At 31.1% G+C, this 72,089-nt stretch overlaps 5 protein-coding genes and 1 long non-coding RNA gene across 10 annotated transcripts in view; 2 read left to right on the top strand and 4 right to left on the bottom strand.

Moving 5' to 3' along the window:
- LOC7487518 (uncharacterized) overlaps positions 1–2,851 on the bottom strand; it is a 7,819-nt gene extending 4,968 nt beyond the window's left edge. For both annotated transcript variants that reach the window (XM_024589208.2, XM_024589222.2), the window contains exons 1-3: positions 2,694–2,851; positions 2,104–2,585; positions 208–586 (exon numbers count right to left, since the gene is read on the bottom strand). In XM_024589208.2, coding sequence (XP_024444976.1) covers positions 208–586; positions 2,104–2,526 — 802 coding nt within the window. In that variant the 5' untranslated portion in view covers positions 2,527–2,585; positions 2,694–2,851. The remainder of the gene's footprint in view (positions 1–207; positions 587–2,103; positions 2,586–2,693) is intronic.
- A 7,073-nt stretch (positions 2,852–9,924) lies between these two features.
- Positions 9,925–14,201, bottom strand: LOC7487517 (putative BPI/LBP family protein At1g04970). Its single transcript, XM_002298805.4, has 6 exons — positions 13,670–14,201; positions 12,578–12,717; positions 11,825–12,176; positions 11,240–11,488; positions 10,803–10,928; positions 9,925–10,361 (listed from the first exon to the last, which is right to left on the bottom strand). The coding sequence occupies exons 1-6, from the start codon at positions 14,075–14,077 to the stop codon at positions 10,224–10,226; spliced, it is 1,413 nt and encodes a 470-aa protein (XP_002298841.3). The 5' UTR covers positions 14,078–14,201; the 3' UTR covers positions 9,925–10,223.
- A 7,684-nt stretch (positions 14,202–21,885) lies between these two features.
- LOC7470816 (serine/threonine-protein phosphatase PP-X isozyme 2) lies at positions 21,886–27,538 on the bottom strand. 2 transcript variants are annotated; one of them, XM_002298804.4, is made up of 8 exons: positions 27,275–27,537; positions 25,773–25,925; positions 24,567–24,629; positions 24,408–24,493; positions 23,267–23,342; positions 22,917–23,185; positions 22,763–22,841; positions 21,886–22,376 (listed from the first exon to the last, which is right to left on the bottom strand). In XM_002298804.4, the coding sequence occupies exons 1-8, from the start codon at positions 27,413–27,415 to the stop codon at positions 22,326–22,328; spliced, it is 918 nt and encodes a 305-aa protein (XP_002298840.1). In that variant the 5' UTR covers positions 27,416–27,537; the 3' UTR covers positions 21,886–22,325. The 2 variants fall into 2 exon arrangements, with proteins under 2 accessions (XP_002298840.1, XP_052311920.1); XM_052455960.1 differs by lacking the exons at positions 21,886–22,376; positions 22,763–22,841; positions 23,267–23,342 and having other exon boundaries at positions 22,938–23,185; positions 27,275–27,538.
- A 20,294-nt stretch (positions 27,539–47,832) lies between these two features.
- Positions 47,833–51,602, top strand: LOC7487516 (uncharacterized). 2 transcript variants are annotated; one of them, XM_024602196.2, is made up of 6 exons: positions 47,833–47,985; positions 48,304–48,478; positions 48,587–49,261; positions 50,242–50,686; positions 50,825–50,906; positions 51,211–51,602. In XM_024602196.2, the coding sequence occupies exons 1-6, from the start codon at positions 47,956–47,958 to the stop codon at positions 51,412–51,414; spliced, it is 1,611 nt and encodes a 536-aa protein (XP_024457964.2). In that variant the 5' UTR covers positions 47,833–47,955; the 3' UTR covers positions 51,415–51,602. The 2 variants fall into 2 exon arrangements, with proteins under 2 accessions (XP_024457964.2, XP_024457916.2); XM_024602148.2 differs by having other exon boundaries at positions 48,581–49,261.
- A 1,433-nt stretch (positions 51,603–53,035) lies between these two features.
- LOC112326863 (uncharacterized) lies at positions 53,036–57,759 on the top strand. Its single transcript, XR_002980843.2, has 4 exons — positions 53,036–53,742; positions 53,871–54,060; positions 55,852–57,154; positions 57,315–57,759. It is a non-coding gene; the product is annotated as an uncharacterized LOC112326863 (long non-coding RNA).
- A 77-nt stretch (positions 57,760–57,836) lies between these two features.
- On the bottom strand, positions 57,837–65,187 carry LOC7487515 (auxin response factor 6). Of its 2 annotated transcripts, none has more exons than XM_024586150.2 (14): positions 64,289–65,187; positions 63,655–63,767; positions 63,107–63,205; positions 62,968–63,024; positions 62,714–62,869; positions 62,491–62,575; positions 61,795–61,885; positions 61,258–61,422; positions 61,061–61,183; positions 60,592–60,667; positions 60,284–60,431; positions 59,008–60,158; positions 58,630–58,820; positions 57,837–58,260 (listed from the first exon to the last, which is right to left on the bottom strand). In XM_024586150.2, the coding sequence occupies exons 1-14, from the start codon at positions 64,329–64,331 to the stop codon at positions 58,062–58,064; spliced, it is 2,697 nt and encodes an 898-aa protein (XP_024441918.1). In that variant the 5' UTR covers positions 64,332–65,187; the 3' UTR covers positions 57,837–58,061. The 2 variants fall into 2 exon arrangements, with proteins under 2 accessions (XP_024441918.1, XP_024441921.1); XM_024586153.2 differs by having other exon boundaries at positions 59,008–60,152.
- Between the last annotated feature and the right edge of the window lie 6,902 nt (positions 65,188–72,089).

Genomic DNA, 72,089 nt, shown 5'->3' with positions numbered 1-72,089 from the left:
CTATAACTTCCCTTGAAGGATATTCTTAAATTTTGATTTTATTTTATTTTTCACAATTTGCATGCAAATGAAACTGAAAAGAGTCACAGCCTCAGCATTTTCGATCCGAAAAGGGGGAGAAGGCAAAAAAAGAAAAAGTAAACTCCCATTACTGTGCGCAGAAGGGAAAAGTGGTCAGAGCAAAGGGAGAAAGATGTGGAGAATTACCTGGTACTTGCGGAGCATAAGATGCCCCATTTGATCCCCCTTCCACTTTAAACTGTGTTTTTTCAACTTTAGAAAATGCTACAGAAGACAAATCCCTTCCTAATTGACTGCTAGGTAACCCACTGGAAACAGCAGATATTTTCGCTTCAGTAGTGAGTGGTTGAAGTGTTGAGGATGCTGGGGTTGCTGCTGAAACATGGCCAGGCAAAGAAGCTGGAAAGATTCCAGAAGATACTGATATATTACTTGGTTTATCTGAAGGAAGCACGCGAAAAGCATGTGATGGCCCATGGCTTTCAGGCATTGCACCAAAGCTCGGTTGCGTAATTTGAGTTGTATATGTAGCTGAAGGTGCAGCAAATTTCTTGGACTCTTCCATCTGGAGAAGTAGTAAGAAGTCAACATGAATCATTCCCCAACAGACACAGAACAACCTTGGATTACTGATGCAAATTCTTATGATCAAGATGGCAGTATTCAAAACAAAGACAAGCAGAAGGGGGTGATAAAATTTGACAAAGATTAAGCTAGTTCAAGTGAAGGGGAGCACTCTATGCAGGCCAAACTTCCAACCTTACACATTGGCAATAAATGACAGTAGAAGTTTACTACAACTGCCATTGTTCTTATCCTTAGTAGTTATCTATTAATAACTGTCAATTGTAACTCTATTTATTGCAGAATATTGTTTCTGGAAGGATATGTTGTAGTGAAAGCCTATTTTAAGTTGGTGTGATTCCAATATGGGAGTGATTCCCTTGAGTGGTGGGAGGCTACTTGTTTCCTATCATTGTAATTCTTTGTTTGCAATAAAATTATAAGACATCTTTCTTCCCTGTCATTAAATCCCTTTTCTGTACAACTGAGTTTGCTTTATTTACAAGTAATTGTTTCAATCCATAGTGTCATTGGCATTGATTACTTTTATTTAACTTATAGTTAAATATAACTCAGACCTAAACCAAAACGAAAATTAAATATCTCAAGCAGAAATGAAGACTTACTACGAATAATTCCCCTTTATTCTTAACAGAAACAAAAATAAAAAAGACAGATTTAACAAAAGAAACATCTGTTCACAAGGTAAAGCACATGATAGCTTACAAATTTTAAAAGAAAAAAAAATAATGAAAAAAAAAAAAAAAAAAAACCTAAAGGGTAACAGAGAACTTAAACCACATCTACAACTTCTCATCAATGCTTCTTCAAAACAATGACTTACACCCTCCTCTTATCTCTAACCCTTACATCCTCCATGCTAAAAAACCTTGTTGCCTTACTAGGCACACCACAACAAGTGTTTGAAAACTTCTACTTCTCCAGCACCGTCCAACAAGGGTGTGAAATTCTATTCTCTCAAGTGCAAGAAAATAAAGGATACATGGCACTAAGTCCCAGCTTCTTCCCTCGTCATATCGCCTACCAAGCAACCAAACTATTCTACCACAAGCCAATGCTAATTTCAAGCGAAATCAAAGCTATCAACCTCGCATACACTACTACAGTAATTTGTGTATTGCATATAAAGAACAGCAATGATATCGCGAGTTTTTGAATGAAATCAAAGCTATCAACCTCACATGCGCTACTACAGTCATTTGTAGCATCTTAAGGACAGCAAATCCAAGTATCCAACTATATCCAAATCAACTAAAACATATAACAGCTCGCATCTGAAATTAAAAAAAAAAAAGCAATTCCCATAGAAAAACTGTCCAAACCATCTTTGGCTAATTACTTGTTGACCCGCAAACAAAAGCAAACCAACCTTCAATGCATGAAAGATTAATACGAAATCAAGCGTCAAAAATAAATAAATAAATAAAGACAAACATAAAAGCCCAGGAAAACCAAAATTTCCAACACAAAAATTATGAATTTCTTTATATCGCTTACCTTCCTCTTTGAAAGGGAGAGCTTCTCCTTAATGGACAGCCTAGATCCTCGAAACCCTAACCGTTGATCTTTAAGCTTAAAATTAAGCCCTAAATCCTCAATAACAGTCCCAATTGAGTCTCTAGCCACTAAATCCTTAGGCGACAAATCTTGACAAATCTCTACCAATTTTTCCCTCGCTTCCTCCATCAATCTCACCTCCGCGTCCGTCGGATTCTTCCCTCCTCTCATCCCCGCCATTGCAGATAGCACCAGAACTATCTCCGCCACTTTCCGTATCTCACCAACGCCATTTTTAGCTCTTTTAGCCGCCAATTCTTCGCTCTCTACGTTCTCCATTTGTCTCTTCTCGCTAACCAAATCAGTTTCACCGTCCGATTGCGGTAGAGATTTATTACAATCATCTACCGCCGATGGATCCATTTGTTTAAACAGTAAGGAAGTCAGTACATTGACCACGACGCCGTTTCAAACACAGGTACCTGCAAGAGATCGAGATTAGAGGCGTGAGAGGAGATAGAGATCCAAGGAGAAACCCTAGAGAAGGAGAAAGCTTAAAGAATTGAAAACATTAGAGACGTTATAAAAACCTTTTGGGCGGGTAAAAATTGAAGGGAGCGAGAGAGATTTTTTTATTTTTTATTTATTCTGTTTAAGTAATGAAAAAGGGTTTGGGTGGTGCGATTTTAGCAGAGGCAAAGCCGAAGCGTGGTTTTTCTTTTCTATAGATAGAGAACGAGAACGGGGGATTTATCTTTCCTTCGCTTTTTTTTTCTTTTATTCATTCTAGTTAGGTAAACCGGGCGGTTTTATTATACATTCCGGTTTAGGGAGTCATAATAGGAGTCGGTTTCGCGAATAAATTATAAAGGTAGATAAATTGGAGTTTTTGTTTGCCTTTGATAATGGTTCAAGCGTCTCTTTGTTTTTTTGAAAAAATATTTTTTGAAATTTTTATTTTGTTTTAAATTAAATTTTATTTAAATTTAGTGTGTTTTAGAAATGATTTTAAAAAAATATATATTATTTTGATATATTTTTAAACAAAATACACTTTAAAAAATAACTACTACCACAATCTCAAACACTACTTAATTTTTTGTCCCTATACTATTTGGTTTTTTTATCATCAATTTAATTTATTAATATGACCCTTGTAATTTTTTAATGATAAAATAGTTGTTTATAAAAATTTAAATCCATTTAAAATTATTTATAAAATCAAACAAAATCTTAACATATTAGAGAGTTAATATTAGTTGACACGGCGTCATTATTTTATATATTAAGCTAGGACAATAAATAAATAAAATATAAAAAAATAAAAAGTTAATTGTGCATTAATACACATTACCTTACTATACTAAAAAACTTTGGAAAGTTAATGTAGCTTCATTAGAAAAATAAAATCAGGATTTGATTAAAGAATTTTTTAAAATTATCCTGAAATAATATATATATATATATATATATATATAATAATAGTATTCAATGGAAAATTAATATTTTTCCTTCTCTTGTTGTTAGACATTCTAAACGGCTAAAAAGATTTAACTAGGTTCTAATGTTGGTGAGAAAAATCCTTCATCGTCTATTTTACTAGACCTATTGATGAAACTAGTTCTTCTAATTCTTTAGTAATAAAATCTCCTAAAGTACATTCTTTTTATATTGAATATGTATGAACCCTATTGAAAGTTACCTTTACTAGGATAGATGTTTTACTAGAAATGTATCAAAGATCCACTATAAGATAACATAATTAGCAATCATATCCTCTTGTTTTTTTGACAAGAGGTAGACATGGAGGGTGATTGTATTGAAAATAACCCAACTGATAAGCTTATGTCATTTATACATCATCACACCAACTTAACAACTGAAATCACTAATGATTCTCCAATAGTTAAAGTTCCTTCTTCCTCCATATCATTGAAAGACCAATGCATTATTTCTCCTACATCTCCCACTAAAAAGAAAGACGTCATGATGCTAAATCAACTTTTTATTGTGATCCCTCCAAACTAATATGTAAATTCATGTTGTTACTTAAAAAAACTTTTTAATTTATATGGTTTTAAGGTTAACAAAAACTTTCTTTTCTTATATCATAAAACTTTAGATGTCCTACTCTTTTGAATCTCTTTTCCTTATCAATGGACATTTCATCTCTTGAAACAAATTCTAAGGAAAAATATCAACTAAGAGACTTTTTAATAATCAACACCGAGGAGATATTGACCATTATTGTCTTGAATGATAGTGTTTTAGGTAATAAAGCCTATAATGATCGTTTAAAATAGCTCATCCAGGGACAACCTTTCCTCAGAGTTCAAAAAGTCAATAGATGATAGTGCAAAAGAAGTCTTGACACAGTTTTAAAAGGATATTGATCCTCTTATTAATACTAAAGATGATTAATAAAAGTATTGCAAGACTATATGGCTATCCGGTAATCTTTTAAAACTTAGAGAGAATCATTGGAAACTGAATATTCAGTTATCCAATAGGCTAACCAATCCTTTAAAGATGATTCTCTATAGATAACATATATTTTTTACTTATTAAAAAAGCAAACAGACATAGAAAGCTTAAATCGATATTATGCACAATAAAATTTAAATAGTCATAACTTCTTATAAAAAAAAACTCAAATGCATGCATGGTTAAACAATCTAAAATAATCACATTTTGAACTTGAAAACAACACATGATAAGCATAATTTTCCATGTAATAAAGCGATGTTCAGTATCGAAGTTATCTAGGTTGGTAATAAACTCAATTAAGAACTTCAATTATTTGTTTTACTAGCCCTATCTTAAGTAGTTGAATATTAATAGGACATTTGAGGACACTCTAGTGATAGAAAAAAAGACCAGTAGTTTCTTTTCTTTTGGAACTGATTTAAGTTAATTGATTTTTACAATTCTATCAAAGGTATTTTTGAATCAATTTGGATGTCATCCAAGTTTAAGTCATCTTCTAATGAAATTTTAAGGGTGAACTCCCTATACTACCATTGTGTATTTAGGAAAATATTATTAGTAGAATAAAAATCCATTTTATTATGGTTCCAATGTTTAAACTTAGAAATTCAAGAGAGGGAACAAATATCGTTGAACACCAAGTCTGTCATTAGGGATAGATTTATTAATAATAAAAGAAGGAAACCTATAGACATGCTTTTATATTTTACACCATTTATTTATAATACCCTTTAATATAAAAAAAATTAAAAAAAATAACATTTTATTTGTTCTGATTCTCTAATATATCCCTTAGTTAAATTAATTTCATTAAAATTGACAATCATATATATCACACACAAGTGATTTAAATATGAATTGGTAAAAATATCTCTACAAATCATTACAAAATATGGAAAAAAATATTAGTCTAGAAATTTGAACATAAGAAATCTAGTTACATATTGAAACTATCATATGTAACACAAGTTAACATTAATTGTTTTTCACTTAAAAAGAGTATAATTGACTTAAAGGCATATTTTTATAATTTTATATTGAAACTATCAGATATTGTGCTATTGATCATTAATTCTTACAAAAAAAATAGTTGATAATGGAGTACATTAAGAATCTAAACAAAATAAAGCATACAATTTTTTAATAAATCGTGTAATATAAAAAGGTATATTGATAGGTTTCCCTGTAACAAAAGTATTTAACAATAATAGAAATACATTTTTGACTTTCTAAATGGGATGTCAAAAAATAAAAACTATTAAAAATCACTTCTTGTTAAAAAATAAAGAATAGGTAAGAACATACATATTCAAAATAAAACTTAAAAGAAAAAATCATATATTTTCTTATATATTTTTCAATTCTTATAATACAAGACAAGTAATATATTTATAGGAGAAGAAAATAAGAACATTAAAGGACACTATAAAACCCAAGTGTCATGGAAAATCAAAAGATTAAACCCAAGAGTCATGAAGTCTAAAAGATTATAATGGACATTGAATATATAATTATAGATTTTATAACACTTCCTCTTCAATGACCAAGTACTAAAAATGTGTCTCATCAAAACTTTGCAAAGGAAAACCTAATGGGAAAAAAAACCTAAGTGAAAGAAAAAGATTATAACATTCTTGTGTAATTACTAAATACTTTAGAATTCATAGAAGGTTTTATATAGATACTTTAAGATCCATATTCAAATACTTTAGGATTCACAAGAATGTCAAATTGTCTCATTAAAACCTTGTAAAGAAAAACCTAATGGGAAAAAACTCAAGCGAAGGAAAACGAGTATAATTTGCATTGACTTCACCTCAAAAATACATATCTCATGATACATCTTTAAAATGTTGCATTCCAATATTATGGACAAACTTCTTGAAAGTTGAGGCTGGTAAAGACTTTGTAAATAAGTCTGCTAAATTATCATTTGACCTGATTTGTTTGATATTAATTTTTTCCTTTTGTTGAAGCTTGTGAGTATAAAAGAACTTTGGTGAGATATGCTTGTTTTATCTTCTTTAATATAGCCTCCTCTGAGTTGAGTGATACAAGTAGCATTATCTTCAAAAAATATTGTGGGAGTATTTTCAATGGTTAACAATCCGTATTTTTCTTTTATGTGTTGGATAATTGACTTTAGCCGTATACACTCTCGACTTGCTTCATAGATTTCAATAATTTCTAAATGATTTAATAAATTAGCCATTAATGTTTGTTTGACAGATCTCTAAGAAATTGCAGTATCTCCATAGGTAAATATATAACCTTTTTGTGATCTTCCTCTGCAGGGATTAGAGAAATAACATGTATCTGCATATCCAATCAATTATGAATTTAATCCACTATAAAATAACCTTATTTTAGTTGTTCCGTGGAGATAGCAAAGTATATGTTTGACCCTATTCCAGTGTCTTTTTATGGAAGTGGAAATATATCTTGCCAATAAATTGATTGCAAAAGCTATATCTTCTCTTGTACAATTTACAAGATATATGAGTGCTTTAATATCACTAAGATATGTTACTTGTAGACCAAGAATTTCTCCATCCTCTTCTAGCGATTAAAAAAGGTCTTTCTTCACATTAAGTGATCGAACAACCATATGTGTACTCAAATGATGAGCATTGTCCATGTAAAAGTGATTTATGACCTTTTCTATATACGTCGATTGATGAACAAATATTTCATTTAAAAGATGTTCAATTTGTAAACTAAAACAAAATTTTATCTTTTCGAGATCTTTCATCTCAAATTCATCTTTCAAATAGGTTGTAGTTTTTATGAGCTCTTCAGGAGCATCAATAAGATTTAAATCAACATATACTGCAACAATAGCAAATCCAAATGTGGTTTTCTTAATAATAAAAATGCAGGGAAAAATCTCATTATTCTCAAACTCTTTTTCTAGGAGTTATTCATTAAAACGATTATACCATATTCGACCATATTGCTTCAACCCATATAAAGATTTTTGTAGTTTAATAGAATAAAAAATTCTGGGTTTTTCATAAAAGGCTTCAAGTATTTTGAATCCTTCAGGTATTTTCACATGGTTATCTTTATCTAGTGATCCATATATATTTGTTATAAATCTATCCATTAAACACATATCTAGAGTTTTTGAGACTACTAAACCAATAAAAAATCTGAAAGTGATTGCATTCATAACTGGAGAATAAGTTTTCTTATAATTAATATCAGGTTCTTATGAGAAACCTTGTGCAATAAGTTGTGCCTTATATCAAACAATTTCATTGTTCTCATTTTGTATTCTAACAAAAACCTACTTATATCCAACAGGGATAACATATTTAGGTGTGTCAACTACCTGTCTAAATACTTCACGTTTTGTAAGTGAGTTTAATTGTGTTTGGATTGCTTCTTTCCATATTAGCCAATCATTTCTATGTCGACATTCTTTTATAATTTGTAATTCAATTTCATCATTATTTCTGGTGATGTCAAAAGCAACCTTAAATCCAAATACATTTTTTATTATAATTTTACTTTGATCCAAAATCTCTCTTGTGTGAACATAGTTTATGGAGATCTCATTATTTCCATGTACCTACATCTCTTTAGGAGATGCCTTTTAAGGAGGATCAATATTAAGAGATGATTTTGACATAATATTTATTACTTGTTTTATGGATAAGAAATCTTCAGGAGTACCATCATTTATTTGTTGTAATTTTTGTTTTCTAGGATTTTTATCCTTATGACCAATAGGTCTTCCTCGCTTTAAGCTTGGTATAAATTCATTTGCTATTATGTTGTTGTTTTTTTTCCTTCAAGGATTTCAATTCTAGATGGAGCATTTGTAGCTAAAATGTGGGATTTAACCACCTTTTTACTGTTGGTGAAAACATACAGTAATTGATTTGCAATATTTTGTCAATAAATTATTTTTTGAACTTCAAGTTCATATAGATTTGTCCTTGGATCAAAATGAGATAACTTCGGGCTCTTCTAAGTAATTTATAATAATGTTTCAGACACTAATTTTTCTTTCCCTAATGATGGGAAAATATCTTCATCAAAATGACAATCTTCAAAATGTTCCTTAAAAACATCATTAGTCTAAGGTTCAAAGAACCTAATAATAGATGGAGAATCAACACCAACATAAATTCTTATTCCACGTTGTGGTTCCATTTTAGTCCATTATGAAGGTGATATAGACATATATATCGCACAACTAAAAGTTCATAGATAAAATATATTTGGTGGTATACCAAAAACAAGTTGCAAAGGAGAATATTTATGATAAACACTTAATCTAATTCAAACCAATGATGCAACATGTAATATAACATGTCCCCAAACAGATATAGATAATTTTGATTTCATAAGTAATGGTCTAACAATTAATTGAAGGAGCTTTATAAATAATTTTGCTAGATCATTTTGAGTATGCACATGAGCAACAAGATGTTCAACTTCAATTCAAATAGAAGTGCAAAATTTATCAAATGCTTGAAAAGTAAACTCACCAGTATTGTCCAATCAAATTTTCTTGATTAAATAATCTGAAAATTGCGCTCGTAGTCTGATAATCTGTGCTATTAATCTAGCAAATGCAATATTTTGACTAGAAAGTAAATAAATATGTGACCATTTATTTGATACATCAGTCAATACCATAAAAATATTTAAAAGGCTCGCATGGTGGATGAATAGGTCCACATATTCTCCTTGAATTCTTTCGAGAAAAGATGGTGATTCTTTAACAACCTTTGATGGAGATGGTTTGGTAATTAATTTACCTTGAGAACATGTAGCGCATGTGTTTTCACTTGGTAAAGAAATCTTCAGGTTTTATAAAAGATGCCCATGTGATTTTTAATAATTCATAGCATGATTATTGATCCTGGATGTCCAAGTCAATTATGTCAAAGCATAAATATTTTTGGGTTGGAACACTTCTAGTGTATCACAACATTTGTTTTAATAGACTTCATGATCGTATAATAAATTCCAGAAGAGAAATCATGTAATTTTTTAAGTACAAGCTTCTGACCTGAAATACATGAAATAAGATAAAGATATTCTTTTTTTATCTTCATCTATTGTTTCAATATGATAACCATTATAATGGATATTCAATATATATAATTATAGATTTTATAACACTTCTAGAATAATTTAAAACTTCTTGATTTTAAAAAGGGGGAAATTCCTGATTAATTTTATAATGTTTCAAGAATTTTATTATGTCCTCATCTAAAAAAAAAACCCTTTTTGAGTTATATTTTCTTCCCTATGGCTAACCCTTGCAATACATACTGGCAAAGGCGCATTGTGCAAAATGTGCCAAGTACACGAGGATTTGGAGTCATTTAGTTCTGCATAATACCTTTGCAACCATATTCACAGAAGAATCATATTTTGAGTTTAAATGAATGACTGAGATAATATAATAAACCTATAACATACAAACGCAACAGCATTGGTCTAATCGCTTGAGCACTGCCTGAATTGCACCATAACGTATATATTCATGTTACATGGCATATGAACTTCATCTGACCTTTAGACATCTATCATTGGAGCATCGAGGTGTAATCATAACTGGACAGGCTGCTGACTGAGATGCTTTTGTTATGCATACAAAAGATTACTGCATGTCATGATCTTGATTCTGTGTAAAGAATTTCAGCATTCTGGAGTGAAAATCCATGAATGAGTGGCAGAGGAAATCCCCTCATGAGGTGTAAGTTTACATATGGAATGAAGACGGTTTCGAGAAGAGCAAAAATTACTGGCTGCAAGAGTTGGAAAATATATATGAGATCAATAAACTGATAGAATTTATATCTAACTATTATCCAGAAAGGAGGACTTGCAGGTTGTTACAGCTTAATTTTTTCACAGAAGGGCACTTCAAAATAGACAGAATTTTGTGTACACCTCTTTCCATAGCTCTGTGCAAGTAGAACTAGAATATTATGAACAAGCAGAATAAACGCTTTAACTATGCAGATGACAAAGCATGAAGACACATTACAAACACTTGTGGATGTCTAAATGAGTAGATGACTAAACTGACTGAATGGCTACAAAAACACTTGGATAGGTTTGATCAGAGATCTCATCTATGATTTTCTAAGGTTTGAAATACTTTTCTTAAGGTTCATTTGGTTCCATTCAAATTCCATGTGATCATAAGATATTGCGGACATAAAACTTCATTACTGTTACTGTACCTGAAGTAGATCCATATGGACATTCCCAATTTCGCTCCACTTTAAAGACATGTTAAAGCTTTTCAACTTGAGGGTACCAGCTATTTTATTCCATAAAATTTGTGGAGAACATGAAGCATTAATTTCCTGCACCAGCAAATAGCCCTAGGATCATCATAAACAGTATATTGATAGCATCCAGCTTCAAACTCTTAAACCAAAAGAAGTAAGGCTTCTTATAAACTGGAAAGAAATGTAACTACCCAATTGCCTACTAATCATGCTTCAGGAATTAGGTTATTCAATGGTAATAACTTAAAAGCCAATTTGTCATTGGACTAAAGATATCATTTGGCTGATGTACCCAAGGGATGAAGAAGAAAGAAACAGGTAAAAACCAACAAATCAGTGGCAATGAAAATTACAGTATAACAAATAGAAATTTCAATCAAACATACCAACGAGATGCATGCAACTGGTATCACTTTGCTATCATCCAAAACATTAACTGTCACATCTAAGTAAATGGTGACGTTAATGCCATTCTTGGCAATTTTAACTGCTGGAGAAGAAGTTGCTGAAATATTAAGACTCATGTCATGGTTTGGATATTGCAGGTAGAGTTGGGGGTAAATGTATTTCCACGCTGCAGTGTTTAGAAAAGAATGATTCAAAGACTTGTCAACTATCCAGTGCATACAACCTGCCTGATCACGGGAATCAGCAAAGAAGCGTTAGTTCAACTGCTTAAACAATATGTCACATGTCGAGCACATATCCCATGAAGGAGACACAACTTGCCAATTTGAAAAACCCAACATAAGGAAAAGTAACAACATCCCATGTTTCCAAGGTCAAGCATGCAAAGTAGATTGGAAACAAATAATATGAACCATTTTGGGACTTTCCGGTAGATCTAAGACACCTTTTGGCATTACTAAACACACATTTACATTCCTACCTTACATAGGATCACAGAGAAAAAGAATCTAAATGCACTGGTGTACTGTCAAAGTTCAATATCTAGCAATGCAAGAACTTACATTTAAGTATACTAATCCAGCAGTATTAAAAACATCTTCATGTAATGAAATTCCTATCATCTTAGCAGGGCAGTTGTAGAAAAGAGAACTTTTTTTTCCTTTATTGTAATTTCTGGGGACTGCAAAATCATCAGTTGCTGTGAATAAACCATTGATTTCAAGTTCAATGAAAGAATTACTCAGCACAGGGCTGTCCACAAAAGTAGCATTCAGTGCAGCAACATGATCTATTGGGATTTGCTTTGGAATTGACTGCAATAGGGAGTCAAGTTTTACTATCTCTTCTTTGATTTTCTTGGAAATAGCGTTTTCCACTGCAGAACCTATTGACCCTTGAAAAGCATCAACTATCCTGGAAGATAAAGAGGACATAAAATTGCAGTAAGTATATGGAATTCTGTAACTGTAGCCAACTATTTTTCTTTTTCCAAGTCTACAACAGTAAATCTGCTGCAACTCGAATGTTGGGATAAAAGTAAACTTGGCATGTAGTTCAAAAGGCCATTCTTATTTCCTGGTCATTTTATGGACGTTTAAGAATCTTTATTTCATTCAAGTAAGCTTTCCAATAAACACTCTATAATAGACTACGTATGGAAACATATTCTCAAACATGAGTGTTTATCTATTATATGCAACTGTTTTAAAAAAAATACATTCACCTTGAAATGATATATGCAATTCTCATGACTAAAACAAAGACAAGCAACTTTTCTTCAAGGAAAAGTTTGATTACAGAGGACGGTTGCTTACCCTTGATAAAGCCAGGATGCTCCCCCATTTAATTTGATGGTAATATCTTGCACATGACATCCACAGTCCAGAAGGGACAGCTCAAGAGTTCCTCCTTGTTCTTTGAAAGCTACAGTAAGCCCCACTTCCATACCTTTGACCTTTGCTCACCAATTTCATTTTGTTGAATGACAGTATAAAAATTATTATTTCATGATGTCAAACAAGACGACAAAAGTTTCAGAAAACTTATACAGCATAGGACATTTCCATTAAATTAATCATCACGAAAATTGAAAACAGAAGCATCTAAGGTTGCTATGTCATTCTATATCTTCCACTTACTGACATTGAAAATATCCCAACATTGGAGGGAAAAAGACAAGAAAAACTTTTTCCAAACAAGTTTCCGAGTGTTATGCATCATTATAGTATTCCCACCATATCAGGGATGCCATATGTGTTCTCAATCACTAGTTCCAACTGTCTGTAGCTTCTTCTTTTATCCGTCCAATTATGATGCTTGCTCTCATATAAGATATGACATTCTCACATTTTGTTGACGGCACACAAGAGAGACAGCAAGTGCTCAAGAAGAAGAGAAAGCACTTGGTTATACAGGTGGTAAATTTATCTTCATAGCATGCTGAGTAGGCTACAAGACAGAGTAATACTACTTGGAATATAAGGCCTGGGAGAAAAGGGATAGAAATGTAGAACCCCTGCTGATTTATTAAGAAGGAAGTTGCTAGAGATCATAGTAATTATACCGCAAAGTTACATTTCAAAATGGAAAAACTACAAAGCCATTTTTTTTCTTATCATCTGAGTCAATTCCCTTGGAGGCTACCTTACTGTTTCCCCTCTCCCTGGCCGAACTACTTTTAACAGAAAAGGTGTACATTAAATAACCACATCTCAATAGCACCATGTGCCCTTCTCAAGCTTCATTAAATCGAAACAAGTATGACTAATTAACAGAAATAGCAAGCTGAAACTATTAAGAAGCACCCATGTTTACCAAATCCAAGAACTTGTGCTGACTTGAAAAAAAACATGTAATGGGAAAAAAGAAGACGTAAATAAATAAACTCCCGTGCCATATATATGTACCTGAACTGAAGCATCTCCACTGTCTGAAATGACAATCAACCAGGTGCTATAAGAGTAAGCCCATTTCATGCTCAAGCTGGCAGTAGCACCAGAAGCAACCAGGACTAATCCTGGGTTTCCAGTTTCAACATATGAAGAAGATATATTGACGCTATAAATTGTGATATTAGAAAGAATCATATGTACTTTGCCAATCAGCGGGATTTTGACAGACTTTTCAATATCAGGTAGTTGAAGGGGGATTATGGTGGACACTGCCTTGTTTATGAGCACGTCTTTAGCAAAGTCAACTCCCTTGTTGGATAAGAGCAGAGAGATGTATCCTTCTTCATTAGATTGAAGATCATGGGCAGCTGCAGCAGGAGCCAATACAAGACAGACAACTAAGAAGAACAAAGGGTGTGCCATGAAATTAACCGGAGGAGAGAAACACGATCAAATCGAGGCTCAGGCCATCCAAAGATTTTCACAAATGGAGATAGTAACTACTAGGGAAGCTCTCCAGGTGGTTAATAAATTATTTTGGCTGCTTGCGTTTTAAATGGAAGATTATGCTTTTCAATGTCTTTGCCTCTCTGAGAGTGACACGTGGCGACAATAAATTTGAAGGGTTCAGATACTTTATACTTCATATTATCACGTGCTCTAACAACACACAGATATGCTCTCCCGTGCCAATTACCACGCTACCCTTTTTTAAAAAAAAAATAATAAGAACACCGGAATCCGGCTATCTGACAATTCTTAAATTATGATTTTTTTTTATTGAAACTTGCTTAGTAGATCATGGTAAATTTTTATTTTAAAAACAATATTCCTGATAAATTAGTCAAAATAAAAAATATATATAAATAAGAAAAGAGAGTTTTAATTTGAGGCTCCAACTAGGTAGTTGGATAATTGGAGTTGTGGTCAAGAGTTCCTTTAAGTTTCTCTTATTTGAATTCAAATATTATCTTTTTTTGTAACAACATACATAAAAGTCTTGCAATATTTAAAAAAAATCCATGAAACTTTGATAAAAACTTGCTTGTCCAATAAAGGAACAAACCTTTCTCGCACTTGTGGGAGGCGGTAAGAACATACAAAATCTATCTTAGATTTGTATATTTTTATTCCCCAAGTAGATATGATATAGTTTAAAAATATACTCTGATCTATCACAAAGTTACAATTATCTCTCAACTAAGCACAATGTTAGTTTCTATATAGCATTTAAAACCAAATATAAAGTTAACTAAACACTTATGAATATAATCACTATAGACACTAAAATCATCCATAAAAATCTTTATGATGTTTTTAACCTAATCTAAAAATATATTAATCATATATCATTGAAAAGTCACAAGGCATTGTAAAGCCAAATGACATACATCAATAAGAAAATGTTATAAAAGGGTAAGTGAATGTTGTCTGCTCTTAGTCCTTGGTGAAATCATGGTCTGATTATACCTGAATAACCATCAAGAAAATAATAGTAGGAATGACCTGCCAACCTTTCTAACATTTTATCAATAAATGGAAAAAGAAAATAATCATTGCGAATAGTAGAGTTAAGTTTTGATAATCAATGCAAACCCATCATCCGATTTGAATATGGGTTTATACTAGCTTATTTTTCTCATTCTTGACTACGATAATATCAGATCTCTTTGGAACGACTTAGATTGAGCTCGCCTATTTGTTTTTCAAAATAGGATTAATCATGACAACATCTAGCAATTTTAAAATTTATTTTTCTTCATAACATCCATCATGGGAGGATTAATCGACATTGATATTCTCTAGTTGGCTTTGCTCCATCCTTAAGCAAAATTCAATGAATGCACATGAAAGGACCAATCTCTTTTATGTTAACTATTATCTAACTAATAGTTGTTTTGTGATTTTTCAATACACATACTAGTTTTTCTCTTGTAAAGTCTTTCTCTTGTAAAGTCATAAAGTTATTTTCAATGATCACGAGCAACATGTCTCCCTTATTTAATTACGTATATTTAAGATGCTTGGGAATGAGTTTAAATACCAAGGTAGTGGCTTATATCATATAAGTTAAAAGTTTCTCATTATATAAGGCAAAGAAATGAAAGAAGCATTACACCTATTTGAAGATTTTGGTAAAGAGTCCTCTATATTTTTATAAAATTGCATATACCTTCTTGTCTTTTTTGAATTCTCCAAATCAAGGCTTTTACTTATGACAACTTCTAAAACATCATTTCTAGTTAACTTAAAGAATTGTTGTGCTAAATAATAAAGTATGTCAACTAAAATAAACAAAGTAAATCACTTGGATGTCTTATTGCCTCAAAGATATTAAAGTGTATAACTATGTCATTAAACTCCATTGTTTTGTTCCATCATGAACATTTATCTTAGTTCAAGAAATCTTTATAAATGGCATTCCTAATAGTAAGGGTGTCAACCTAGAAGATGAGTCATTCTTCATATCAAGAATATACAAATTAGATAGAAAGATTGAGTCATTCACATGTACTAAAACATTTTTCAAAACTCTTTTGAATAGGTATTAGATCAATCAACAAGTTAAACAACTACACCAATTTCTTTAAGTGAACCAAAATTTTAAAAAAAGCATAAATAGAATAACGCATGACATTAATAGATGCTCTAAAATCTACCTTAGATTTTTCAAACCTGGTGTTATTGATTGTAAATTGTATGGTGAAACTTTCTGGATCTTTAAATCTTGGAAGAAGCTTCGTTTGTAAAATAGCAGATGCATTCTCCCCCACTCTTACCATCTCATCATCTTTTAGCTTATGTTCGGTGTTGTACAATTGCTTGAGGATCTTTGTATAACATGGTAATTATTTATGACATCCAAAAATGGTATATTGACTTGAACTTTGTTAAAGATTTTCAAAATATCATTTTTATTTCCTTCTTATTAGACTTTACAAACCCACTTGGAAAAGGTAGAGAAGACACATAGTAGACATAGAGACTTTAGAAATTAATTTAGGCACCAAATAACCCTTAATGGTAAAATTAACTCTTATTACGGCTGGACTTTAATCTTTCTCAAAAAGCTAAGCCAAGCCTTCTAGTTGTTTTGTCTTATTTTTAATTCTCCTCACCTTCTTCGGTGTTTTTAATAGGTCCTTAAATTGTTTCCTACTATTCAAAGTCACAACACTAGCATTTTCTCTTAAATTGATCACAGTTTAGGATTCCTCACCTTCTTCGGTGTTTTTAATAGGTCCTTAAATTGTTTCCTACTATTCAAAGTCACAACACTAGCATTTTCTCTTAAATTGATCACAGTTTAGGATGGAAGCATATTGAATCTTTGTGCTTCCAATATGCCTACGGTACTAGCTAATTGGCTCACTTGATTTTCTAAATTTTTCATATGTATCCTTGTTTCATGTTGAAATCATAAAGATTTAATTATATCTTCTAAAGTTATACCTTAGATTTAAGGAATGAATTATGGTCATGACTAATTGAAACTTAATGGACTATTGAAGTCAGCATTAAGCATAACTTGTTGATGATTTCCTAAATAACCAAAATTAAGATGATCTCTTTATCCAACATTATTAATGTTAGAGAAAGGATCGTAATTTTATCTTTGTAATACATATCGCCCTTGAAACCTATTAAAGCATTGGCATGCTCTAAATTAACCTCCTGTAAAGATGGGCATATATTGTTTGGTTGACTTATCACATTCTTGATTGTTTAATAATACATATGGTCATTTGTTTGACTAGAATTGTAAGGTTAGCAAGTTGCTACTCAATATTAGATGTAACACCTACCTCGTACACTTTTCTCGGTGATAATTCTAATTGGTTGATAAACTATTAGAAATTAGAAATTATATTATCTATCAAAGTCTTTGTTATTATAGGTGTTTTGTTCATTAAAGCCCTTCCACTTTCATCATCTATCATGCACATTTCCATTGATAAAAGGCCTTCATAAAAATATTAAATTAGGAGTTGCTCATAGATTTGGTGATGAGAGCACTTCTTAAATCATTCTCAATACTTATACAAACTATCTCCATTAGGTTGTTCAATGTCATAAATTTCTTTTCAAATATTTGTAGCTTTGGATATAGAGGAAATGTTTATTCATCTCATTCCATATGATAATAGTGTCGAATAGTAGATTATAAAGGCACTTTTTTACATTGTCCGTTAAGCAAAATGGAAAAGCTCTCAACTTTACTTACACTTCAGAGATTCTAGTTGGTTTCAAGCTTTAACAAATAATATAAAATTCTTTAAAATGCTTGTTTGGGTCTTCATCTGCAAAATTATAAAAATTTAATGAGAGATGAATCATTATTGATTTAATTTCAAAAACAACTTCAAGTTGAAGGTATAAAATGCAAAGTTGTTGGTTAGGAGTTGGTGTTGCCAACTCTTTGAGAGTTTGGATGTTTTTTACCATTTCTTCCTCTTTGCTTAGTTGGTTGACTAGGTTAGAGGGCAATATACAATGCTTATTGAAATTGGATTGTGAAGGTTGAAAACATGTAAATTGCTCATTTGATCTATGAGTATATGATGTAAATTCCAAGATTCTTTTAAACCATTGATCTATCTATTCTCTAATAGGTTGAAACATTAAAAATATATGAATAAAATAAAAGAAATAATTAAGATAAATAGAAAACTAGACAAATAACATATACCAAATTAATTAGGAAAAACAATCACTAGCAGCGATGTCAAATTTTATATTTTAAAAAGTGTATAAATTAAATCCATGCACTAAATAACATTGTTATTCAGTCTATTCAATAAGGTCCATTTCTATAGAATATTTTTTTTCAATTTACAAATTGTAGACTCAAACTACTAAGGTAACAGCCTTTTCCTTAAAAAAACCTTGTATTGCTATAAACAAATTACTAAAATCTCTTACATAGAATAATCTTGAAAATTCCAAGGCAGTTAGTAGTGAATCTTGCACCTGAGGAGCATATCTCTAACTATAAAAGCGGATTAAGCACATGTCATGGATATGAAGTTCGTTAACAAAGAACTTAGTTAATTAAAAGGCTTTTCACAACAATTTTCTTTGTAGGTAAAGGTTAGATAGAGACTCAACCATATAAAACAAAGATGTGCAATAAAAGCACTTGGACTTATTTCTAATCACATATAAGATAAGCAAAGCATGGGTAGATTCTATTGCAGATTCAATAGGGGGAACCCCAACTAAAATATTAAATAAAAAGTTAGTAACAATTGCTAATCTTATTATCTATGCTTTTTTAATAGAATATAGAGGTGAGGATCGACTAAACATTTTCCTTGACATAATAAAGTAAGAGAACTTACACAAAGAAAACATTTAGAGTTGTCTAAGAAGCTATCATATGACTAGTAAAGAAAATAAAACTCAAAAACCTATCTAAATTTAATGAAATCTACTTAAACTTTATAGACACTCTAAAAACACCTTAATCTAGTTGCACATAAAATTTGGGTGGATTTGAACTTGATTTGATATATAAGAAAAATAAAAGTCTAGAAAATTAAAAATTATAAAAGGTTTTAACAAAGTTTAAAAAATTATGATAAACATGGTTAAGATGTTAATCTCCACTTTTAAACATGAAATATAACCTATAATCAGAATTGCTTTTTCACTTTCTTTTAAATTTAGCAATCCTGAAATAATCATAAGTATAATTATCTTAATCTTTCCTTACTTTGTTATTAAGTAAAATAAACTCTTTACTTATATTCTTCACATTAAACAACTTAGAAAAAACTCTCTAAATTAATTTAATGAAATAGATAAATCGAGAAAGTTATAGGTTGAATCAAGAAATAAAACCACAAGCTTGGTTTATTAGTCTTAAATTATATTCTATATGTAATCAATTGAAAATCGTTGATAATCTATGATCACAATTTGTAAATTTGCTAATCATTATTAACAAAATAATCAAAAACAATTATTTCCCATGCTTAAGAGATTAAATATCAAATTCATAAGTAAAACTTACAAAAAGAAAACTAGAAAAAAAAAAGATGAAACTCGAATATGATGGTTAAACCTCCTCTATTTTTTCTTTTGCTCTCGATTTGTGTTTCTCTTGATTTTTAAACATGCTTCCATTTTCTTCACATGATCTGACGTAGCTGATTTTTTTAGAGATTTGAGGTTCTGAGCACTTATATGAGAACTTCTTCCAAACATACGATGTAGATGGTCTAGTAGATACTTTCATTGATCAATGAAACCGATTTAGGTCTAAGAGGAAAACTAGTTGCATCAAATCAGGATAAACAACTTAAAATAATGATAACAAGAGATTTGGCTATTGGATCAAACTTAGATTCTTATATGAGATTCTACGAGTTATTTATCTATAGAAAAAGACTTATAAGTATGATAAAATAATTATTCTGCCACCTCGTAAAGCAACCAATTATGTATCTATTATTCTGCCAACTTGCAAGGCTTGTATCAAATCAACCCCAAATTGAGTCTTATAAGTATGTTCCCAAACAAAACCAAATCCCTTGTATTCGCATTCATCATTGGACTGTCTTAAATTGATATTAACTAATAGACCTAACACTTGTTAGAAAACATAAATACAACATTCGTTACTAAGATGGTTTACATTTTACAGCTACAACTAGAATATTAACTTTCATTATGTTGCATGTCAAATTAATTTTTTTTAATATAAAAAAATATATAAACATTGCTAACATGTTTTATAACAATAAAAGTAATCATAAATTTAAAATATAATATATATTGAATGATATTTTGTTTTAAATAACGACATATTTGATGATATTATTTTTAAAATATTAAGACAGATAAATTGGATCGATCCAAGTTATTCTGTCAAATCTTTGACCTTGGTCATAAAACCATGATAAACCTTTAGAAAGCAAATCAAAATAAATTATAAAAGTCAATTCCTAATCAATCTAATGTTAAATGATGAAATTAAAGAAAAAAATATTAAATTAAAAAAACTAGTGTCAACCTGTTTAACTAGCAATCCGGGTCATGATATCAAGATAACTCATGGAAATCAAATCAGAAAAATTATAAAGCCCAGTTTCCACCCAGCCCAATATTGAAAGATGAGATTGGAAAAAAAAAATAAAAAAGAGAAAAAAACTCAAGTCATCCTGGACTAACATGTTAAATCTGTAACTTAGATCATAAGATTAAGATAACTTTATAAAAAAAATAAAAAAAAAATACAAATCTCTATCTCTAACAGATCCAATGTTGAAGGTTGAAATCGAAAAAAAAAAAAACCAAATCTATAAGTCCAGGAAAACTCCACGTAAAGAAAATTAAAAAACAATTACAAAGTGCAATTCCCAGACAATCTAATATTAAATAATAAATTTGAAAAGAAATATTTAATTAAAAAGGAACCCAAAACAAATGAATCGAGTTAATCCGAGTTAACCTGTAAAATTCACGACTCGGGTCATAAGATCGGAATAGTCTCATAGAAAGCGAATCGATAAAAATATTATAAAGCCCAATTAAAAAAAATATTCAATTAAAAATAAACAGAGTCAACCTGGTTAACCTGTCAAGCCTACAACCTAGATCATGAGATCAAGATAACCTCATAGAAAAAAAAAAACATGAAGTCTAATTTCCAACCAACCAATGTTAAAGGATGAAATAAAAAAATCAATTAGAAAAAACGACCAAAATAATAAACTAAGATAATCCGAGTTAACTTGTTAAAATTGCTTTCTAGATCATGAAATCAGAATAAATTCATAAAAAAAAACAATTAAACAAATATATGAAACTCAACTTTTAATAGATGAAGCACAATTTTCAAAACATCATAATATTAAAAGATAAAATTAAAAAAATAATAATAAAATTAGGGTGCTAAAAAATAAAATTGGAAAAGAAAACATTAAAAAAAAGGGATGTAATTAAGTGCAAAAAAAAAAGAAGCATTATTCCAAGAGATACCATTTTATAGATACAGCTACAATAATTTGACCTCACACCCTTTTATTAATTAATTAATTGATAAATAGTAAAAGAAGTCCTTTCACCAATATTGACACGATATATATATATATAAGAGGGAAATTATTGGCTTTCTTTGATTTGTCACAATAAATAAATCCACAAACTAGAGATTTAGCTTAGTGATGCTAAAATCTTCGATCTTCCATGTTAGCAGGAGCATAGGACAGCTAAAAAGAAAACACTTGATAGAAAATACTCAAAATTTTATTGTCCGAAAAAGACAAAACAAAAACATATTAGAGAGCACCTTTCTTTGCTTCCTTCTCCCCAGACCCAATTTTTTGCCTTCATCCTCCCACAAGCAATCCAAGTGGAGCAACCTAGTTTTACAAGACCCCACTGCCTCTCCTAAATAAATGATGGGGGTCCCATATTCCATGACACAATCGCACATAGCGTAAGACATTACTACTATTGCACAGAAACATCAAAAAATGGTGAAAGAGGATGCGAGAATGATCCAAACATATAAAAGAGCAAAAGGCTACTCTTGCTAATCATTTCAAGAGTTGATCATTGGGTAACCTTACCACCGTGTGAGAGAATTCTTGTCCAAACCACCATAAATTTTCTTCTCCATCAATTCACTTGTCCACATGATAAAACTTCATGTAATCAAATATCATAAGAAGTAATCAGGTGCTGGATTTTTGGCAGGTGCACCTCTTGATTCCTGCATCCATTTCAACTTTTCAGTGCACAGTACATAATATACAACTAGAATGACAATGCATAGAGGCAGCATGCAAAAACCCCTTTCATGTTTCCTTAAACATTTCTAAAACTTGCAACACTTTATCCAAATCCTTTTCAAAGATAATTATATTGAATTGAAAGTGTCCATTTAGCTAATAAGCATATGCATTTTTGGTTAATAATTCTTCTAGCATAAAGGCCATTTTTCGTGAATTGGATATGTGGGCCAATTATCCAAGATGTACCCAGACAATTTATATTGCATAAACCTGCTATAGCTTATACGCTATAGATGATCAAATACCATAGCCATTTGTTTTAAAAATGTTTTGTGATCACTTTCTGGAGATTTTTAGTACAAACCGGAGGGGCAGCATCAAACACACGAAACTGCTTGTTAAGATTCTCATCCAGCTCAAGGATTGCAGCAACATTACCGCATCTGCAACAGATTCAAAGTGAGAAAAAACCATTACCATTGAACAAATAAAAGGGAGAATCTTATATGCTAATTTACCTGTAACAGTAGTTTGGAGCTGACCAAACAGTGACTATTTGGTTCCTGAACATCCACTTATACCCTTCCATCACCAACTGATGAGCACGACATATGTAATCAATATTGTTAGAGTGGTTGAAAGAAGTGACCACACTACCACCAAATAGAAAACCAGCACCACGTGGACTCAACCCCCAACCATCAACAATATCTTCAGGATCTGACCAGAGAAGATCACACATAGCACCATCATGAGGTACTTCTTGCTTCCTATCAATTGTTCGAATCTGGAAAATGGGTTGTGTTAGCAGTTATTTACACAAATCTTCAGTGAGGAGAAGAAAAGCAAGCTGGATGGATTCATCAACCTGATCCAATGTTGATATAGCAGGAGAGAGACCACCATGAACACTAAAAACCTTATTCTCAATGAGAGCTGACAGACTGATAAACCAACATCACAATTAGAACTGAAATATTTTGATGGAAGCATCTTACATGGGGAGAAAAGGAATGACAAATAACAGATGCTTAAGTTGATTTTTTATGGTCCGTGGAAGTTATAGTGATATGGGAAGCAAACATACAAACAAAAACTTTTCAATGGCAAACTTCACTTTCTGTCAGTAAGGCAAATATTCCTAATTCCCATGTTGAATCACATCAAAGGAAAAATCTATCATTCTGACATGATACTGAACCATCAAAAAGAGGAAGCTTAAATACTTTCTTCCAGTCATACCGAAATATAAGCAGTCAAACCAGGGCACCCATTAGAAGGAAGACACCCATCAAGACCTAGATACGTCATTACTGTGTTACAAAGGGACACAAGGCAAACTAAAGTCTGATAAAAATAGTATGTACCTAACCAGTCAAGTACCAGATAATTCTCAGTTTGCTATGATACAACACTGGACAGTTGAAAAGAAAGAAGTTTTAATGCTTTATTCCAATCCTACCATAATATAAGCACATTCAGATCAGGGCTCAGACTGGTAAGAAGATAGCAATTAAGTCTTAAAATCATGGTGATTAGGTTAAAAACAAACACAAGGTAAATTAATGTGTAATAAAAATTGTGTGCAAGTGACTTGTCAATAATTCCCAATGCCATCTGATTGTCAACAGTACCCAATAAAAATTGATTACAGATGTCTGACAAGGCAGAAAAGAAGCAGTACAGAATGGATTTTGCCAACATCATAAAACTTATAGCTTTCACGCACTTGCAACCCTCTTTTCATAAGTACCTTCGCATCACATGACAGTCAATTGGATGATGAACATTATGAGCACCCATGATTAGATGGCAGACTGTGCAATCATCAGTTGGACATCCAGTTAACCATCCCATAAAAAATCAGCTGTAACTCCATAATTATTAGATTTTATAGCATCCAACCCAGCTAACTTAGATGTGCCTCCCCTCTCTCTCTCTCCCTCCTTCCCCCTACCCTGACCCCCCTCATTTTTTGGATAACTGTTTTCTCTAATTTATTAGCATACCTCATGTAATCAAATATATCGGTGCAATATCTCCAAACATTCACTGAGCCGTATTTACGCAAACACTCATCATAAAATCCATACACCTGTGACGAAAGTACTGATGTCAAAATCTATAACAAATGGAAGTTCAACACCAATAATCATACGAGATCTAACCTGTGTTATCTGACGGCTCTCATGATTCCCTCTAATGAGTGTTATCCGATCTGGATATCTCACCTGATGATACAAAGTTATTAGCTAAAAAGAGAGATGATAAGACAATTGGTGGAACATTTATTACTCGATGAACAGAAAAAATCACATTGCCAAGCCAAATTTGACAACGTAAGCTTGAATTCAGGCTGACCCCTGAAGCAATTTGAAGGCAACTTGACAAAAGATATCATAGTACATGACAACGGTATAAAAATAGAAAGACCTCAAAAAGATCATCAGGTGATTATGTTTGCTTATTATTGACCTCTGGCTTCAAGCTTTTAGTAGATCAATGAATTTGGCCAGCTTCATTTTTTACTAGTAAGGTCTTTGTATGTCTGTGGCATTGATGTCAAATTTTGTACCGCCAGGGCTTTTTAAGTCCAAAATTACACATAATTTCCCGTCTCTTAATGCATTATATCCCTAGTCCGTTTAGTACAGAACTTTCTTATACTGGTCCCGCAACTACAGAATGTCAAAATGCCATTTACTAAATCGATTGTTTATTGTTCCGGAAGCTTTTAAACAGCCATTGTCAATTTTCATTTCCATTGTGCTCTCCTCAAATTAATTTACAAAAGGATTTTGCCTCCTGAAAAGCCAGCAAAATTGAAGATAGGACTTACCACAGTCATTATCTTGCTAAAATGGGTTTTAAGTTAAATTTTTGAATAAGGAATTCTCGGGTGGCAGAAATCAACCAAATTCTTAGACTAACTACCAATTATGCAATGATTATTATGCCAATTACATTGTAAACATGATCTGTCGGATGGTGCACAAACCTCGCACCAGCATCAAATGTAACATTCCCGTGAACTGTAATTATGGTCCACCAAGCAGAGGTTAAAAATATTTACCCCCAGACACAGTGATATCGCTGAAAAAAAGTCATGATATGAATTGATTTTAATTTTTATTACAATCTATCCTGAAACTACTCCTAGAAAGAGACATACCATGGAAGCTGCTTTATTGACATCTGACCATGAAACTTTTCAAAGAGAATGTCAGAGTGTTTAAAATTAGAAAAATTTAGTTAAGAAATGTTTAAATATCAGTAGATAGGAAGTAGAAGAACATCCATAAAACCTCCATTATAATAAAAGCATGCATATCTCAACAGTGTTACCTTAAACTCCAAGAGAAAATAATATGTACCTTAAGGGCTAAAAGAAGCAGAAATGTCTCAACAGAGTAATATCCTCTATCAACAAAATCTCCAAGAAACAAGTAACTAGTCTTCGGGCAATCCCCTCCCACCTTGAAAAGCTCTTTCATGTCATAAAACTGTCCATGGATATCTCCACATATCTACGCACAATAAAAATTGAATCGTCTTAGTACAAAGATTCAAAACCTCCAACAGCATTGGTATACAGAAGAAACACTTCCAAGTAGTCCCGTTTAGACCATTCTACATAGATACAGACTCAAAGAGTAATTGTTTGAAACAAAGAAATTATGCATGTGAAAGAAGATTGTCATTGTTAAGAGGAAATAATAATATCACAAAACAACATACCACTAAATTCTCAGAAAAAGTAGGCAATGGAACAGTAATATACAATGGGGTGAAAACTTATTTCCTAGTGATGATCTGAAATTTTATTACTCCCACACATTCAGAGGCAAAACTTTCACTGAATAATATCCTTCAAAACACACAGCATAAGAGACCACTAGGATTTTTAAATAACCCAAGCATAACGATCATAAGATGCACTTCTTATTTTTTCCTCGTTTTAAGAAAAAGATATTTGAAGCAGAAAATTCATGGCTACAGTATGAAGTAGGAACCACCATATTTGTGTTCGGAAACAAGATGTCATTCATTCTCATTCAATATTAACTTTAACAAAGCAAGATAAAGAAGTAAAGAAAGTCTTACTAGATGCATCTGGAACTAAGTCCAACGTTTGGCTTACCCAAATTATGACAACATTCTGAACCTAAACTAAACCTAAGACAACTGAATGGCCAACCTACTGTATACATTGGTAATACCACAGATCATTCTAACCCAAAGGTTCCTTGTTCAACATCATCTTCTGCTGTTGAGCAGGAGCAGCTACCTCAGACAGAATCTCGACGTGGAAAATGAAAATCTAATTAATTGGCGTAGAATGATTAAAACCTTAACACATCTCCTATTTCATATGCAAAAAGAAAAGGGGGCATTTAACTCCATGATAACAGGTTCCATACTAACAGGGTTCTAGTCTCATACCTATTAAGAATAAACAGGACTACACATTTTATCTTAAATTAAATGTATAAGCATACTCAACAAAGGAAACTCGTAGCAAACTAATAATAGATTTCTTATGGGAGGAAGAGGCTTTTCAAATACATATCAAACCAGAAAGAAATCTCAAAATAAAAACTAGAAACTTTCATGATTGGAGTGTCTAATCTTAAAAAAGAAAAGAAACCTAAATTCTAATTTTGAATTCAATTTTGCAATAAATAAAGACTAGTAAATTTAGGAGTAATAATACTGGCAGAACAACTAATGATACTAAAGCTGTAGAATATTATTCTCGTCAGAAATTAAAATAAAAAATTCAGTAAAAAAGTAACAATAGCAGCAGGCTTTCATCTCATATACAGCAAGAGCAAGTCATTAAAAAAAAATTAAAAAAAAACAAGAAGAGAAGTACGGTGACGGGAGCATCGACGCGTTGAACGTTGCTCTCTTCGACGAGGATTTCCATAGCTTTGAGGCAAAGAGCTTTCACTTCCGATTCCTTCAGGGGCTCGCACCTCTTCAGTTGCTCTATTTGTCTGTCGAGGTCTGACATCTCTTTTTTCTCTCAAATTCCCCCACCTCCCCTTTTTATTTCTCCAAATTTCCCTCTCCCTCCATCTCTGCATCTGCAACAGAGATAACACCTTGATTTTCTTCACTGATGCTAGTATGATATATTATTACTATTATCATTTATAATTCAATTAATGATTTGTCCCGCGACACGCCACGGATCAGAAAAAAATAAATTACATACAAAAAAACAAAATTAGATATTAATAATGCATTTAAAAAAAAACTAATCACAAAAAATATTTTTATTTAATATTAAAATAGAAATATATTTAGATTTTCTTACAAAACCTACGGGATAATATTGAATAAACAAATTGTAAAATTAACTAATATTAAAGGCAAAATTGGTTAAAAAACTTTTTGCACTTATTAAAAAAAAAAAAAACTCGAGTAAACTTAAAGAACTCGCAAAGCAAGTCATGCACGTCATCTGATTCAATAAAGTTTTTTAGTTTTAGAGATTATTTTTCATTTAATTATACAATAATAAAATGTATGAAAAATTTTTTATATCAAAACATTATTGTTTAAAGGAAAAAAAAATTGTGATAGTGACACCAGATAGCAAAAGTAAATCATTAATAACAAATAATGAAATTGTATTTTTTTTTTTTTGTTTTGAGTTAAATAAAAAAAATAAATCATCGATAACCAAGGGTTAAATTATATTTTAAAAAATTAAGGGGAAAATTTTTAAAAAAATAATAGCTCGGATGCTGTGAATTTTTAATCATGCAATGCAAGTCATGTACGTCATCGGATTCAATAACTTTTTTAATTTTAGAGATTATTTTTCATTTAATTATACAACAATAAAACGCATGAGAATTTTTTGTATGAAATATTTTATTAAAAGGAAAAAAACTGTGATAAGCACATAGAATCGAGATAGCAAAAGTATATCATTGATAACAAATGGTGAAATTTTTTTTTTGTTTTGAGTTAAATAAAAAAAATATATCAATGATAATAAACGGTGAAATTATTTTTTTTAAAATTAAGGGAAAAACATTAAAAAAAAATAATAAATAAGAGTCTGGATATTGTGAATTAATTCGTTAAACCTACGACCCAACTCATAGACTCGATTGTGTTCAATGATTTTTTTATCAATTTTTTAACACAAATAGAAAATAGAAAAAAAATTAAAATGACACAATGAGTTCAGACATGTGAGCCTGGTAGCCTAAAGTGCCTTGTTATTAAAAAAAAAAAACATCCTAGGCGCGTGGATCATCCAGCCTAACACGCAAAACTAGGCTTGGCTTTATATTTTTAATTCTTAAAGGGATGGATAACCTGTCATCCGCCCTAATTGTTTTTTTAAAAAAAATAGTACAAGACGCATTGTTTTTTTTTCTGCAAAATCTGGCAGCTAGAGGTTGCTAGAAAAACAGGGCCTTGAGTTTTTTTGCTAAAAAAACCATTTTTAAACGTATTATTTTTACCCAAAACACCTATAAGACACCCTAAAAATCTTGATAAATATATCTATGACCTTAAAAAAACAAAATCAACCCAAACCTAAAAATATTACTGCGATCGGATCTGCCTCCTTAAGCAAGAAAAAGGAAAAAAAAAACATATAGGTAAAACTCCTCTAATCAAAACAAACTCATTAATATCAATATCGATCATTTTGGTGGCTAGAATCGTCATCGATGGCAACTTTCTCTCTCTATATCGAAATATGACGAGCCTCTCTCTTTTCTCTCATGAAAAAGGACTAAGAAATAAAGAAAATAAAGTTTGGTATTAAAATTGAATTGCTGACAACTAAAATGACCGATCACCTATTAACTAAAAAACATAGGGGACTAAAATGAGATTTTCAAATGAAATTCGAAGTCACCTCCTATTTTTCTAGTCCTTTTCATTTTGGTTTTCTATTTTTCAATTCAACCCTTTTTTCTAAAAAAGAAATAAGCAATTGGGTGCTGACTTGAACTAAAAAAGACAAAAGATCAAGGATCAAATTAGAAATTTAGAAAAAATAACTGTTGCAATCCGCAGTGATTTGTGAGAGAGTGAACAGTGCATTTCAATAGTAAAATCACCACATGACTTGATTTTTTTAATTGCTAGTTAATAATTATAATAGTTGATTCATTTTTCCTTTTTTTTATGGTTTTGCCTTCTTTCAATAGACACTCTCAATTCACTTTTTTTCTCTCAACTTCTTGCCCTATTTTTTTTATGAAATAATGAAACAAAATTAGCTTTCTATTATTTTTATAATTTATTCCAGTAAAAAATTTAAATACTTATACCCTAGCATTAGAAGATCTAGGAGCTTTGTGAATGTAATATGGAGTGCACATTTCTAAAACGTGCTCCGTTGAAGAACCCTTTCTAGCCTGATAGTTTTGTTAATGTCAATCAATAAGCCTAACAATCTCATTTCTCATTAATTCCACATCTTTCTTAAGTATTATTAAAGAAGAGCTTTTTTCTCCATTTTCCATAAATTTGGAAAAATTAAGTTTTAAAAATGTTGTTTATGTTTGTTTTCTTTTTTATCCATGTAAAATCTCATTACATAACCTGTATAAAAAAATAATAAAAATAAAAATAATTGATTGGATATGATAATAAAAATAGACACCCTAAGAGAAGGTTAGCTAACTAAATTAGTCTTAAAAGGTTCTTTACTATTTGGTTAATAAGTTCTATTAGGCTGAACATAGGCCTACAAGAGGCCAAAAATATAGAATAAATGGAAGCCCATCATTTACTAATCACAATCAAGTAAGCTATTCATAAGAGTTTAGAGGTTTCACGAGTGTTGCTCAAGTCAATGACCATTGAGGTACTTCTAAATCCCCATGGTAACCTAAAGATAATGTGTGTGCTGAAAGTGTTTTCTAATTGGTATATGAGCATTACTCCATATCCAATCCAGACAAAATAATAAAAAGATACAATGCATGAAATGCAAGCACATAAGAAACAATTAGACAAATATAAATATAAACAAAGATGTAAACATCAAATAAAACAATGACAAATAATTAACATACATTAACTAGTTTAGGTAAACAATTATAACAAAAACATTTAGAACATGTATCAAAGCATATCAAGCACCTTATTATTGAAAAAAAAATAAACATAAAAATCAAATAAAACAATAACAAATAATTAACACACATTAACTAGTTTAGGTAAAAAATTATTACAAAAACATTTAAAACATGTATCAAAGCATATCAAACACTTTATCATCGAAAAGCAAATAAACAAAGCTTAGCCCTAAACAAGATCCCTAATGGAGTAATCATTTTGTCACAATAAACATCTTAACAAGTTAAATAGGATTGATGAAGGTAAAATTAAAAAAATGAGTCACCACCTAGTTTTATGGTAACTAAGAACCCTAACTAGTTTTTAAAAATTCTAAGTAAAGGACTAATCATGTAATAGGGTAGATGACAATCACCTATCAAATCCTAATCAGCTCACTAAGATATTGCCTAAGACACTCAACATTTCTTATGGAAGATAACTCGGTGATCTTAAGTCTAAAGATTACTTGCATAACTATCATATCAGTCTTTCTATAGAATCAATTTATCTCTTCTTATAGAATCCTCATGCAAGTTAGTTCAATATACATGTCATTTGACAAGCACCTACATATTAGCTCCAAGTATCCCTCATATCTTAGCATATAAAAACACCTACTTTCTTTTATAAATAAAAGAACATAATATGTATCAGCCTCAATGACTCTTATTAATATCCATTATTAATTAAACATTGACCAAAAACATTTAAGAAACAATGCTTTTATGCCATAAGAATTCTTATAATTATAACCACTTTATAATTTCTTAGCAAAACATTTGTGTCCTAATGACTTTATCTTTATTTTAAATTTATTGATCAAGCATTAATGAATATTAAAGATAAAGAATGCCTTTATTAATAGTAAATATATTTTGCATGAACAAAGTCAATATCACGTATAACTTACCAATTGGATACAAGACATATGCACTAACATTTATTACTCTGAATACAAAAGAAGTCAAATTAGATATTTCCGACAGCTACGATAGTAGAGAAGAATGACCGTGAAATCCTTAATATTAGTCTATAATGACTCTTAGTTGGTATTTATCCTTAGGATTTATTTTAGAAGATGAAACATCTATTGATGAAGGAGTGAATATTTGAAAAAGTACGACTTTCAAGGTTCTTTAATATAAAAGAAAATTCTATCAAACATTAAAAACATATAAATTGATCAAATTTTTAAAGTAACCATATCATTTTACTTTTCCTGTTTAATAAGAGATAAAGAAGTATCAATACATAGGCTTTCTAATAATCTATCAATATCTAATAATATAGATAAAAAAGTATCAATACATGGGCTTTCCTTAATATTAGATAAAGAAGTATCTATATCTAATAATATAGATAGAGATTCCTCAAGAAATTTCAGTTGTTAACTTGATAGAGGGATGATAAGTTGATAACATAAGCTCATCTCCTAGGCTTTTCTCAATATAATTTCCCTTCACGTCTACCTCATACCATGGAAGCAAGAGGATAAAATCGTTCATGACTCTAGATTATGGTAGAGCTTTAGTGGTATTAAGAGTAGTTAATATTTATATCTTCGTTGTTTCATTCTCCTTATTCATTGCTATTATCATTTTAACTATAAAAATACCTCTTTAGTAAGGCATTTTCCCTAGCAACATCTATTAATAGGGTGGATACACCTTCAACATGAAAAGCACGAACCTTAAGAGGTTTTATTGTTGAAAATTTAGGAGAACTAGTTATAATAGTGGGAGCTGAAGGATTTCTCTCACTGGTATTGGAACTTAATTTGATGTTTCTAAGAAGACTAATAATAGAAAAAAGCATTGATTTGACAGCCTCAACACTCGAAACTTCAGAAGCCATAATATGAAAAATGGTTGACATTTTTCATGAAAAAAAGGTTCTTAGTCAATGGAAACTTTTATAACATATCTATATTGTCATTTTTACATATAGGAGTAAAGGAAGAGGTATAATATGAGCAATAAGTACTTGTTAAATAACAAAAAAAATAAGGTAAGTTAAAATGTTAAATAACTTATTAAAAGTTTATGAATTTGATAATATATATTACCCTATGCCTACTTTTCAACTTGATAATAGAGGTTTCATCTTCATTATATTCCCCTAGTGCAAAAGGATTTTAGAGCTTTTTTATGGTCGTTTATTATTTTGAGAACTTAAAGTAGTTTGAGAAGCTATGCATGAGAAAGTGTTGTAAGAATATAAGCAAATCATAAATTATAATTAAGATTATTGAAATATATTGTTTTTACTTGAGACTTCTCGAGTCAGCCTCTTTTTAGCCCTCTAACCAAACTGTCAAAGGCTTTCCTCTTGGTGCCTTTACCAAAAGACTTCTCATTAAGCAAGAATATCTCTATCATTTCTTTTAACATAATGGTGTAAAAAAATTCCATATTTTTCTTGTAAAAATAATAAAACCCTAATGATAACTCATAATAAGGGAGAAATCTTATAAATTGAAGTAGGTGAAGTGGTGTTCAACCATCTCAGTAACTTCTTCCATTTATTCTAGGTTGTCAAAAGTTGACCTATATAGACCAGTCTTGTTCATAGTATAATGCATTGGTAAGCGAATACCTTAGATATATCCCAATTATATTTCTATAAAATAAGAATTATATGGCTTATAAGAACAATAGTTATTCTTTTATACTGGATCAATCACCAGCCTAAAGTGTAGATTTTTTTATGCAAGTATACTTTTTAAAACTTTAATGTTTTTTTATTTATTAGAACATGGTCTTTAGTATTTTATAAGAAAGACCCATAGAGGGTTTATCCTTAATAAGACAAGAGGAGACATCAAAACATCGGTCGTTTTAGTAAGAGATAAGAGGTTATCTATATATCTTTTGAAATAAGAGTTCTTAAAATAAGCTTGGAGTAAACTATTTTTTATGTAAATAGAGTCTAAGTTCATGATTTCTCTAATGTTGTTGAACTTTTTAAAATAGTAGTGACTCAAATTTATGTTTATCATAGAATTCCATAAACATTGTCTATTGTCATAAAGGTGATCTTTATTTATTATTTTTTAGCATTCCTTTAATGTCTTATAAACATGGCTTAATATAAAGGATCATAAGGAAATTCTCTTACCTTCGGCCTAAGCTATGGCCTAAGCTATTGTAATCTTTAGATAGGGTTTGGTTGGTTTCTTGAATCTAAAAAGGATTAGGTAACTGCATACCCAAAACAATAAAAAGACCATATATTCCTTATGAAAGGTCAAGTTTGTCTTCTACCTACCTCTTTTTAGCAAGGCACCAAATTCAGGAGCACTTATCAATATATATTTAATGGATCTTGTAAAGGTTCAATTTGAAACACAAAGCTCCTTCCACAATAGGTATAGGCGTTCAATTAAGGTCAGACCAAGCCATGCAAAATAATATTTTATATCTTATACTAGAAGAGGAAAACGTTGTCAGAATTAAATCACAATAAAGAAAGAGCGGCTAATAACTCTTTGTTAAGTTTGATGGTGATTCTAGATAGCTTGATAACATCAAATACTTTCTATCACTTTCATTGTCCACTAAAGCATTCTTGCATCCTACCAAACCATTTGATACAATCGCCAAGGGCAATGCTTGGCCATATTTTGATTGGCTTGATTTATGTATTGAGATTGACATGGTCATCCTAAAACAGAATCTTTTCTTTCTTAATGTCTAGAACAAAGTGGTAGTCTTCTACTTCTTGTGACATTTTTTTTATAAAACAAGCCAGGACATTCTCCATTCATACCTCCTAGTGTAGCAATAATGACAAACCAATTGACATTGAGTAAGTAAACCATGAGATTTTTATAACAAGAGACGATAATGGGTTTTGATGGAGCAGAATTTGAAGTTGTCATTCTTGTTTCTAACAAGAAGGAGATTTTTTAGGGTTTAATAATTGAATCTTTGAATAAAAAATCTCTAAGATTCTTAAAGAATTTAGGGATTTTTGTGTAAAAAAAAACCTAAATGTCGTTTCTAAAATATAAAGAATGTATTATTTTTAAATTAAAATGATTGGCTAAATCATTTGACATGTCAGGTATCTTTTAAAACATCATTGACTAATTTTAGGTGAATATAATTATTTTCATATTATTCTAATGTGGTGGAGTTAACATTTGAGAAATAAAATAATATAAGGGCATAGTTTACATCTAAAATAAAAATGCATCCATCAAACATAAAGAGCACTAATTATTCACCATAAAAAAGAAAGAAAGTTGAAATCGGTCATGAATAAAAAGAATCAACCGAGTTGGAAGAGTCCTTGATCGACCAAGAATGTTGAAGGAGCAGTCGACTAATTGACTAAATGAACAAAAATCGCAATTGATAAAAAAAAAATGATTGGCCAATAGAGTTTAAATACGGTAAATAGATACAATCCTATTTAAAGTGGAAATCTTCAATAGAATAACTAACAAAAAAGTTAGAGAATAAACTATAATTCATGTGTATGTCACTAGAAGAGGAATTTATCTTGTATTAGGATTAAATATGTAACATTCCTAATTATTACTAGGAAGATTTACAAGCAAAAATATTTTTTATATATAAACAAATGTATACTTAAAATCTCACCAAAATTTCTGACGAAATTTCAGCAGAGTTTTCTCTATAACATGAAATCCTAAGTTATCAACTAAACTTATTTCACATTTCAACACAATTTCATTTACCTGATCCAATCATCCTGGATCATTCCTGTCATCTATCAATGTTTCTCAAACAACTTCATCCATACAAATATATTTAGCAATTATATACATATATATTACAGAGTATGATGATTTCATATCTTTAAAAAACTAGTATTAAATACAACTTACATAAGTGTTAGAGTGCATTTAGGCTAGATAATTACAATCCACAAAATATAAGCATTTATGTTTACATGCCAAACAAAATAATATTACAATTCAAAATATATATCCTGGATCTAGCCTATATAATCAAAAGATGCAGAAGTAATATACTCTTAGCGTGAATATGATGACCCTGAAAAAGAATGCAACATATGATATGTTAATTATGAATAATCAATTAAATAATTTAATAAAATTGGATTACATTTAAATTCTTCCTTGTCCATTCTTTTTTTCTCTTTATATTAAAATAATCTAAAAATACTAAAAAATTAATTTAAAACAAAAAAATCATTAATATCGATATCAATAAACTCTATTGATATTATTAGTCTCTCAATTCCTAAAATGACTAATCAAATCTTAATTAATGCCGATATTAATGAACTCTATTAATATAATTAGTCTCTCGATTCCAAGAATGACTAATCAAGTCTCAATTAATGTCAATATTATCAATAAACTCCATTAATATCATTAGTTTTCGAGTTTTGGAAATGACTAATCAAGTTCAGAAAGTGACGATATCAATAAATTATATTGATATCATTAGTCTCTCAATTTTGAGAATGATTAATCAAGTTTAGATCTCCTTCAATTCTTTTTTTTTTATCTTTCATCATCTCCAAATCAAATTTCTCTCAATATCAAATACAATTGTAATAAATTTGCATTTGATAATTAAATCATGTTTAAATAATTATGTGACAGGTCAAAAACCTACCTGCAGTGCGTGATGTCCCAGCTCCTGCTCCAGCTTGTGGCCTGTTCGCAATAGTATTCCCTGTCATCACAGGATAATTTCATCATCATTAATCATTTTTCTTTCCCCCCAAAATCACTGAATCATTACACAATGTTTCTTAATTTAACACTCTTTGATTTTTATTTCCCAAAATCATACATATACCTCTATATTTCCGTTTCAATATTCAAAATTCTATGTCGATTAAACCCAAATTAATTCAAACACATTTTCTATGATAATTTCAGACACCATCTATATACATTTCCTCTTTTCCCCTTTTATGGCCTATTATTCACCATGTTCAATAAATGGTACCATGAGTTTCCTTTCGTTTTCCTTCAATTTATCCATACTAGTTAATCTTCATTAGGCACTCAATCAATCTATAATATAATTTATATGCTAACTTAGAAAAATTATTCTTCCTTTCCATCTAACCCACTTGGTCGAACCTATGGTCAATAAGAAAGGCATGGTTTTTCTTCATTTTACCTTAATTTTATACTTACCCATTGTTTATTGACTTTAATAACCATGTTTCAAGCATTAAACAAGTCATTAAGTCAGCCAATTCCCTTAATTTTCAATGTTCTATAAAGTAAAACAATACTCAATCCAATAAAACTCATGCTAAAACTTTAAATTAAGTTTTGGTTAAGGTTCCTTACCTCTTAACCATAATTTCATGAAGGATTTGGTAAGAAAACAAGTTTTTCCCTTCACTTCTCTTTTTTTTTCTTTTCTTCTCTAAACCGCCCTTCAAGCATCCATTTCCATGGTTTTTCCCTCAATTTCCTTGCTAAAATACTTTTTAACTCCCTTTTGATCTTTTATTGCAAGTGTTTGCTTGGAATTTTTAAAGAAAATTGAAGAATTTTGGCAAAATCTCCCCCCTCCTTCTCCTTCCTAATTAGCCAGCCACTCTTGACTTCTTTTAGAAGCCAATAGTGTATTTATATCCCTCAATGTGCTACAATTTATCATTATGCCTTTTCTTTTAAATTCTGGTGTTTATTTTTTAACCAATTATCTTATCTCATTGACATTCTAAAAAAAAATCATGTCGAGGGTTTTGAATCCTTAAAATTTTATTTTCTAAAATAATTATCACTATATTTTATTATCATTTTATTAAATTTAAATTTTTATTTTATCTAGGGTTTGCAAAATAGTTAGACCCACATATTCAATTTCAACAATTTATCTTTTCCTTTAAAGGGCTTTATTTACAATTTTTTTTATTATTCTCCTTATCGCTTTCATTAATTTTTATGCATTTTGATTTCCTACAAACTTATCGTCTCTTACAATTCTTGTATTTACAATAATGCTTTTAGAACAAATTATCCTTACTAAGGGTTCAAGACTTGAATTCCTAATTGTTTTTTAATTAGAGGTAATTGTCGTTATGACATCATAGGTTAAATCCTATAAAAATCTAATTTGCAACCTATTCATGCATGGAAAATATTTTTTAAATTATTAGATGTATATTTTCCTAGTGATACAATTACATTTATGAGTGATTATGCTACAAAACCTTATTAGTAAAGGTTTAAGTATTTGTAATATTATTCTCTAGAGAAATGTTTCTCTTAGGATCGAAGAGGGCTTTCAAGTGTGGTGTGGGCATCCATCAAAAAGAAGAAAAGGCTGTCCGAAGCTCATGGGCCATGGAAACTCATTTGCAGAATTACCAGAGGACTTGAGCTAGATCCAAGCACTCACTGCACATAGTTTTGATATGTAGCAGAGCTTTAGCCCATCTTAAACCTTATATTGTGGGGGTGTCCAAAGCAAAACTAAAGGTACATTTACTATATATATATATATATATATATATAGATGATCGAATTATTTATGCATTGTTTTTTCCCAAACCCATTTCTATGGTTTTTCTATTATTATTATTTTTTGTTCCTTTGGAGGAGATTCCAAGATTTAATCTCATATGAAAAAAAGCCATTTTGGAATGTGTATTTTCTCAATCTTTGGTAAAAAAAATAATCATAGAAAACCGTTTGTATCGCATAATTGCAATTTAAGTCTTATAAATAGTTAAATAAAAATTAGCTCTTGCACAATTTTGATTCCTCACCTTTAGCACCCCCATTACCAATAGAATTCCTTTAACCCATGAAAGAAAAAAATGTTTCTTTTTTTTATAAAAACACATAGTTTTTAAACCCGGCCCGGTCTAAGGCCCGGGTTCCGGGTTTTGACCGGGTCATCGGATCGCCCGGGTCAATCCCTATTTTTAAAAAATCAAAACGACGTCGTTTTAGTAAAAAAAATACAAAAGTCAACGGGTTGCAACTGGATTTTTGACCGGGTCAGCCGAGTCATGACTTTTCCTATTTTTTTCAACTCGTCCCGATTCCAGCCTCGGGTTGGCTAGATCCTGGGTCGACCCGCTAGGCTGGACCGGACTTCAAAACTATGCAAAAACAACTTGGTATTAGTTTATAAGTGAATCGAGATTATGCAAGTGCAGCCTAACAAGACACAAGATACAGAAGGTTTTTTTTATAAATTTTTTCTTTTCTAAAGTTGAAATTTAAGGGGGTTTTTTTTGTTTTTGTTTGTAAAGTGCTTTTTTTTTTTTTTTTTTTTTTCCAATCATAAAGTGTACATTGCTAAAAAGAGAGAGAGCGTACATACACTTCATTCCAATACACAAGCCGCCAATTAAATCTCCAATCATGCCCACTTCACTTGATTTCGTGAAGAATAAACAAGAAATCCGCCTCCATTTAGGCGGAGAAAAACAACAAAAAGCACAGCTTATTTCCAAAAGGTTATATGGGTTTGTTTGGCAGTGTGGTTGCGGTTGCTTTTCAAATAGCTTTTCGTGTCAAAATGCATGTCAATAATGTTTTTTTATTTTTTAAAAATCATTTTTGACATCAGCACATCAAAATGATTTGAAAACACTAAAAACATATTAATTTCAAGTTAATAAAAAAATAAAAAATTTTCAAATTTTATCAAAAACGTTTTTGAAACGCAGAAACAAACAGGTTCAAACCATCATCGACCATAAAGCTGAACTCCGCACAAGGAAAAGTGTCTTTGCTTACCAAAGCTTTCAAACGTTGGAAGAAAATTAATTATCCATGGGACCCACGGGAGCCCTAAAAGATTTCAAATATGCTGTAGCCATGCCTCGTGTTTTTGAATAATCTCTCCACCAGTATTCTCTGGCTTTCTCCTCGATACAGAATTTTATTAGAAAATCAAGACTTTAAACAAGAGATTTTGACTATTGTGTTGTTGCTCTCAGCCATGGCCTTAAAATTCTTTGATAGTTGTTGGAGTTTGAATTCCATTGGGAAGAAGAAAGACGGAACAGAAATATTGGAATTTCTTGTCCAGAGATTCTGTCTTATTTCATTCCAAAGAGTGAAAACTAGGAGTCATTATTTTTTATTTGATTCGGTTTTTATTAAAAAAAAATAATTAAATCAAATTTTTTTTAAAAAAAACTGAAACTGGTTCAAACCGGCCGGTTTTGGTTCTGTTTTTTAGGACAAAAACCAGTTCAAACCAGTTTGACTCGGTTTTTTGCCGGTTTGGCTCAAGTTTTTTTCGGTTTGGGTTCGGTTCGGTTCGGTTTTTTCAGTTTTAGGCTTTTAAAACCGAAATCGAATCGGCCGGTTTTTTTAAAATTTTAATCGGTTTATTCGGTTTTTTTTTCACAATTCAGTTTTTTAGTTATTTATTTTTTGGTTTTTTAGATTTTTCGGTTTTTTGCTTATCCCTGCTTAAGAGATCTCACATCTAGTTTTATGATGTTTGACCCTTTTAAATTACTTGCAAGATAATTTTATTAAATATAATATATAGTTACCAAAATCACCTCCTCTTTTTATTTTAAAAAACTATTATACTAATACAGAATTCCCATGTATAAAAAACTCCAAATCTAACCTGGCACTGTTATTGAAGTTTCATGAATTCAAAAAAATATAATATATTTTATATTTAATGTATATGTTAGGGGCTATCATGGACCTACACACCTATGATACACCCCATGTGTATAGGTACATGCATCACCAAGCCTTTTTTTAAGCATCTCATTTTACATACACTCCAAGGTATCAAATATGGTCGGTTAGATTGACCACCAAATTGTATTATTGTGGTAAGTCATATTTTTTTTTTATGGATATGGCTTAATGTGTGTGTATGTATATGTGCGCGTACAGAGACACGTCTGTCCTATAGTTAATCATTTGATTATATATGACACTGATTTTACTCATGTAATAACATATTTGTTATTAATAAAAAAAAATTATCTTTAATATTCATTTATAATTTATTAATAATTCTAGAATAAAGTTCATTATAAAATAGCAATAATTATGAAACTCATATTGCATCAATGTATTATTTCTAAACGTTCATAGTATAAACTCTTATACATTAATTAGACTTATTGAGACCGATATATATTATGTTATTTTCTTTATGAAATGAAATAGTTATTATCATAAGTTGATGTATAAAGGATACCTATAACAAATATGTTGATCAGATCAAAAGAGAATTCCTCACCTTAGATAGATCAAGAAAAATGCTCAATCTATTTTTAAATAGTATCAATTATGTGATCCTCATGCAAGGTGAAATAAGATTTGAAAAGAATTTCAAATCTTATTTGAAGAATCAATACTTTAGTGTTAAAAATATCCATAATTTAAAAAACCTAACATATTTTATGCTCAATTATGCATATCAAAACATTCTTAAAAAAAGAGATAATAATCATATTGAGAAACTTAACACTAAAAAATTAAGTCAAGTCACATATGATATTTTTAATATTTAGAAGATTATGACACATTGTTAGAAAATACATTTGATCTTAAAAAGTAAATCAATCAATTTATTGAATTTATAATATGTTAAATTGTGCATCTTATTTAATCCTATTTTAATTAGGATTGTGATTTATATATTAGGCTAACATATTAGAAAACACAATTGGTCACACATATAAAGAACCATTGGTAAAAAAATAAAACTGAAATGATTAATTAAATATGAATTGATTGTAAATAATTTTTTAGAAATTAAGAACTAGAATGTAATTTACATATGGAATTACAATTCTAGACCTAGAAAAATCAACTAAGAACTTAATTTCATTAATTTCTAATTTTTTCTTAAAATAATATAAGTGATATTTTTCATTAGACAAAATGATATTTTGTTATTTATAGGGTTATCAAGTCTTTTTTATAAATAGAATGATATATTCTATAGTTTTCTTATGAGTTCATGATGAAAGATCTAATTTGATTGAATACACCTGAAAAAAAAAAAGCAAGAGTTAGCACTCAAGGCATAACAATCATTTTCTTATAAAAAGGTTTTAAAAGATTTGTCTATTATGTAAATTACTATTAGAGACTATGAAATTGAAAGAATCATGGTTTGTAATAACTCAACTTTATAAAGTTGATCAAACTTTAGGAAAAAAAGAGAGTTTATGTTCAAAAAATCTTCGCTGCAAAAAAAAAAAAACAAAGATTGTGTAATGGGATTCTTAGGACTCTTGAGAAATTTTAAAATTATTATTTCCACTATAGTAATATGTTTCAAGAAACCAACAATGGTATCAAAGCTATTGTTAGACAATTAAGGTTGTTGATCGCATGCTTTGATTACTATTAGCATTAATTGTGAATTAAAATTCAAATTAATTTTTCCAAAATTTTTTTTCTCTCATGTTTAAAAAAGGGCTTTCTTGGTTATTTTTTTGGTAAGATCTAATTGGATTTTTTTAGATATAGAGGGAATCCACTAGGAAAAGAAAAAGAAAAGGAAAGTTTGGGATGGTTAAGCTAGGTTTGCTGGAGAGGCGGCAACCTATGACTGTTGTTCTGTTCGGATAACACTAATTTGTTTGGCATTGTTTATGGCATCATGCACCGCTATTGCCTTACATTACAACACGCATGGTGCGAGACTACAGGTTATGCAGTGGTAGTCTTAGCTTTCGCTATTATGGCAGTCACCGTTAACAACAAGGAAAAAAGAGAAAATGAGAAAAATTATGATTTCATCCCTATAATCATATTTAGGGTTTTAGGGGTAGAATTCTAAAGTTACCCTTACCACCTATTTTAAGATAGAATTATGATGCTACCTCTGTCTATATAGAATATTGATCTATGATAAAATATAAACCATAGATTAAATTAATTATAAAATTATTCTTTTTAATTGGATTAGTAAAAAATTAAAATGTTTAATTCAAAAGTTTTTTGATTTTTTGAAATATCCTAATTGGATTAAAATTTAATTGAAATGTCTAATTAAATTATTTTTAGAAAAAAATAACTTTTTTAAATAAAGAGAGTTTTTTAAGATGGAAATTTTTATTTAATTGATGTTATAATAATTTAGGATGTCAATAAGAATTTTAACATGATTAGTTTTCTTATTAATTCTTGAAACATGGTTTTTCAAAGAAAAATACATTAAATAAAATTATCAAATTGAGTTTGATTTAGTAAATGTTAGAAATATATTTCAAAATTGTATATAAAACTAATAACTGGAATTGAAGCATGAAATATATTTAATTATGCATATTAATGTGTTTTTATGCATGATGGATAATTGTAGATATTAAAAGACTATTGTGGTTGTATTTTTTTTATGGTTGAATGGTTGTAAAATTAAATGAGACCTACATGTCTTGCTTTTTTTTTTTTCTTATAGGTTGTAAAATTTGTTTCACATCTAATTTTATTATAACATAACTCGAGATTTCTTATTCAATTATATAAATTTTATGCAATTTAAAAATATAGGGATTTATACAGAAAAATTATTTTGTAATTTAAGATGAAGAATGAATGATGAAAATGATACAACTACGATGCTCACATAGGATATAAGTAGAGTTGTACTAGCTACCTAGTATTTGACAACCTAATTATCTTGGATGGTTTGAGGGAATTAGTTTAGATATTTTCACAATCATCCAATTAGAATGACATGTTAGGGGGTATGTTTTATAAAAATTTTATGTATGATATATCAATCATGTCATATAATGAGGTATAATTAATATAATAAATCTCTCATTCATATATTAAGTATATATTGAGAACATGATTTGTTTTCTTTTAATTTTATAAGCATAAAATAAAAGTTTCATTCATGGATAATTTGTTGAGCCACTTAAGGTTACTATAAATTGAATATTTTTAATGCTAAATAAATTAGATTATACTTAATTCAATTTATATAAATTGGGCTAGTCATTCATTATCATATAAGATTAGAGATAGTAGTTAGGTTAAACATATATGATATGTGTTGTCACTGAACTGATATAGGAGTTACTTCTAGAAGTATTTGATAAACTATATTATTTATCTAATTTAATTTATTTTAATATGCTTAGCCATTCGAGGTCATACAAATTAAATGTGATTCTACCCTACCATGAGATCTAATCAAGATTTTATAAATAAATAGAGAGAGCTATTAATTTGCATGAAATTAGTGAGAGATCAAATTATAATTAAAAACCTTATCTAAATTTGGTTATGAATATGTATGCATGAAACCAATAACTTGTTATCTTTACATGATTAAGTTGATAGATCACATTGAGTAACAATATATCCCTACATAGCATAGTTAATGATAACAAATTAATTGGATCGAATTTCTTGAACTGGTACCAAATCATGAAAATGGTTTTGAAATAAAAAAAGAAAGTTCTAGGTTTTCGGAAATTCAATTCATTTTTTTCGTGATAAAGATGTTGAAGAAGAAGTTAAAAATGAGTTCTAACATCATGTTGGTGATAATGGGCAAGTTACATATATGATATTAGCCAACATGTCATGTTAAACTTCAAACAAAACATAGGAATATGGATGCCTATATTGTAATAATGCATCTCAAAAAATTATTTAACGTGATTAGTGGGGCTGAGAGGTATGAGACATTTATGAAATTGTTATGTCACAAGATAATAAAAGGGTTCATCTTTGAATACTCAAGTTCTATTTATGATTAACAATTATCTTTTTACTTCACATGATAGTTCTTGGATATTGGATACCGGATGTGGTTTTCACATCTATATTAACAAGCAAGAACTAAATAAAAGTAAAAGATTACATAAAGGATAAATGGACCTATGTATTGACAATAGAGAAAAAGTTGCGACATTAGTTATAAGAACTTATTATTTAACTTTTTCAAGTGAGCTAGTACTAGAACTTGATAATCGTTATTTCATTCCATTACTTGACTTTAAATGCATTTAAATTTGTTATTGGGAGAAAATATTTTTCTTTTTATAATAATAATGTTTTTTACAGATTTGGTATTTATACAAATAATTTGTATATATTTGATTTAGAAATGTCCATGTTCATTATACACAACAAGAAGAATAAATTAGATAATCAATATCCAATTTATTTATGGAAATAAAATCGGACAATTTCATCTTTTTAAAATATTTTTTTAAATGTGATTATATTATTTAGTGTGCGATTAGGACATCTCTAAGGTAAATAGCTTAATTTGTTTATATGTTTTAATAAGTGTCTCCAATAAATGAATACATGTATTATGTCCCTAATTAGTAGTCAAGGAAGGCATCAAAGGGACATGATAATTTGTTATAAAAACATTATACTTATCATTCTACTTGAACAACTTTCATTAACCTAGAAGACATGTCACAATGTCAGTTCAATTTTTTTATGACACACTATCCTCCAATGTTTTAAAAACATGTAATGAACATTTATTATTGGTATTACATGTTTATTTTGATGAAACATTGGGTGTTTATCATGTAATTAAACATACTAAAAAACAGAAATTGCGTGCTCTGTCTTTATTTTTTAAGGTACTCGAAAACCAATCTTTTGGTTATGGTAAATAAGGTTATGGATAATTTATAGTTAATATAATTAAACTTGTAAATTTAGGGTGCTGTCGGTGTTTTTTAAAATGTTTTTTATTCGGAAATGTATTAAAAAGATATTTTTTTATTAAATAAATTATTTTTAATATTAACACTTTAAAATGATTAATAAAATAAAAAAATAATTTTAAATATTTTTTTTTAAAAATTATGCAAAAACCGTCTATATATTTAAAGCTCTATCTGTTGTGAAAATTAATCATGTGACCTGCTAATTATTGCTTCCAGGAGTCTGAATGGAAAAATGAATCATTTCAGTCTCAGAAATAAAAGAAAAACAATCATATCATTAAACAAGACTTACGTTTACACGGTTAGATACATAAATAATCCTTTATATAATAAAATTAACAACCTATAATTTGGCATTGCAATCCTCTAGCTGTACAAGAAAAATAACATTTTTAATAATTAAAGATAAAATTATCATAGTCTGTTTCACATTGTATAGTGTTTTTTTTTTATTAAAAAATATATTAAAATAATATATATTTTTTATTTTTTAAAACTTATATTTAATATTTGTAAAGGAACCATCTCAACCTAATATCTTAAGTTTTTAGGTGATGTATCAAAATATAATTTATATTATTATCTAACACACTCCCTTAAATAAAAGTTTTTAAACTTAAAACTTGCACAAACTCATACTACCTTAATTTTTATCAAATAAATTGGGATGATAAGATTCGAACTCATGATTACTTGTCATCAAAGCTCTGATACCAAGTTAAAGAATTATCTCGACCTAATAACTTAAATTTTTAAATGAGATTTTAAAATATAATTTATATTATTTTGTAATAATATCAATATAAAAATAATTAAAAAATATTAAAAAAACAAATTTAAAATAAGTTTTTTAAAAAATATATTTTTACAAACGGTGCCCTGTATTAAAAAAACCTAAGGTTTAGTTACACTAAGAAACAAATTTATTAATAGCTTGTTTGGCTCTGCGGTTGAACTTGTGTTTAATTAAATTTTTTTTTTTACTAAAATTAAGTGCGGTTTGTATTTTTTAGATTGTTTTGATGTACTGATGTCAAAAATAATTTTTAAAAAATAAAAAAAATATTATTAACATGTATTTCAACACGAAAAGCTATTTAAAAAACAATCATTATCACACTGCCTACGCTCTAAGTTGCAGGTTGATTTAATTATTGATTCGACAGTTAAAATATTGATTTAATGAAGTAGGTCTGTCGGGCCAAAATTCTCAGTGCTGCAGGAGGGGGGAAAAACGTAAGAAATTAAGGTGGTGGAAGTGGAAAAAGAATCCAAGGCTGTCAGAATTAGAGTGATGGATGGAGGGGCCGCCTCCATTCCGAGGCAATCAGTCCTGCCTTTTATTAATTAGATTGTCTTGACGTGGCATTATATTCACAGCTTTAAATATTTTATTTAATATTTATAAGTACGACGCTGGATGGTTAAAAGAGTTCTTTATCTTTCAAAATCAGAAAAAATTATTAAATTATTCTAACTCTGCTAATATCGATAAAACCACTCTGAGAATTTATTGGTTTTTTTTTAATATCAATCAAAACCTTCTTTAAGCTGGCTTTATTTGTTAAAGTATATTTTATTTAAAAATTTATTAAAATAATAATTTTTTTTTATTTTTAAAAATCATTTTTAATATTAACATATCAAAATAATCTAAAAAAATATTAATTTATAGCAAATATAAAATTTTAATTTTAATTTTTTTTAAAAATAATTTTAAAATATAAAAACAAACAAGGTTGTATAATGTCTATATTGGGATAAAAATTGTTTTTTAAAGTAATTTTTTAAAATAATAATATTTTAGTTTTTAAAATTTATTTTTAATATATATTTAGAATAAATCAAAAATATTTATTTATTTATTTAAAATTTTGGTGATTGATTGATGGAAGGATAATGACGTTAATTTAGTCATTATAATAACACGAGCAGCTAGGGAAGGTAGGGCAGCAAAAGCAAAGCACTTAAGCGTGATGGACTGCAAGAACCTGGTCTTAATCATTTTCCACGTTTCCTTTTCTCTCCTTCCTTCAACACTAGTGAATAATCGGCTGGTCAAAGTAAGAAATCGCCGACCAGGCAATTTGGATTGACTAGGAGTAGGTAGGTCCCTCTCCGGAAATTGAATGCGAGGGTGGGCCAGCATTGACGTGGAGAGATCTGGAGGGAGAAGCTTTGAACTGATTGAATAGGTTATTGGTTCAAACAGTGGACTGGTCAGCGCTTACACCTCTGTCTGTTTCCCTCTTAAAGAGTAAATTACGATTTAGCACCTATATTTTTATTATCTTATATTCTACTCCCTCTGGTTTTGAAAAGTACATGTTAGTCCCTCTATTAATATTTTTCAATGTAAGAAGTTTGGGAAGTCTAATTATGAATAGCCTATTAGTATTATTGTGATAATGATTGTTTTTTAAAAATATTTTTAATGAAAATGTATTAAAATAATATTTTTATATTTTTAAAATTTATTTTTAACATCAGCGTATATTTGAAGAAAAAATTTAAAAAAATTTAATTTTTTTCAAAAAACACTTTAAAAAAAAAAAAAGCTTACTGTGATGTAAATCAACACAAGAATATTTTTCAAAAGGACTTAATATCATATTTTTCAAGAAAGGGAACTAACTAGTTATTTTATAAACAATACAGGGACCAAATAAGTAATTTACTGAGACACTACTTCCCTTTAAACTTGGCAGGCGCATATATCCCATTCCATTTCCATCGAGACTGGAGCTGCTTTCTAGACGAGTAGAGGCTGAGTCCGTGTGGGAGAGAGAGACAAACTAATCCCAGAAAGAAAGAGATCTAATCATGGATTACGAAAGGATACACAAAGTGCAGGTATGAGTCTTTTTGTTCTTTGATGACCACCCATTTCTTGTTTCTGGCTGTTCTTCAACTTAATGGCTGTTTTTTTTTTTTTTTGATGTTTATGTGTTTTTCTTTCATGTCCCTTTTCCCCATGCTTTAATGCATTTCTTATTCTTTTTTGTTTTTGGAAGTTGAACACGATCTTATTTTCTCTAAGTTAGGTTCAGGGAAGATGTTTTTTTGGATGTTTTGCTCTTTAAGAATGAGTACCTTTACAATATATAATATTGCTTTACTTTTGTATGTTAGCAGCGTAATAGTGTTTTTCTCTTAATTGATCAAATGCAGAGTGGTATAATATCTCCTAGCAAGCTGAGGATGAAGCTCGTAGGACCTCACCATCACAGAAAGAAGGATGGGTCAAACAGCAATTCCTCAAGAACTTCTCCCTCCAAGCTTCAGGATAACGAATTTGTCAAAAACAGCTTATTAGCTTCCGATTTTGGAGATTTCGGTGAAGAAGGTTGGTATAACTCTCCCTCATCACTTGATTATTTTTTGAGCTTTTAAACTTGTGTTGCACTTAATGATTATTTGTTTGTTTATATTGAACTACGCTCTCCAGTTGCAGCTCTCGGCTTAGAGGTTGCATCTGTTAACTTTCCGAGTGAGGCGGTGTTGGACCTCTGCCAAGCTGACCTGCCGATGGAGACGGTGCCCAAGGAAATTGGTGACGCTGGTCGTGTTAAAATGCAGCCATTCTCAAAGTGTGAAAAGGGTAATTCAAGTGCAGTTCACCCTGTCAGGACAGTAGAAGATGAGAACCTTGATTACGATAGCAATGCTAGTTCGTCCAGCTTTGAGTTTCATAATGAGAGATCGGTAAACAATCAATTTTCAAAGCGATTCTCAAGGCCTATGTCTTCTAAGTGGAATGATGCAGAGAAATGGATAATGAAGAGGCAGAATGTACAACCCAATTATGTTAAGAAGAATAATAATTTACACAACCAAGCTAATAGGAATCCAGTAACAAGTGTGGACAGGGTTGCTCCTGCGTTGTCAAATTATGATCCAAGATCATCATATAGCAGGGTCGCAGACACGAAGCTTATAGATTTCTGTCTGCCTTCTTATCAACAGGCGTTTGAAAAATTCTCCTTCATTCCTCCAGGATCTCTCACAATTTCTGGTCAAGAAAATGGGGTTGACACCCTAGTCGATCGATGTGCTCAGAGTACAGACTTGAAGGAAGTGGATCAAAGGGAATTATCTTGTACAAAAATCTCAACACAAGATTCAGCAGGTAAATCCGTGCACATGTATGCTTTATTAATTTTTAATATGAGAATCTTCTCACTATTGCTTTGTCATGGATTTGGATTAAAAGACATCCTCTGAAACAAAAGAGTGCTGTGTGGAAGGAAATCAAATACACCAAGACAGTTTATGTTTCATTGATTCATAATGGCATCTTGGTGATGGTAGTTTATTTGTTCCGCTTGATGTCCTTCTATCTAAGAGATTAAAGAGGAGGGAGGTCGAATTTGCTTTCTTATTTATCTGCTTGATATCTTCCACCGCTGGTCTGCCTGCAGTCAGTTACCAATCCTAGAGGAAGCCCAAGGTATGCTAAGAATTAGGGGTAGGTCTATTGAGAGACTGTCTGGCGAAATGGACATGGTGGTCTGTGAGCGTGAGGCAGATAGTCAAGTTTGTAAATTGTCTGGTTTGTGGACTTGCAAAACTAGAGTGGAGGATCTCTGGGCAACAATGTTAGTCCAGACGCATGTTTACTGATTATTTTTTTTGTGTTTCTTTCCTTTTTATTCTTGATCTTTTTCTTTTTTTTCAATTTGTTAAATGGATGGGCTACATAACAGGATGTATCTTCCCCCTTTCATTCTAGTAGAGGGAGATTGAGCTCCAAGTCTCTTGGGGGTAATGGCAAGTGTTTTTTCCTTCTAAGATAGCTAGCACCTACACAAATTTATTGTTCTATACAAGTATAAACACTTAGAATGATTCAAATTAACTGTAGCGTACAATGATTTAAATCCTTCAGGATAGGTAGCAGCCTGCCTTGTGGGTATATTCAATCTGCCAGGATGCAGATTTTCAACTCGTCTGTGTAAATTTAGAGAATCATAGTGTCCATTTTCCTTTTCCTGCAAGAATTTACATGTCTTTTAAATTTGTACTTTGAATTCCTGCTACCCAAATATCTTATTCCTCTTCTTTATCTACTGTTATTTCTCTTGATGATTTGATGATATGAACTTGCAGTTGTTCCTGTCGTAAGATCAGTCTGTATGAGGGATATGGGAACAGAAATGACCCCTGTTACAAGTCTAGAGCCTTCTAGGACTGCTACACCTGTAGACGCAACAACTCCACTCCGCAGCCCAACTTCTTCTATCCCATCTACTCCCCAAAGAAGGGCACCAGCACCCACAACAACAGATCACTGCTCCAATGATGATACACAACACGCCACTGGAAATGGCAAAATAGAATTGACTGAGCAAGAATTGAAACTAAAGACGAGGAGAGAGATTGAGGCCCTCGGTGTTCAGCTTGGCAAGATGAATATTGCTGCTTGGGCAAGTAAAAATGACCAGCAAAAACATGCATCTTCACTTGAAACTACTGAAATGGAGAACGAGCAAATCGAATTTGTAAAACGTGCTGCTGCATGGGAGGAAGCTGAACAATCTAAACACACAGCAAGGTTTCTCTGTTGAGACTAGCCATGCTAAACTTGACATAAGTCATTGTTCTCCTGAAACAAATTGGGAGCTTTGATTAGCTTTTTGGCAAAAGATATTTCCGAAACTTGAATCTGACAAGAATTTTTTAACTATTTCAGATATAAACGTGAAGAAATCAAGATCCAAGCATGGGAAAGTCAACGGAAAGTGAAACTAGAAGCAGAGATGCGGAGAATAGAGGTATTTGGATAATGATGGTCCACATTTAGTAGAAACAACTTCGCCCCAATATTGCATTTTTTTCCTTTTCTTGTTTAATAGAATATGGTGGAGACTGAGAATCTGACAAGACTTGGTATTAATAACTAGGTAAAACTATGTGGTTAGTCTTTAGCCAAAACCACTAGGGCAGGAACCAGGCATCACAAATGATTTTCTGCCCATCTAGAACTTGTGCTGTCATCAAATTTGATAGATTTTGGCTTTGAGTTCTGTAATGTTGTGATCAAGTGTTACACTAAGATTGAAGCGGACTTATTTTCAGGCTCGAGTTGAACAAATGCGAGCCCAAGCACATGCGAAGATGGTGAAGAAGATCGCAATGACAAGGCAGCGATCGGAAGAAAAATGGGTGGCAGCTGAAGCTAGAAAAAATCAAGATGCAGAAAGAACTGCAGCCCAAGCAGAATATATTCGTCAAACAGGGCGAATGCCATCATCTAATTACATTTGCTGTGGTTGGTTTTGATTTTACTGAAAGCAACGGTCCAAAATAAATTGCTTGGTACTCTTGTTGAGCTGAAATGGAGTCTCTTGTTTTGGATCTCTAATGATCCATAGAGTGTTCCCGTATATGTTGCTCGATCTTGTATTCAATAGGACTGACCTCAGTTTGTAAGTTAATACATCAAAGAGAGCCTCTTTTCTGTTGAGCAAGATGAATTTCTTTCAGGTACCATAGCATAAACTTTGAATAAACTGGGCTCGCAAGCCTTTCAGTGAACAGGCATAAGAGGAGAGAACTAATCTCAACTGAAGATATGGCAAAAGAATACTCTACCCGACGTGCACTTCATATTCAAGTGAAGCTTGCATGCAAAGCCGAGACCCCAGAGAGCTCTGATCTGAAACTACTCTCCGTTTTGGACCCCTTTCACTACCCTATCAGCCGTCGGCAACGGATTCCACATTATTACATGCAATTTCAACCCCAGCGCCTGTCTTTTTGCTTCGCACTACACACAAGAAGCATAATCTCATGTCTTTGTTTACATTCCTAAGAATGGAGCAAAGCCTTTTTCAAGTTTGCAAAACGAATCTGCTCAGAAGAGAACAATCACAAGTTCCAGTCTATTGTTTTTGACATTGGTCTCGAATATAAACTTTTTAGGAGCCAGGAAAGCTTGAAGAATGGCATGTTCGTTGAAAGTTTTATTCCCCCCCATTGACCAGCTTGGATTCAGATGAAACGCAAGTGAATCAAATGAGATGAGGAATTAAAAGCAAATTATACTGGTGGAATATGAACCCATTTTGCGCGCTCTCGAAAGCCTGAAGCTTCTTTATTTGCGCTATGTGAGGCCATGTCTGTAGATCCATTCAAAACTAGGGATGGCAACGGGTGGATTTGGGTTGGGCTATACTTTCATGTGTCCCTTTATATTATTTAACGGAGACAGGGGACGAAAATATTTAATTTCTATCATTGGAGGATTTTTATTGGTGAAAATATATTAAATTTTAATAAAATATTTAAAATTTAATGCAAAAAAAATTAAGTTCAAATGAATATAAAGTATAAATAATAAAAAGATAATACATAATTAGCTGATTACTAGATTATTGACTCCCATTGTGTTGGGAGTAGGATAAAAAAAAAAATATTCTAGAATTGTTAACGTATCTTTTTAGTAGGAAAAAAATTTAAATTGTGCGGTGGTTGATCTAATATAATCCGGTTGATTCTGCGAATCAAAAAACAACCTAAATAATTGATAACAATACAGCTTAACTAAGAATAAATTCAAGATGACATCTTTTTTAAAATATTGAGATGATAACATATTGGATTGATCTAGGTCAATTCGAGTTAACATATCAAATTCATAACCCTGTTCATGAGACTGAGACAACCCTATAGAAAGTAAATTAAACAAAGTTATGAACCTCAATTCTCAATCAACTCATTGTTCAAGGATAAAATTGAAAAAAAAAAACATATTAAAAAGAACAAAAAAAACGATCAAGGTTAACTCGGCTAAACCAACAAAACCTGTGACCCGGGATATTAGACCAAAATAACCTTATAAAAAGTAAATAGAAATAAATTATAAAGTCTAATTTCTAACACGAGAGAAGAAGTTGCGAGTTGTGTTCTCGGGTATCATAATTTATTTAAAAAATTAAAAATATCTACTCTTAATAAAATATATGAACCAAGGAGGTGGGAGTCGTTAATGCTAATAAAAGAAATAAACTAATAATCTCAGTTGATTTGGTGGCTTCTTCTTGGCTTATGTTAGCTGCTTGGGTGCTGTTTCATGGGGTTGCTGGCCTTCTCTGGCTAGGGAGATACGTTTCCATGGGGATTTGGGATAGCTAATAATCTCAGTTGATTTGACTGTGATCTGTGTTGAGATCAGTTACAATTGCTTCCAGCTAGCTTATTCGTGCAGTTCTGCTTCATGCAACTTTGCAGAACTTCTACCTTGTATTTAAAACTCATCGCCTATTCTGCTGTTTTGATTTTCCTCCTCTTCTAATTACATGTTCATTTTGCTGCTTCGATCATATACATGATCACTCCTACACAAACGCACAGTTCAAAGTGCTCATTCTTTCTCCCACTCCATGCCCACATTCATTGATCCCTTGCCCTACACTGCATCACCTCCCATGTTTGGTACTGTTTTCAGTCATCATAACTACTGTATCCATCGTCTGTTGCAGGTTATTTCGTTGCTAAACATGCACCTAAGCACCGAAGGGCTTTCTTTTAGCTGCTAAGAAAGTCGTATTTGATCTGTATTTTCTTCCTTCATAGCAAGCTTCACCTTCCTAATGGAATCCTTACTAGGTCAGTTCAGTAATCACCCATATATTATTCTAGGTATTTTCATTCGAATTGTAAAAATAACTGTTTTTTTTCATAAAAAAAATATAATATATATAAGGGTGTTTTTTTGTTTGTTGTTATTGTTTTAGTCATGGAGGCATTTTCGGTTTTTTACATGTAAAAAAAATTGTTGACGCGTGCTTGGCACTAGTCAATCGCTCCGCCATCTTCGGGTGACGTGTGCGACTAACTATTGTGGTTGAAATCAGGCTCCCGCAACATCCTATTATGCGTTTCGACGTCCCCTTCTTTCCTGGATGGCACATGTATAGTTGTGAGGTATGGTTTAATGCCAATTGACTTTTATTTCTTTTCCTTCTTTTTTTTTCTTGGATTGCATGCTGGCCATGCAAAAAATTATAACAGCCCTTCAATTTCTTTTTACTGTTGATTCAGTCCTTCTTCTCTTAATTGCAATTGTTTTATTTATATTAATTATTTCTAATTGGATTTTATTTTTGATTTCATCCCTGACTGTTTAATTTGGTTAGTTTTTTTTTAAATGATCCTTATTTTTTTAATTGCTATTGTTTTTTGTTTTCAATCATTTTCTTGATTGATTTGTTTTTTTTCAATTTCATCCATGAACATTTCTTTTCATTGATTTTTATGTCAAGTTTGGTGTCAATTCTTTTAATTGTTATTTTTTTAATTATTTTTTTAATTGATTTGTTTTTTTTCAATTCTATACCTAAACTTTTAATTTCATTTAAATTTTCCCTTAACATTTAATTTCAGTTGGTTTGTATGTTGAATTTAATCCTAATTTTTTTAATTGCTATTTGTTTTGTTTTGTATTGATTTTTTTCTCAATTTCATCCCTCAATATTTGTTTGGGTAGGAATCTTGCTTCTTTATTTTTTAAGGTTTGCCTTTAATGTGGTCACCCTAGTCTCATGATCTAGGTTATAGATATGAAAGATTAGCTCGGGTCGGCTTTGATATTTTTTAAAGGATTTTTTTCGAATATTTTCTTTGTTTTGCTATTTATGGGGTCATTCCAATTTAATATCTTATTTCATGTGTTTGATTTGTTCATCCAAGTTGGCTGTTAGGCTTGCTCGAGGCTTTTTTTATGTTTCCATCGTATCGACAAATGTTCATTCTTTATATTTTTCTGATGTGTTCGGCCTTTCGTAATATTTTTTATGGTGTGGGTTTATTCAGTCATTTTAAGCAATGAGTTTTTTAGTGTGGATTTATTTTTTATTTATTTAAATAAAAAAATTTAGTGAACATAATCGCATAAATAAATGGTTATCGATTTATTTAACTGAATAATTACATAGGCTTTTGAAATAATACTTTTAATTTTTTATATATAAAAAAAACATGAGAGCAACATGCATAAGTAGTATTTGTTTTTAAAAAAATTATAACCTGCATGCAAAATTCATGATTTTAATGTATTTTAATCTTTTTTTTTTTTTCTTTACAGTTTTTTTTGGAAATGTTTTTATTATTATTATTTACACTTGGCATATTTATACCATTTTTTTTTTGTATTTATTTCTTTACATTGTTTTTTGGAGATTTATTCTACACAGATTAAGGAAATGGTGTTTTATTGTGGCAATTGCAACATTATTCTATTTTTTGGCTATGTTAAAAATTAGCTTGAGATCTTATATTTTTTTTGTTGATGTATATAATCTTTATTATTTATAAACGTCGATTTTATGATTCACGGTTATATATTTTACTTGATGTAAAAAACACTTTAATGACACCTGCACATTAAATTTTTTGCGTTGAAAAAAAAATTATTCAACCTGCAGCTAGACAAATTAAATAGACATGTTAATACTTTGTTTTTTGCATTTATTGACATAAATAGTTCTCATCAGCCTTTTGATTTATGATTAGAATTAAAAAAATTTAAAAAAGCTTGCATATTTATTTTTGTTTTTTATCAAAAAAAATATCCGATTCATAACAAAACACGAGTTACATAACTAGTAGAGGCATAAATCTTGTGGCTGATCCATTTAGTATCAAGTGCCTGTTAGTCATCATGTTATAGAGTTCAAGAAAGGATTTAACATCTTGTGCAATGGAATATAAATGAAGGACTTACGAAGACAATTCTTAAGAATAGAAGGTTGACATTGACACAAATGGGGAAGTAAGAGAGCCATAATCAAGAGCAAGAGGAAAGCGTTCTTGGGCTTCCTATACGATGCCGAATCATTTTATGGGTCATTCAAGCTATCAACGTAGATTTGTGGGCTGAACAAGCTCTGTCCATAATCTTCCCATTGCTGCCTAAATCTCGACAAAAAACCATGCGAGAAGCCATACATGTTGGAAGATCCTCATGAGCTTATGGGACTGTGATTGTGACTCAATGAGTCGTCATCTTTCCTAGAGCATTTTCGAACTCGAGCCTTTCCTTGTTGAGAGCTAAAATCTCAGACAGTCAAGACACAACAGCAATGCCATGGCGAAGCTCATCTCGCCTGTGTTGATGGGGAAAGGGAATAGAGAGGGGAGGTGTATGTATCAATTTTGAACTTAACAAAATTTGAAGGATGTAATTTAATTGGTCAAGTTATAATGTTGTTCTACAAAGATCACTAGTTTGAGTATTATAAATTTTAAAACTATTAGAGATTTATATGATTATTAACTTTAGAGGTATTAGAAGATTAATCAAGATGCGTATAAATTAGCTCGAACACTAACCTTATATATATAAAAAAAAATATTTAAACTCGACGGGGCAGAGGTCAATTCAATCAATTTCTTGATGCGTAGTAAGCTAGAAGAAAAGGGACACCCCTCCTTCCTTCCCCACGCAGTTGCGAAAGGGTCTCTGAGAGGGTTGGTGGATTGCCAGCCCTACGTCTTATTGCTGATAGCGTCCTTCCTTGTCACCATTCCAATCCTCAGGAAAGTCCAATCTACACTCAATGCCCCACAACATGCATCACAAAACACAAACCCTTAATTCCACCATTACACAGTGGCCCATGCAGTCCCACAAGAAAAAGGAGAGCTCAACCAAACCTTTTTCTTCTCTCCTTTCCCTTTCACTGCTTGAAAGATCATCCTCACAGCCATAAAGGGAACGTAGAATCTTGTGAAATTAGGTTTTTAGATGGAGGATATCTCGTGCCTCACGAGGCTAACTTTTTGCCTGCGAGCGCCATTCTTGAAATCTCAAGGTTAATTGTACCAGGCCCTTAAGCTTGGAAAATTAGTTTTGTGGTCGAGGAATTTGCTCATTTTTCTTGATTTAATCCAACACCAGAAAAACTTCCTAGATTTCTTTGTAAATAGTGTTCCGTTTCACTCAAATCACTCGGAAAAGAACTTGATTTTGATAATATCAAACACTTGGCCCCCTCGACCTCAAGAAAAAATAATCCAGGTCTATATATTTTTACCTGATTGATTTTCATTCCGAGCAGAGTACTCGACGGTCTATATATATTCGCATGCTTGTTTATCCAAATTGAATAGGGAAATTAGCAGACTTTTGGGACTTGATATTGAGGCAGATTTGGCTTGATCGTTGTTTTTGTATACAGCATCAGTAGCCTGGTCAAATCAAAAGCAAGGGTGGGACTGGGCGGCTGGCTGGGGCTTTTTCCAGACCAAGAACATAACAAGGCAGGCCATTTTCGCATTAATGCAAACCCTAGAAAAAGTGGATTTCACTTTTCAATACCTTGCCGCCATCAATCTCCCAGCAAGTGACAGTTCCTGCACCTCCGGCTCCAAGTTAGTCATCTACACTGTTTATTTTTATATTTTAAAAATATTTTTGAAATAATTTAAAAATTTTTTATTTTTATTTTAAATTAATATATTTATAATGTTTTTAGATTTAATATCAAAAATAATTTTTTAAAAATAAAAAAAATATTATTTTAATATATTTATAAATAAAAAATATTTTAAAAAACAACCACAACCACGCTCTAATATTTATCTATCTGAGCATGAGCATAAAACCTATCTGAGCATGAGCATAAAACGCCAAGTTATGACACAGGAAAATGACGTTCATTCTACAGTAAGATTTAGCTCATAATAAATGGACTGCAAAATAACAAAAGCAAACAGCTGAGCTTGCAAAATATTTGTCTCCTAATATCAACTGTAGGCATTCAATAGCTTGAGAAAACGAGAAACAGTATTTTCTAATTACAGTAATAGCTTATATGAAAACTTTACGCTAGGATTAGGCTGCCCTTCCACCTCTGAAACTGAAAGAGGTGGAAGAGAAGCTGATAGTACAGAAGAAATAGTGGTATCTTAACTTCTTAAATTGTTCAGTAGTCCAAAGACCCCACAGAAGTTATACCAGTGCTCGAAGATTTTGAATCCTGCCGGTTTGCATAGTCATCACAGCTGCCATTGGAAAGCCTCTGAATTGGAAAAGAGTTCAGAAGCTCTAAACCTCGTTTTCCCATTTGCTGTACTTCTTGTGGTGAGAGTATTTTGATGTACCACACACTGTTTACAAATTCCCTGTAATAAGAAAGCACCAAATTGATCAGGAATTTGGCTGATGGAGACTGGAACACAATAGATAGAAATTCCCAGATGAAAGACGTTCAGCATGCATATGTATCAATTTCATGAATGTTATATACTGAATCTAGCCTTTCAAAGTTCGTGCACATCTATACAAGGCATTTTCTTCTTGTTACATCTTTTTCTTAAGATATTTTACAATATCACATCAAAGATTATAGATCAAATGCTTTAATTTTACAATAACAAATATAAAGATTATATAGATCAAATGCGTTCAATGATTTTAGTTAAGTTGAGCTTTAGATTAACAAAGAAAATTGTGTCAGACCAATTTGCCAAAAGTAAAAGTGAGAAACTCACGGCCAGGGGCCATCACCAAGGAGAAGAACATCATTCTCCCGGTCGATGAATACAAGCTGCCAGCCTGATCTCAGGGGGTCCTCCAGTTGGCCTTCGAGGCCAAACATGCGAGAAAGCTCACTGCGCAACTCATTGTAGCTGCTGAATTTGGTGATATCCAGTGACCTACCAAAGGACCCTGACTTGTAAACCTGTAAACAATTACTTTGTTAACATCCATGACAATATTTGCTTGAGGTTTCTAGATGATACATTCATAATGGAGAAATAATTGAGTCTACTAACACACTAAAAATTTGAATGCTAAATGTACAAGCATTCCATAAATCCCACAACAATGCATCCGGAAAGAAACATTAATTCAAATTGCAAAGTTACCTTAACAAAGGTTCTGGTTGGTGGATTTCCTTGGCTCGCATTTTCTGTGGATTGCAGGAAACATGAATCATCAATGCAACTTGAAGGTGTCATTGCTGGATTAAGCGAGAAATTGGTGCCTGCAGTACTTATGTAATTAGAAGAGAAAGGTATAGTTGTGGAATCACTATCACTTCCAACTCCCCTGAGACTTGACATTCCATTCTGCAGTAGAAGAGATGATGGCTCTATGTTGACACCGAATAGAAGATGGTTTTGTTGATCAGTGCCACCATCCCGGTCTATTGAACATTCTCTTCCAGGAAAGGGTGGCAAAGAAACAGAGCTAGGAGTGATGCTTGTGTGAAGTGGCCCCAGCTGCTCCACTTGGGTCACCATGCATTGAGGAGCTCCAGAGGAAGTAAGAGATTCAACAGCAGCTCGCTTTGAGGGCCAGCCAGATGAAGTTACCAAGGGATTTATTCTAGGCCAACTTAGCAAATGAGATGATTCATTCGGGGGAAAAGAGTCCAAAAGACTTTGCAGGGAAGAAACAGCAGGGCTCGTCGCAGGGTTCCCATTTGAGTCAGAATAGCTGTGCTGCTGGCACAGTGAAATAGCTTGCAATGGTGGTGTCAGGGATTGAGAGGCTGAAGCATATTGAGATATTGCAGAGACACCATTTGGGATCTGTTGGTCAGCCAGTTGCTGTTGTTGCAGAAATGGCTGCTGCTGCTGCTGTGGACTGTCAAGTAAGTGATGATGCAGCAGTTGTTGCTGAATAAGGTGTGACTGGGATGGAGTCTGAGACTGATGTTTATTCTCTTGAACACCTTGAAAAAAGGTCTGTTGAGGAGGAGACTGCTGCAACATACGTGGCTGCATTAAAGCAGCACTCCTGGTTGGGAGATTCTGGTGTTGCTGGAATTGCAAAAAGGATGCAGCTGATGATTTGGAAGGATCTAGAGTCCTCATTTCCTGAAAGGCAGCAGTAGCCATAGTTTGGTAGACATCATTTTGCAAACCTAGCATTGAAGCATCAACTCTTGGCTGCACCCATGGTGAAACTCCAGTTCCCTGAAAGTTCAAAGATTGATATCCACAGTCTCCATCTCCTCGTAGCCACATAAGGGACGGGTTCTTTCCTAGATCATCATCCTTGATGCCTAAACCTGGCAAAGTAAGGTGAAAGGTTAAAAGAACAACAAGGAAAGAAAAATCATGGAAGTACTTTAAAATGAGAGCTTATAAGATAGTAGCATCCATCAAACCCTCAAAATGGTGTAGACAAGCTTACCATGGAAAGAGGGTAGTCCTGGTGGCCATGGCCGCTTGAGCCTTAGGGGAAATGGAGATGGATATGTAGGGAAAGTGGTTAGTGGTTCAATCTCCCAAAGAGAAACTCTTGGCTGCCTCTCCCCATCTGTAGACTCATCCCAGCCAACCTGCATGCACATCCTCTATTTGTATTAAGATACAGTTTTGGACATTATAGCAAGCAAATATTTGAAAGGTGATTTGGCAAAGGCAAAATTCTACTTGTACCAAGCATTTAATTTATTCAAAAATAAATAATATCAGCGTCGCTGATTGTTCTTGGCATACCTTGACTGAACGCCATTGTGAATTTGGCCACCTAACAACATCCAAGTCACTTATGCCAGTTATTGTACCCATGTAGCTGGATAATGAACAACTGTCAGATGTCTTCATTGAAACAAAATTAAAATGCTTTTTGGAAAGAATATTTAGCACTAAGAAGGAAACAAAACAACAAGAGAAGTAAGCTAGAAATTACAGAGCCTATGCAGGCATTAGGTAGCAGTACAAGTGCAGAAAAGTGAGGCGGGACAAATCATGTCTTCTCACTCTAATCAATTGAATGTGACAACAAACCATCTAATGAAATACCAGGCAAACATTTGTCTTGTCATTGATCAACTGTCACCCTTGGCCAATAAGAAAGGAGGATTTTTCTCATTCCAGTTGTCAACAAAATGTCAAGAAGATAAAACCCAATCACGGAAGAATCATAACTATCATATGTGAACGTGAATAAAAGTTCAGGGCGTACCGACGGACACTTGATTCTTCTGTTTCGAACATCATCCTAAAGCGCATGCCAACAGACACACGAGTATAATAAACAGCTTTAAGATATTTGGCCAGTGGTATGACGAACTCTGATGGACTAGCCCTGAATAAGAGGTGACAAAAATTTAGAGGGCAGATAAGTAATTTAAAATTTCACTTTCACAAGCACAATCATACCTTGGATTGTAAAATATGGTAAAACGGCTATTTGTTGCAGCTGCATGAGCTGCAGCAGCAAGAAGGCCCAAGTGCATGCTATCGCTTGATAAGACTGATGAAGGCATCACTGTTTGCGGTCGAGTAGCGCGCCTAATGCCAAGTAGTAGCTGATTCTTTTCATTCCTGATGAACAGAAACAGGCTCCAATTGAAACACTAACAAGATGCATGGTTTATAGAAAACCATATACATACAATTTAAAGAGCGAGGATGTTCTTAAAAAATCCACATCATGCACTACATATAACATACAGTGGGGACTCTTGTGACCACAGATGTTTTACCAGATTGCCAGTGCATTATGCTCCTAATCTAAACATAGTGTCATGTGCATTCACTGGAATTCCAAGAGAGTGCACAAACTATGTAGTTAAGATGATCAGGATGAGATTCCAGCCTTGGTGTCCCCAAGTTCATTAGACTATATTAAACTAAAAACACACAATATAAAGTAAATTAAAAGTATCAATACAGTGGAGCTAACCAACAGCATACCAGATAAAAAGCACTGAATCCCCAGCAACAAGTCTTTTAGCACTCACGAACACACTCCACCCAGTTGTAAGAAGGTGTCTTTTCGGCTGGCCTGATTAAAGAGAAGTCAAAATTTGTTAAGAGTGGAACCTGTAATTCAAGAGTAACTTCTTGTTTGGCTTAAATTCTCCAAAAAGAATAGAATCATCTTCTATCATACGTTGTAAGCAACTAGAATCATTCCAATAAGATTAGTCAGTTAATTATGACAATTTAGAATGGTTCTTTGAGAATTTGAATCTAAAAGCTCTAAAAATATAGTTTACACCATCAGTTCATGCAAAAAGCAAGTTTTACAGAGAATAATGTAGACATAGAGCAGGCAAATGACATAACAAACAAAAGACCTAAAAATTGAGTCAAGGAAAAGAGGAATATAGATTAGTCAGTTAGTTAATAAGTTGTAACTCTAAACAAATAATGAGTTTGAAAGACAATAATTCATAAAAACAATACTGCTTAGTTTTAGTATTTTAGTACTTTTATCGTCAGATACACAATAGTTTATTGACCTGTTCATCACATATTGTGTTTAACCCAATCAATTCAAAAAACTAAATGAAGATGAGGCTCCACTGGATGCACTTAGACTGACATAAAGAATGAATACGGTGCTCAATTGACAAAATCAGAGTTAAAAACACAAAAAAAACTAACCGCGAAATATGTGTCTGAATTTCCATTCATTATCATGCAAATCCCTAGCAATCAACTCTTGAGCTGGAGGATGCTGAGAAAAATCCTGCAAGTAAACAGTAGATGGAAATTAATGGTTGCATTTCATAGTTAGATTGAATATTTACCAATGGGTCAGGATTTCATCAGAGTTGGAGAACTGAAAAATTGATGGACACCTTCCATAGTTAGATTGAATATTTACCAATGGTGGGAACACTTTCTCGGCTGCCCGCCGAGGGACAGAGAATCCTCCGTGAGTACTTGTGTCACTGGCAGTCAAAGTCTTACAGAAATAATTGGTTGGCTGTTTGCTAGGGGTGCCCATATCTGCTGGAAGGTAGGCAGCCTTTTGCTCTTGCTGCAGAACAAGGTCATTGTCAGTATGTAATGCTACTCATATAGAGTAATCCATAAGAACAACTAATGAAAAAGGCCAATAAAAACAAAAAGGCATACCGGACTTAGTGGCTGCAAGGTCATTTGTGCATAAACTTCATCCGTCTCAACATCTGCCTGAAATTGAGAAATAATATGTGCCTTCAAGAACGAAAGGAATATTCAGAACCAGAAGCTAACAAAGCAAAGCAAGTCTTACATGCATGGTCACATTGTGAAGCTGACAGATAAGTTGTGCGGGCAAGCTTGGGTAGCTTGGAATCTGGGCATTTACTTCCTTGTTCGTTGATGCGGCAACCTACATAAAAGGCCATTGCAATATAAATGAAATGAAGCACAAAGAGTTGTTGACAGTCATAAGTCAATATCGAGTGTGACAACGAGGAAAAATCAGATACACATTTTTGCATACAAGCACAACTTCAATTTTCAATATGCACTAATAAATACAGTGGACGTTTAAGAGAATCGGTGAGCAGCTTGATCAGCTTAACTAGCACCACAATGATCAGAGATTGTCTCGTACACATTGTTGATTATTTATATTATGTCATACTAGTAAGTTACACATTAGATGTTAATGATCAAACTGAATTACTCTAAAATTTCAACTACCTGCAAGGAAGAGACAGCCTTTGTAGGCTATATTCAGATACTCGTTCTACCTAACACATAATTATTCATTAACAATAAAGGGATCTGATCCACAGGTGAATGTAAGCAGGCTAAAATCGGAGTTCTGCTAACCTGCTCACTGTGACCTTGTGGGAAATAAACAGCGCGGCTTCCAACAGCAGGAAGAGAAACAAGAGGACCCGCACATGCGTGCCATAGTTCAGAATTCAGCACCCGCTTTTCCACTGCAAAATCCCCAAAGTAATGTGATAAAATTACATGAAAAACTGCTACTTTTGCGAAGAAAACTTTTTTAAAAAAATATGGCCACCAATTAGCTTGAAGTAGTTAAGAATGTTGAACAAGGGCTTTGAAACAGAAACTAAATGAAAATCACTTCTCCCAAACCCCAAACCAGGGCAAATATTTTTGAAAAAAATAAAAAGCCAAACGAAGTAAATTCAGCAAGGTGAACTATATTAACACTCTGCTTGATCCCTGAGAAAATTGAGGGAAATTAAAAAAAAACATTGGAAAAGGTTCAAAACTTGGATACACAGTAAGTTCTCTGAACATAGGACTAGAAAATTCAGAATTAAAGAAGAAAAAAATTTGAAGAACTTAATCAAAGTTTAAGTGTGGATTATATCGACCAAGCATGATATGATTTTCCAAGATCTCATTTACTCAGCCACCAAAATTATAGCTGAAGCAAAAATGAAATGAAAAAAAGAATAGAGAGGCAATAATAATTAAACACACAGACCTTCGTGGGTTTGTGGATTAAAACCAGCTGAAGAGTGCCTCATTAAGACTGAGAGAGGGGGAGAGATTTAATAACACAATCGCAACAAGTTTAGACCCACAACCCAAACAATCTTCACTAATTTCTTCCCTTCACACAATGACACTATCATGCCTTCTTCTTCCTGTTCTTCACCTTTTTACCTTCCCTCTTACCCAAAAAAGAATGACAAAACTATTAAACCATCAAAGACAAGTTCATCTGGAAGCCAAGAAAAGCAAAGAAACGGACCCAGTTTCTAAATCCTCAACCGAAACCGGTTTTGCTACAAAACACGATCGATTTCAGCCTCATCCGCTTTTCAAATAAGCTTTAACCAGCCGACAAAAGCACTCACTTGTGCGTCTCATTTAAGCTAGATCTTAGTTGAATGTAACTAAATTTTGAGTTCTCTGAGAAAACCCAGATCTTTTCACACCCCAAATAGCATTAACTATGGACTAAAAACCGAGTGCGCAACATTTTCATAGCTACCACACCACACTGCTTCAAGCACTTGTATGCTACCTATATTCACAACATCTTAACAGAGGAGAAGAAACGGAAGATTTATGGGGAGAGTTTATTTTTCCCAGCAATGATGGATATTATAGTACGTGATTGTGTTGCTTGCTGCTGATGCTTCTGCTTTTACCTCTTTCTTTGTTTTTCTCTTTTCTTTTCTTTTTAATGGGGGCTCAGTCAATGAAGAGGACATGTAACCGCCACCATCTTTTAGCTGTCTTTTTTATACTAGCATGAGAAGAAAGGCTAGGCGAGCCAAGGTTCCTCCTCCTGAGTCCTCCCTGAACACAGAAAAGAAAGAGAGTGAAGTAAACAGATGGAGTGTGTCAGATTTCTTATTAGAAAGCGAGAGATGAGGAGGGTGTCTGAGAGTAGAGCGTGTGCTGTAGTTTTTTAAAGTAATTTTAAATATATTAAGATACTTTTTTTAATTTTAAAAATTTACTTCTATCATTAATTCATCATTCAAGAAAATTAAAAAAAAAAATTAACAAATACCGTATTTTAAAGTAATTTTAAATATATTAAAATATTTTTTTTTAATTTTAAAAATTTACTTTTATCATTAATACATCATTCAAAAAAAAATTTAAAAATATAAATTTTAACAAATACTTTATTTCTAAATATATATAAGAATCAATGAAGTGTTGGTCTAGCAGTTAAGGTATTGATATATCCCTACAAAAATAAGAATACAAGTTTGATTTTCAGGAAATGTATTTATTAGAAAGGGTAGCCACAGACACCGAATAAGACTAATTTCATCATTTAAATAAATATAAGATGCCCAAATAAAAAAAACATATGGAAGGAGAGTTGCATATAATTTCTTTCTTTGCTTTATTTTCTTTTGCTGGAACTCCATAACTTTTATATTCTTTTTGTTTAATATGTATTTTGTACTGCAATAGTTTTCATGACAATTATTATATTTAATATTACAATAGTTTATATAGCAGCAATTTAAAAAAATATATAATTATAATTTTTTCATAATTAAAGTTTTAAAAAGAGTTTTTGATTAAATGTATGTAAAATTATAATATATGATAATTAACCAACGAGTGGTTTTGTTAAAATTCTTTAGTTGATTGTTTAGGTGTCTAATTTATACCCTTATGCGTGTAATGGAGGACATGGACGGTGGATTAGAGAAAAAGAAAAACAAAAGATTTTGATCTATTAAAACAATGTATCCGAAATAGATATTTTAGGTTTTAATAGAAGTTTTGTTGGAATCAATGGCTATGATTAATTTTGTTGTATAACAAATTAGGCTTTTTATGTTGTTGGATTTTTTCATTAATAAAATTTAAAAAATATAAAAATATCTTTTAACACAAGACTCGATGTACTGTGTATTGAAACAATACACAAGACTCCCAACAACTAAAAGCTTTTTTTTATTGTGTTGTTAAAAGTATTATTTTGTCATTTTTTTATTGAAGCAACGAGTGACAGTGTTGATGCGGCAATTCAATATCAGCAACACTTTCTTTTCTTTTTTGCTCTCCTCACCTTGAAATTCATGTTAGTTATATATAATTTTAGAGTTGTCCCTTATTTATTGATATTTAAACTCCAATTCTTATTCTTTTAATTTTTAGCTAAAATTTTAATTTGTTTTCAATTTTATCATTCAATCTTATTTTTCTATATGCTTTTTTTTTTCAATTTGGTTCTCATTTTTTTATCATTTTGTTACATTGATTTCTCTTTTCAATTTCATTCTTCAATTAAAATTTTATAGTTGTCATCTTATTTATTTTTTGTTTCAATTATGATCATCATACTTCGAATTGTCCATTTATTAAATTGATTTTTATTTTTAATTTCACTATTTAATCAGAAAGATTTAGTTATTCTCTAATTTATTTTTTATTTCCATGTTGATCTGCATTCTTTAAATTGTTAATTCTTATTTTGGATTCTTTTGTATACTTTTTTTTATTTCTAATTCAATCCTTCAACATTTGATTAGTTCAATTTCACCCTTCAATCAAAAACATTTAGTTGTCCTCTAATTTATTTTTTATTTCAATGTTGATCCTCATTCTTTTAATTAGTATTTTTTTCAATTTCATTATTCAATATTTTATTGGTTGAGAATTGAGCTTCGTGGTTTTTTCAAATGGGGTGCTTTCGGTCTAATGACTTGAATTAATGGGTTTCGAAAGTTACCGTGGCTTGATATATTTTATTATTACTATTATTATTATTATTATTATTTACTTATTTTCTTTTTTGATTTCGTCAATCGATATTGGTTTTTTTTCAACAATGGGCCTTGTAGTTTTCTTCATTTTTTTTTCTACTGGGTTATCCTGATCTCATGACCTAAGCTGCAAATCTGGCAGGTTGACCTGAGTTGGTTTGACTTTTTTTATGGGGTTGCTTTTTTTTAAAAAAAGGAATTTTAATCTTATCTTGAATATTATTTTTTATATAAAAAAAATAATAGTTCGACCCTACAACATAGTCTGGATCAACATCTAGTAGTTATATTAAAGTTTGTGATAAGACTAGAAGATAACTGAGTCTTTTAAATTTATGTGAGAAATGTCATCCACCCCATCATTTATAAGCTTAATCATGTTTTGGCAAACTGAAACTTCATATACTTTGAGACATGTATCATGTTTAATTGGAACATTGGTTGCCTCTAGAACATAAAGAATTGTTTTTTTAGGTTTTGTTTTGTAATTTTCTGTTTTTTTTCTTAATATTATTATTTATATTCAAATTAAAGAAAATATAAGAAAATCATAAATGAAACATAATAAATAACACCAAAAAAGTTTTAAAAAATCATAAATTAAATATGAAATTCAATTTCTAATGTAGAAAAGAAACCAAGACATTGTGACTTCGCTTTCTTTTCCTTATGTTTCTTTTACTCTCATAACATGACTTTGCTTTCTTTTCCCATTGTTTCTTTCTCTCTCATAACATGACCTCCCTTTCTTTTCCCATTGTTTCTTTCTCTCTCTAACATCACTAGTCAACAATAACACAAACAACGACAACAACAAATAACTTTAATAAACACCAAGATTATGACAATGGCCTTGTGGCAAGAAAAAGTAATTATAGAGGTTGAGAGAGAAAAACAAAAGGACATAATAGATGATATAGAATATAAAAAAATTAAAGGGATTAGTTATTCGAACCTAAAAGTGTGTTTTTTTTAAAAAAAAATATTTTTATAAATGATATTATTTTTCATTGTTCTGCTAAGTTAAAAAAATATTTTTCTTAAATAATAATAATAAGATTTTGGAGATGAAGGTGTTTTTATTAGTGATAATGGTGGTGGTGATAATGTTATAATGGTGTTACCATTAACGGTTATGATAGTGATTATGATGGTGGTTTGCTATGTGATGGTGACAATGGAGTTGTAATGGTATGATAGAGTAAGAGGTGGCGGTGGTGGTTATAATGGAGATGATGGTGATATTAGCAGTGATAGTGATGGTTATGGTGTTGTTGTCAATGGTGTTTATGGTTGTTATATGATAATATTGGTTGTGTTGATAGTAGCAAAGATAATCTTGGTGGTAATGGTAGGGTTATGATGGATATTGTAGTAATGATGAGAAAGTGGTGATGGTAGCAATGTAAATAAACTAGTTGTTGCAATGATGGTTAAACAAGTAACAAGATAGAGGAGATTGAGAGTTAGCACTATTCGGTTTAACCTAAATTGTGGTTGAAAACTACGTTTCTAGATGACGTGTTATTTGTTGTATTTTTTTCATATTAGGCATACGATATGTTATCCACCCATTTTTTTTTAAAAAAAATCCTTGTCCCGTAGGCTTAGCCTAGCAGGTTAAAGTGTCTAAGCTGATTTATGATGGGCCAGACAAGCTAAGCTACCCAGACACATGCGCCTAACTTGTTTTTAACTAGAAAAAAAATTATTTTCCCTTCAATTTAAATTTATTTAATTCTTATATTAATTAAGTATATGTTGTACATATTAATTTACTAAATTTCATTGAATATTTAGTTTAAGTTCAGACGAGATAATAACAATCTTTTTATAATATCAGAAAATGTTTTTTTGTGCATCTCATCATGATTATTTTTTAAAATGTTATCTGGTTGCTTTTGTGCAAACATATGCTTTTTTATCATATAAGTAAATAAAAAATTATTTTAAAGAAGATGAAGTTATCAAACACAGTCGGGTCCATGATTCAAGTTGCAGGTTTGGCTAGCTAGTCAAAGTTGAGTCAGGTCGATCCAAGATGTCTTTATCTCAATATTTTAGAAACATAATGTCATCTTGAATTTATTAAGTCAAACTGAGTTTTCATCGGTTATCCAAGTTATCTTTGAACCCACGAAGTCGACCAGATCACATCGAGTCAACTCTCACAATATTTAATTTGAAACTTAGGTTAGACAAGGAGTTATGTCAAGAGATTTCAAAGTTGACTTGCTTGGTTAAGTCCAATGACACTGCTAGAATCCTTATGGATTTTAGCATAGATACCAGCAATAAATTTTCATCAAAGTTAACTCCTTGTGTTTATTTGTAATTTTATATAACTAGTATAACTTTGTATATTTGTACATTGTTATTCACGTCAGTCTTTCAATTCAATGGTTTTTATCTCTTCAAGTGGATTAATCAAGCTTCATACCTAATAAATGTATATAGAATCCATTTCAAATTTCATGACCTAAGCCATTTTGTAGATAACTATTAAATATTACTCTTATTTAGTTGGCAGGCTCATCAAGTATGAGTAACTCATCATTTTTAATTTTCATGAGAAATTTATATCTCATTAGTACATGTCATGTCATGTCATATATATAAAATTATTATGTTTCTTAAGCTTTATGTTGAGCATTCAATGTTATAGCTTTAGGCTCAAGTTCTATTTGGATATCAGTTTGTGGTTCTTGAACATCTTCAATTTCTATTTTCTTGCCACTTCTCCTTTCAAAAACATTTTTTTTCTAGAAAGATAGCATGTCTTAAGATAAACTTTATTTGCTCAATGAAATAGTAGAAATAATACCTAACAATTTATTTGATTTAGCTCTCAACTTTTTAAATACTATACACTTTATATAAGCATTACATTTCTAAATCCTTAAGTATAATAAGTTTGGTCTCTTACCATATATGATATACAATCTTATCAATAGATTTTATTGGAATTCTATTTAAAAAAGAAATGACAGTTTGTAGAGCATAGCCTTAGAAAAAATACAAAAGATTTGTATAATTCATCATAGACTATACTATATCCAATATAATATGATTTCTCTTTTTATAAACATCATTATATTATGGTGTTCTAAGAGGTGTCAATTATGATAAAATTTCATTCTCTTTTAGATAATCTTGAAATTCTTGGCTAAAGTATTATCCACCTTCATCTGATCAAAATATTTTATTACTCTTTCTAGTTTGTTTTTAAATTTTATTTTTTTGAATTATTTAAACCTTTCAAATGATTCAAGCTTATGGTTCATTAAGTACAAACAATCATATCTAAAACGGTCATTGGCTAATGTAAGGAGACGTTTATCAACCTATAGCGCAAATTGTCATTAACCTATTTATACATGTGTATTTTACACCTAACAATTCATTAGATATTTTACTCTTTTCTGTAAAAGGTGTTTTGGTCATCTTACTCAATAAATAAGTTTCACAAGTTTTGTATAATTCATAATCATAATTACCAATATATTCTTATTTATATAACTTAAAAATTCTTGTTTCATTGATATGGTCTCATCTATAACTCTATAAATATTATGGATATTGATTATCTAATTTATTCTTCGTACTATTTATATTAAATATAGGTATATTTAAATCAAGTATATATAAACTATTCGTATAAATACCAGATCCATAATAAATATTATTATTATAAAAAAAACAATATAACAATTATGAAGTTCTAGTATCAGTCCATTACACAAACTTAAATAATAAGTTTATATAATTAATACAACAATTCTTGCTCTATTTGCTAACTCATATGCCCATTTCATCTTTATGCAATATTCTAATTTACTTTAGTTCCTACATATTTTTACAAATTTGAAAACCATATTCGATATCTAATACACAAGAACTATCATGTGAAGTAGAAAGATAATTTTCAATTATAAACACTCATAAAGTAAAAGCTTCAATTAACTTATTAGCTTTTAAAGCTGTAAGATACTCTTTGTAGTTCTTCCTCTAGTGGATTTTTTTCCATAATGATGACAAACACCCTTGTATTTTTTTATGCTCCTAATAGGCTTTTATACTATAAAGATAGAACCCTTATTTTTCTTATTCTTCTTCTTAGGCTTTTTAGAAGACTGGAGTAGGGGAACAAAACATTTTTCCTTCTTAAAGGCCCTTTCATCAATTTTAAGCATATTAAGCAATTATTGTAACTAACCATCCAACTTATTCATGTGATAGTTTATAATGAACTAAAAAAGCTTTAAAGTAAGGACTACAAAACCAAATCAATATTTAACTCAGGTTTATGATAAAGCTCAATTAGCCTAATTTCTTAATATAACGAAACATTTTTAGAATGTGGGTGTTCATAGAAAAACCTTCTATAATGATAAAGTAGAATAATTTCTAAGAGGTCACATATCTCTTAATCTTATTAGCCACATCAAACAACTTTTTAAGATACATAAGTATAGTATTGCCATCTATATTATCATGTTACCTTTGAAGTTTAGTTGATATGCTAGCTAACATCACATATGTAACTTGTTCATTATCATCAATATGACATTGATATTCATTTTTAATTTCATCATCAATATCATCAAGTACAAAACGAACCAAATTTTAAATAACATATAAACTTTTTTTTTTGCTTAAGAACAATTCTTACATTTTGGTACTAGTTTAAAAAGTTTGGTCTAGTAAATTTATTAGCGTCAAGTTGTTGGTTTTCCCGTAACATATAAAAATAGCAAAAAGAATAATTTTAAATTTTTTCAAGAGTCCCAAGGATCTTGTTAAACAACGTAGGGTTGTTTAGGGTTTTATCAAAGATTACCTAAATATCAAATCTAGTTTCTAGGGTTTGTTTAGCTATTTAAAGCTAGGTAATCTTAAATCATCCAATTATTTGGTCCCTAATAGTAATCCATATAAATCACCAAATCAGAAGTCTCCTAAAAGATAATGATTGTTATGATTTGAATTGAAAATTATTTCTTTTTTGTGTTTTTAGGTGTGTCTCTTTGATCAATATAT

This window comes from Populus trichocarpa, chromosome 1 (assembly GCF_000002775.5).
Source record: "Populus trichocarpa isolate Nisqually-1 chromosome 1, P.trichocarpa_v4.1, whole genome shotgun sequence".
NCBI lineage: Eukaryota > Viridiplantae > Streptophyta > Magnoliopsida > Malpighiales > Salicaceae > Populus > Populus trichocarpa.
The sequence above is the reverse complement of the archived record's forward strand: the minus strand, read 5'-3'. Positions and strand labels throughout refer to the sequence as shown.

What these genes read in the sequence shown, in the direction of transcription:
- LOC7487515 (XM_024586150.2), bottom strand. Translation starts at nt 64,331, where the DNA reads ATGAGGCACTCTTCAGCTGGTTTTAATCCACAAACCCACGAAG. An exon ending in TTCACAATGTGACCATGCAT is followed by an intron (nt 63,025 to 63,106) that starts GTAAGACTTGCT and finishes TCTCAATTTCAG; the next exon opens with GCAGATGTTGAGACGGATGA. An exon ending in GATTCAGTGCTTTTTATCTG is followed by an intron (nt 61,423 to 61,794) that starts GTATGCTGTTGG and finishes TCTGTTCATCAG; the next exon opens with GAATGAAAAGAATCAGCTAC.
- LOC7470816 (XM_002298804.4), bottom strand. Translation starts at nt 27,415, where the DNA reads ATGTCAGACCTCGACAGACAAATAGAGCAACTGAAGAGGTGCGAGCCC. An exon ending in GCGTCGATGCTCCCGTCACC is followed by an intron (nt 25,926 to 27,274) that starts GTACTTCTCTTC and finishes TATTGTGCGTAG; the next exon opens with ATATGTGGAGATATCCATGG. An exon ending in CTATATCAACATTGGATCAG is followed by an intron (nt 23,186 to 23,266) that starts GTTGATGAATCC and finishes CCCATTTTCCAG; the next exon opens with ATTCGAACAATTGATAGGAA.
- LOC7487517 (XM_002298805.4), bottom strand. Translation starts at nt 14,077, where the DNA reads ATGGCACACCCTTTGTTCTTCTTAGTTGTCTGTCTTGTATTGGCTCCT. An exon ending in CTGGATTAGTATACTTAAAT is followed by an intron (nt 11,489 to 11,824) that starts GTAAGTTCTTGC and finishes TCCCGTGATCAG; the next exon opens with GCAGGTTGTATGCACTGGAT. An exon ending in CAGTTGCATGCATCTCGTTG is followed by an intron (nt 10,929 to 11,239) that starts GTATGTTTGATT and finishes TTGCTGGTGCAG; the next exon opens with GAAATTAATGCTTCATGTTC.
- LOC7487516 (XM_024602148.2), top strand. Translation starts at nt 47,956, where the DNA reads ATGGATTACGAAAGGATACACAAAGTGCAG. An exon ending in AAAGGATACACAAAGTGCAG is followed by an intron (nt 47,986 to 48,303) that starts GTATGAGTCTTT and finishes GATCAAATGCAG; the next exon opens with AGTGGTATAATATCTCCTAG. An exon ending in TGGAGATTTCGGTGAAGAAG is followed by an intron (nt 48,479 to 48,580) that starts GTTGGTATAACT and finishes TACGCTCTCCAG; the next exon opens with TTGCAGCTCTCGGCTTAGAG.